At 40.1% G+C, this 72,089-nt stretch overlaps 1 long non-coding RNA gene across 1 annotated transcript; it reads right to left on the reverse strand.

Annotated features, from left to right (window-relative positions):
- Positions 1–4,453: 4,453 nt before the first annotated feature.
- LOC309647314 lies at positions 4,454–56,196 on the reverse strand. The gene is made up of 2 exons (XR_014255954.1): positions 53,898–56,196; positions 4,454–13,981 (listed from the first exon to the last, which is right to left on the reverse strand). It is a non-coding gene; the product is annotated as an uncharacterized lncRNA (long non-coding RNA).
- Between the last annotated feature and the right edge of the window lie 15,893 nt (positions 56,197–72,089).

Genomic DNA, 72,089 nt, shown 5'->3' on the forward strand with positions numbered 1-72,089 from the left:
GCCTGCCACAATCCCTGAGAGACTGAAGGGAACGTGAGAGGATTGCGAGAAAAATGGCAGGAAACAGAGCCTATGCTGTTGGGTCTGAGGCAAGATTTCTGGAGAAAGAAACTATGTAGGCATGTAGTAGCTGCTATTTCTTGGTCTTAAAATAGCCAGTGTCATTGAAGCCATTTCCAAGGTAAAATAAAAGGGTGGGCAGGGAATGGGAAAGCAGGCTCTAGCGCAAGAAAACAAGTGGGCCCCATATAAGGGTGCAGGTAAGGCAATGGTCTGAGGTGGCCAGGAATCAGAGCTCCAAATGCTCAGGATTGCAGGGAAGGCAGGAGGAGACAGGCTGTTGCAGACCAAGGCACCACCTAGACACAAGTTGTACCACCAGCACCACTGGAAGGCACTTTGGACCAAGAATTTCCAGAAAGCCCCATCCGAGCTCAAAGGGTACTCCCTAATATTTGAACCTGGAGGTTCTGCACCATCTACTTTATCTCTGACCTTCTGCTCCCCTTCCCCACTGAACAGCCCAGCCACACAATATTCCACCGTGAAAGTCCAGTTGCTAATTTTGTCATGGTTGCTTTGCAATGCTTTTCTGCAGCACAGTTGGCTTCAACGAAGGTGACTCCACCATCATTATGGCCAAAGCGTCGGGACACATGATTTTACCACCATCACCCTGTATGGACACATGCGGCAAAACTGGGATGTAAATGAAGTCTGTCTTCATTGCCACTCCCCTCATTACCATCAACCACTCCCTCGCAGTAAAGTTGATAAAAATAATGACTTGTCTGATACAACACCTCTAAAAATAGGAATAGACCCCATGGCATAGTAGGCAATGTTACTGCTTCATTACTTCCCCTTATATGCCAGTGTCTTTGAAATAGAATGGATGAGCTATATTTGCATATTTGTTGAATTTACTTTGTCATGTAAAATTATTCTGTTTTTCTTTCATTGTTGTCTCCTGTGGCCTTCAGGAACAGATGTTTCTTTTGAACATGTGGCAGCTCCAGTCCTGAATTATCAACTTAGAGGGAAATGGTTTTGTCTAGCAGCTTAGACCGCTGCCCAGATACAGCCTGGGAGGAGTGTGCGTGCACGTGAGACACACACACACATTTATAAACCACAAGCATGGAGCTATAAATATGCATGAGTCACCCAGTAGAACAAGAGAAATGTAGAAGTTGTATTTCTCTGAACATTCTGATTTTCAAAACTATTTGTTTAAATAATGGCTTGAGCTTTGGGTATTATCTTCAACAAGTGCAGGAGAACTAGACGATTCAAGGTCTGTTGGCCCATGTTTGTCTAAGACTAATGCGCCAGGCTCTGTGTTCAGTGATCTTCAGTACATCATGAGCCTTTGTTGTCCTAGCTGCCTACTGGCCTGATGACTTTAGGAGAGTGTATAGTAACTCCCAGATCTTTCCTGAAGTACAGATTTTAATGGCAATCATCCTTTGAGTAGACACTGAAATATTTTCATTCAATACAGCATTTCATACATTCCTATCCTTAAACATTAGCTACTAGGATCTGGCCGACTCCAAGACTCATGCTCTTTTTTCATCCACAGTACTGCTTTTAATGGAGTTATTTTAAAACGTTACTCAAAGATAAGAGACCATTTTTCCTGTAATAGTTAACATTTTACAACATTCTAGGTGCAATTATAAGCAAATAGGTCTTCCTGCATTTTAATTCCAGAAAAGATCTTCCTGCATATTAATTCCACAAGTAAGGAACTGAAACATCAGGAAGAATTGTATACCACTCACAGACGCGAAGATTTTTCAGCACATTCTTCCCCTCAGTTTATTTAACCAACCCTGGGGCCAGGGTTCCTTCCTGGTAATGCCTCTGTTTACACTTAATTTAGAGATTTCACTTGGAAGCTTCTGCCCAGAAAGAGGTTACATTCCCAACACCCCCCCAACCCACCGCCTCTAAGCAAGGCCAAGCAGCTGAGTTGTATTCAGTGAAATGTGAGTGGAAAAGTTACAGCCCACTTTCAAACCTGATCTGTCTAAACCCTTTTATGTGGTTCTCAATGTTCTCTTCTCTCCCAACTTTCAGCTGGATTTTAATGACCAGAGTCACTTTGAAAGTCCCATGTTGCAGATGCAGCTCTCCATTGCCTGGGTCCCTGAATGACTGCGTGGAGCATGACCTCTCCCAACGACTGACTGAACTTTATGTGAGCAAGAAATAAATATCTAGTTGGTCTCTTTCTTTGTCTACAAAAGTTTAAGCCAAAGATCTGGGAACATTTCACATTTTTATATGCATTTTCATCTCACAGAGATCATATTTGAAACAGTTTTCATGAAAAGATTTACATGCACGGTTGCAATGATATGCCCATTACATGAGAGCTATCTTCAAGCTACTTGACAAATCCCTAGGGTACTTATTTCCTGTGTTGCAAGCACAGAAGGTTGTTCTCTACATCTCTAGAATCCAAAGAACTTTTTTTTAAAATAAATTTATTATTTATTTTGGCTGCGTTGGGTCTTCGTTGCTGTGTGCGGGCTTTCTCTAGTTGCAGCAAGTGAGGGCTACTCTTCATTGCGGTGTGCAGACTTCTCATTGTGGTGGCTTGTCTTGTTGCCGAGCATGGGCTCCAGGTGTGCGGGCTTCAGTAGTTGTGGCACTCGGGCTCAGCAGCTGTGGCTCACAGGCTCTAGACCTCAGGCTCAGTAGTTGTGGTGCACGGGCTTAGTTGCTCCACGGCATGTGGAATCTTCCCAGACCAGGGCTCGAACCCGTGTCCCCTGCATCGACAGGCGGATACCCAACCACTGCGCCACCAGGAAAGTTCTCAAAGAACTTTTAACAGAAGCATGGGGTGGGGTGAGAGGGACAGTTCTTCACTCATTTGGAAGGTTTCTGAATTGTTAAATCAAAATTACCAAGAGCTATAAGCTTAGGCCATTCTTACTCTGGATAATAAGATATATTCTAAATATGCTGTAATTGTCTTAAAAACATGTTAACACAGGGAAGCAAACACACACACATACACTCCTACCTCTTTCTCTCCGCCTTCTTGCATTTTTATTTACAGTCACCACAAAAAGATACACAATACCTCATCCTCTTAGAGTTGTTCTTGAACAATTGTTAGAATGTTAGCTATTAGGGGTAAATGGTGTACTGTCTTCAAGAAACAACGTGTGCTTTAAAATTAAATTTTTAAAGTTAAAATAACCCCACTAGAGTAGTAGAGTGAATTAATTAGGAGCATGAGCCTTGGAGTTGAAGACCAGCATTTGAATAAAGTTGCTGTCACCTACTACCTGACCTTGGCAAAAATATTTAATCTCTTGGAGTCTCAGATTTAGTTTGCTGCAATCTAAAATAATGTAATCATTGGATCACTGTGAGGTTTAAATTAAATAGTACCTTCAAAGTGCCCAGTAAAATTCCCAGTACCATAGCAAGCACTTAATAGATACAGTTATTGTTATCCAAATGGTTTGAATATTTTAACCGTAGGTGTAATAATATACACATCACAAAAGAGCATCCCAGTATTTGTTTTTCATGAGCAAAACCAAAAAGCTTAAAGGGAAAAAATTACCTTTCCAAAAAACGAAAGTAGAATCAAAAGGAAGAACAAGAAATGTGCAAACTAGAAATATGCAATCCTGTTACAAGGTCTGTGATTTACTTTGAAATATGTCGGCATAATCAGGTAACATTAAGTTGGCACCAGTTAAGTTTTAATTTTAGAGGCTGTCAGCTGGTATTCTACCTGAAGGGTCACACTTCAGGGGCAGCTCCTACAAGTCATTCAACAGTTGATATCTCAACAAACAATTGACAGTTTCCTAATTAGCATACTAGAAGACAAAATGGATTTTCATTGGTAGAACAATTGATTTATCTTTAAACATGATGAATATAGAAATGGGTTCTCATTAGAAGAAAATAAAGGTATTCTAGTTGTGCGGATATGGTAGTTGTGTGTGGATGTCATAGTTGTGTGTGGATGTGTCATTCGTGAGTGTTGGCTAAAATTATTTAGAGACACTCGGCCCCTTGTAAGAAAAAGGTGCTATAAGAACCCCCTTAAGGGGGCTTCCCTGGTGGTGCAGTGGTTAAGAATCCACCTTCCAATGCAGGGGACACAGGTTCAAGCCCTGTTCTGGAAGGATCCCACATGCCGCAGAGCAACTAAGCCCGTGCACCACAACTACTGAGCCTGCGCTCTAGAGCCTGTGAGCCACAACTACTGAGCCCACGTGCCACAACTACTGAATCCTATGCGCCTAGAACCCATGCTCCACAACAAGAGAAGCCACCGCAATGAGAAGCCCACGCACCGTAGCGAAGAGTAGCCCTACTCGCCGCAACTAGAGAAAGCCCGCGTGCAGCAACAAAGACCCAACGCAGCCAAAAATAAATAAATGAAATAAATAAAATTTTTTAAAAAGGAGTAAAAAAGGAGTATTGTGTAACTCAAATTAAAAAAAAAAAAAAAAAAGAATCCCCTTAGGTGTATACCCCTCACCCTTGCGGATGGAGTCCATGGCCTGATCCCTAATCAATTCTTTATCTAGCTAGCCATTGGTTTAGGAGAATTCTAACTACAGGATGACTATCACTTGGGATGCAGAATCCTGCCTCAGAAATTTTGTTGGTCTGCCTGAGTGAAATTTTCATACAAGGGCAGAAAACTGAAATTTCATTGAGGTTGGAAAATATAATGGAGGAAAAATTGTGTATTCTTTGCTAATAGATATTTACCCAATAAATGTATCCATGTGTAGAAGAATTTGCTTTCATCATCACCTGGTAGCAAGGTGATGGGCAGTAACTAGATACCAAAAAGAACCTCACAGCTATGTATGACAAACTGGCTAAGGTCAGTTCACAGTAAGACTTCTACCACCTCCCTCGTCCTTTTAAGTCCTCTGGTCAATAGCCAAGTAGTGTCATAATAATTATCTAAACCCCTATATGGCTGTCCATTTACTAGATTGAAATATATCAAGCAACACAGCACAGTGGTTAGGAGTTCAAGCCCTGCCACTTACTAGCCACATGATAATCAGCAAATTGTTCATCTTCCTGTGCCTGAGTTCCTTTCAGACAAATAGCCTAGTAAAAGTACTTACTTTGTACATGATAATGATGATTAAATAAGATGATACTTATGAAGCACTTATGTGTCTGCCACATCTTAATAAGCTCTAGCTGTTATTATTTTCCAAATCCCCTTCCAGAGACTTAGTTTGGTATAGTAACGATGTTGGCTGACACTGCTTCTCAGTTAAGGCTACTTTTAATTGCATCACGTCACAAATTTTACTTGTGTCTTGAAAAGCTTCCAAGAGGTTCTATTTGAACTCAGTCATGTGCTTTCATTAAGTTCATCATTTAGATGCATCTATCATTGTTTAGTGTATATGATCTTCAACTTGGAATCTCGAGATGTTAGAATTTCCCTGGTTTCCTCCTTGGTACAGACTCATCCAACTCACTCGCATTTTCTAAAACTGCCTTTTTATTTTGAAGTGCCCTTCTTGCACTATAATCATGGGATGGTCCCACTTCTATGGTCTAGCAGACTACCTGCTCTTGATGAAAGCAGGAAAAAAAAAGTCTCCCTGGAGTACCCCCTTTTCCTCCCCACCCTTACCTTGAACTTGCACTTGAGAGGTGGTAGGTTTCAGGGGAAGAGTCAGGGTAGGAGGCGAGAGAATGCGGAGTGAGAGGGCACACTGAAGAGGGCATCCCTCTCCTCCCTTGGAATGTAATTCCATGAATCAGCGAGTTCTCTCTCCTTTTGAGTAGCCTCTTTGATTTTGTGTTCTTCTTATAATCTCAAAGTTTGGGATTGCTGGGGTTTATTTGTGTGGCTCTAATAGGTGATCTTTTTGAACCTAGTATTTATTCCAGACTTCCAATAAAGTGTTGCCTGTTTCACTGAAACTTAAATGATTTATAAAAGTCACCTGTACTCCTAGAAAAAAATTCGAAAAATACAGGAGGTCAAGAGTGAATCTAAGCAATCACCAAGTTATGGACTGACTTTTTGTTTTTTTACCTCTTTATTGGAGTATAATTGTTTTACAATGGTGTGTTAGTTTCTGCTTTATAACAAAGTGAATCAGCTATACATATACATATATCCCCATATCTCCTCCCTCTTGCGTCTCCCTCCCACCCTCCCTATCCCAATCCTTTAGGCGGTCACAAAGCACCGAGCTGATCTCCCTGTGCTATGCAGCTGCTTCCCACTAGCTATCTATTTTACGTTTGGTAGTGTATATATGTCCATGCCACTCTCTCACTTCGTCCCAGCTTACCCTTCCCCCCTCCACGTGTCCTCAAGTCCATTCTCTACGTCTGCATCTTTATTCCTGTCCTGCCCCTGGGTTCTTCAGAACTTTTTTTTTTTTTTTTTTAGATTCCATATATATGTGTTAGCATATGGTATTTGTTTTCCTCTTTCTGACTTACTTCACTCTGTATGACAGACTCTACGTCCATGCACCTCACTACAAATAACTCAATTTAGTTTCTTTTTATGGCTGAGTAATATTCCATTGTATATATGTGACACATTTTCTTTATCCATTCATCTGTCGATGGACACCTAGGTTGCTTCCATGTCCTGCTATTGTAAATAGTGCTGCAATGAACACTGTAGTACATGACTCTTTTTGAATTATGGTTTTCTCAGGGTATATGGTCAGTAGTGGGATTGCTGGGTCGTATGGTAGTTCTATTTTTAGTTTTTTAAGGAACCTCGATATTGTTCTCCATAGTGGCTGTATCAATTTACATTCCCACCAACAGTGCAAGAGGGTTCCTTTTTCTCCACACCCTCTCCAGCATTTATTGTTTGTAGATTTTTTGATGATGCCCATTCTGACCGGTGTGAGATGATACCTCATTGTAGTTTTGATTTGCATTTCTCTAATGATTAGTGATGTTGAGCATCCTTTCATGTGTTTCTGGCAATCTGTATATCTTCTTTGGAGAAATGTCTATTTAGGTCTTCTGCCCATTTTTGGATTAGGTTGCTTGTTTTTTTGGTATTAAGCTGCATGAGCTGCTTGTAAATTTTGGAGATTAATCCTTTGTCAGTTGCTTCATTTGCAAATATTTTCTCCCATTCTGAGGCTCGTCTTTCCGTCTTGTTTATGGTTTCCTTTGTTGTGCAAAAGCTTTTAAGTTTCATTAGGTCCCATTTGTTTATTTTTGTTTTTATTTCCATTTCTCTAGGAGGTGGGTCAAAAAGGATCTTGCTGTGATTTATGCCATAGAGTGTTCTGCCTATGTTTTCCTCTAAGAGTTTGATAGTGTCTGGCCTCACATGTAGGTCTTTAATCCATCTTGAGTTTATTTTTGTGTATGGTGTGAGGGAGTGTTCTAATTTCATTCTTTTACATGTAGATGTCCAGTTCTCCCAGCACCATTTATTGAAGAGGCTGTCTTTTCTCCACTGTATATGCTTGCCTCCTTTATCTAAGATAAGGTGACCATATGTGCATGGGTTTATCTCTGGGCTTTCTATCCTGTTCCATTGATCTATATTTCTGTTTTTGCGCCAGTACCATACTGTCTTGATTACTGAAGCTTTGTAGTATAGTCTGAAGTCAAGGAGCCTGATTCCTCCAGCTCCGTCTTTCTCTCTCAAGATTGCTTTGGCTATTCGGGGTCTTTTGTGTTTCCATACAAATTGTGAAATTTTTTGTTCTAGTTCTGTGAAAAATGCCATTGGTAGTTTGATAGGGATTGCATTGAATCTGTAGATTGCTTTGGGTAGTAGAGTCATTTTCACAATGCTGATTCTTCCAATCCAAGAACATGGTATATCTCTCCATCTATTTGTATCATCTTTAATTTCTTTCATCAGTGTCTTATAGTTTTCTGCATACAGGTCTTTTGTCTCCTTAGGTAGGTTTATTCCTAGATATTATATTCTTTTTGTTGCATTGGTAACTGGGAGTGTTTCCTTAATTTCTCTTTCAGATGTTTCATCATTAGTATATAGGAATGCAAGAGATTTCTGTGTATTAATTTTGTATCCTGCTACTTTACCAAATTCACTGATTAGCTCTAGTAGTTTTCTGGTGGCATCTTTAGGATTCTCTATGTATAGTATCATGTCATCTGCAAACAGTGACAGCTTTACATCTTCTTTTCTGATTTGGATTCCTTTTATTTCTTTTTCTTCTCTGATTGCTGTAGCTAAAACTTCCAAAACTATGTTGAGTAACAGTGGTGAGAGTGGACATCCTTGTCTTATTCCTGATCTTAGAGGAAATGGTTTCAGTTTTTCACCATTGAGAACGATGTTGGCTGTGGGTTTGTCGTATATGGCCTTTATTATGTTGAGGTAGATTCCCTCTATGCCTACTTTCTGGAGCGTTTTTATCATAAATGGGTGTTGAATTTTGTCAAAAGCTTTTTCTGCATCTATTGAGATGATCATATGGTTTTTCTCCTTCAACTTGTTAATATGGTTTATCACATTGATTTGTGTATACTGAAGAATTCTTGCATTCCCGGGAAAAACCCCACTTGATCATGGTGTATGATCCTTTTAATGTGCTGTTGGATTCTGTTTGCTAGTATTTTGTTGAGGATTTTTGCATCTATGTTCATCAACGATATTGGCCTGTAGTTTTCTTTCTTTGTGACATCTTTGTCTGGTTTTGGTATCAGGGTGATGGTGGCCTTGTAGAATGAGTTTGGGAGTGTTCCTCCCTCTGCTATATTTTGGAAGAGTTTGAGAAAGGTAAGTGTTAGCTCTTCTGTAAATGTTTGATAGAGTTCGCCTGTGAAGCCATCTGGTCCTGGGCTTTTGTTTGTTGGAAGGTTTTTAATCACAGTCTCAATTTCAGCACTTGTGATTGGTCTGTTTATATTTTCTATTTCTTCCTGATTCAGTCTTGGAAGTGTGTGCTTTTCTAAGAATTTGTCCATTTCTTTGTGGTTTATTGGCATATAGTTGCTTGTAATAATCTCTCATGATCCTTTGTATTTCTGCAGTGTCAGTTGTTACTTCTCCTTTTTCATTTCTAATTCTATTAATTTTTGGACTTATTTTTTAAGGGTTTTTTTTTTCATTCATTTACTTGACAGGGAAAGGGAAACTAACATTTATTGTACTTCATGAATACGGTGGACACAGACAAGCCTCACAACGTTTTTTTGAGACAGGTATTAATATTATCCCCTTTATAGATGTGAATATTGAATTCTGAGGGGTCAACTTGCACAGACACAAGCCTTCATGACAGAGGTTTGATTTGCACTTCCAGCCCATAGCCCTACCAGCATGCCACCCTGCTTCCATGATGTCGTTCACTAACCTGCATTCACTAGCATTCCTCTCCCCGATGTTGATTAACCCTGCGATGCGTTTTCAAATTTCTCCTCTCCCATCAGAACTGGTGAAGAGTCTGACCAAGTGAATCTCACTGCAGCTTCTGCCTCGGGTGTTCTTTACTTCTGAATAACAGTCCAGGACATTTCAAAAACTGGTTGCTCAACGTAGCACCAATATGTCCTAACCACAGGTTTTTCTGCCACATCCCATCCCAAGAGGCACAAAAGCAAAGCCTGGAAACCCATGGAAAAACACAGGTGTTCTAAAAATATAGTCATCAGCTGAAAGACCGTGAGCTGCATTTCAGGTGGTGCCCCGAAACGGGCTATTGAAAGGATTTGTTAGGAATGTCAGACTTCTTAAAGTGATAAAAATGCAGAGTTGAAGTTTGTTAGAGAGAATTGGATTTAAAAAGTTATGGGGGGCTTCCCTGGTGGTGCAGTGGTTAAGAATCCGCCTGCCAATGCAGGGGACACGGGTTCGAGCCCTGGTCTGGGAAGATCCCACATGCCACGGAGCAACTAGGCCCGTGAGCCACAACTACTGAGCCTGCGCGTCTGGAGCCTGTGCTCCGCAACAAGAGAGGCCACGATAGTGAGAGGCCCGCGCACCGCGATGAAGCGTGGCCCCCGCTCGCCGCAACTAGAGAAAGCCCTCGCACAGAAACGAAGACCCAACACAGCCAAAAATTAATTAATTAATTAATTATTTTTAAAAAGTTATGGGAATTGTTAGGAAGAAAGACGTTTTTAAGTGACCAGCTTTCTACACGTCCTCTTTGACAGTAATTGGTACTTCAGCTTCTGAAGTAGCTAACCAAGGTCCTCACAGATATTTTTCACACAATGAACCCTCCAAGCTCTGATTTGCCAGAACCGAGGGAAACAGCAGGCTGTCTTAATTTGAGGCAGTTCCAGAATAATACAAAAACATATGAGCTTGCAGCGAATAGCTGCCAAGTTGCTTTAAGTCTTTTGATACCTTTTGTTTTATTCTTCTATAGATAAATATGTTCATCACAGAAACATCAAATAATACATAAAAAATAAAAAGCAGAAAGTAAAATTCACCTGAAACTCACTCCAAAGAGTTAGCTAAACCACTGTTGACACGGACATATCTCAACACAAGTTTTATCTTTTGGGACTTCCTACTTTAGCCTTTGTCTGCTGGAATACTCATTCATTAAGTCATTCAAGAAACATTTATTTTGTAGTTATAATGTACACATACTGTATCAGGTCCTAAAAAGATATAATAGACTAAGGAAGACAGACCATTAAATAGACAGGTACAAGTGAGAACACAAAGCTGGGGTAAGTTGTCCTGTTTATCTTTGTATCTTCATTTTCCCACGGTGGTGGGGACAGGGGAAGATGATAAACAGATATTTGCTCAATGAATACATGACCTTTTGAATCAATGAACAGATGTAATGTGTTAAGTACAAATAGAAGTAGCTCATGGAAGCACTAGGAGAAGCACAGAAATGTGGACAGCAGACGTTTTCAGGGTCTGGACATACAGATTGAGGTGTAAGAATTAATCTGGCAGCTGGAGTAGCATGTGAAGAAGCCAGATAGAAAACAGCACGGTATAGAGAGGAAAAGACAAGTGAATGGAATTTAGAGTTAGTGTATAAATGTGGCAAGAGATGAGTTTGAACAATAATTGCGGCAAAGTCAGGACGGGCCATCTATGTGCATCAGCTAATGAAGCTGGAGTTCATCTTGGGGCAAATGGGAAGCCAACAAGGCTTTAGCTGATTTATTTTAGCTTATTTATTAGAAGAATGATATGATTTCCATCTCAAGAGTCTAAACTATGTCCTATCCTCCTGTACCTTAGTCTTCCAAAGTTTAGTAAATTGCCTTTTTGAAAGAAATTAAGTTGTGTCTGAAGTCTCCAGTAACCATAGGCTAAGTTATTTGGATCAACACCTTTGCTGACAATAAATCAGACTGGATATAATCACATACTCTTAAACACATCCAAGATTAGATAAGACAGGGAAAACAAGGGAAAAGCAACAAATAACATACAAGGGAACTCCCATAACGCTATCAGCGAATTTTTCAGCAGAAGCTCTGCAGGCCAGAAGGGAGTGGCGTGATATATTTAAAGTGATATAAGGGAAAAACCTACAACCAAGATTTACTCTACCCAGCAAGGCTCTTGTTGAGATTTGATGGAGAAATCAAAAGCTTTACAGATAAGCAAAAGCTATAAGAATTCAGCACCACTAAACCAGCTTTATAACAAATGCTAAAGGAACTTCTTTAGGTGGAAAAGAAAAGGTCACAACCAGAAACAAGAAAATTATGAAATGGGAAAGCTCACCAGTAAAGGCAAACATACAGAAAAGGTAGAAAATCATCCACACAAAAATATAATATCAAAACCAGTCACCGTGAGAGGAGGAGAGTACAAAGGCAGGATATTTAAAATGCATTTGAAATTAAGAGATCAGCAACCTAAGTCAAGCACATATATATATAGACGCCTATTCCAAAACCTCATGGTAACCACAAACCAAAAATCTCTAATAGATATACACACAAAAAGGAAAAGGGAAACTAAACACAATACTAAAGATAATCATCAAATCACAAGAGAAGAGAACAAAAGGGGGGGTGGGAAGTCCTCCGATATACCTAGCTAAGCACCTGTGCTTTGACCATGAATGCTTTCTTCTGTTCAGATCCTGAACAAGGTACCACACTAGCTACCCAACCTTCTAACCAATCAGGTCAGAATTCAAAGAACCTGGAGCAGCCCTGAGGTCCATAAGCTCACATAAGAATAGGAATCCCTTTATAATAAACATAGTAGTAACTACCATTTAATTAAGTATCTACTATTTGAGTCCTCTATTAGACCCTGGACATGCATTTTCATTTGTCTAGGAAGACCATCTGAGGATAAGTTACTCAAGGTCACACAAACCCAGCTTGGATCCTAGAACCCATGTTCTTTCTGGGCCTGTCCAGCTGGGTCTCTAGGTTAATGTGGTGGTTTCCTCCTTTGGGGGCTGCAGCCCCATCCTAATGTAGGCGGACTTGACTGAGGCTCTCATACTCTGTATATGTCTTATTAGCCCCTCCCTGCAATGGTTGAACCTGACTTGTGGACTCAGTCACTGGCTGGAGTCCTGACCCTTCACTGATGAGTTTCTGGCAACAAGGCCTTTCACTGGCCACTGTCCAGACCAGTATTGCTGGCCCCAGTCACCACAGAAGCTCGGGGCAGAGTTAGTTCATCCAGCCTGATCTACTTTCAACGCCTTCTCCACAATAAATGCTGATAAGTTGGGATGGTCACCTACTGCAGGCCAGCATTACATTAAGCACCTAAAATTCACTGTTGAACTTGAGTGGTACTCATCTACCCTGGACCCTCAGGCTGCCTGCCTGTCATCCAAGCCCACACCAGATCATGGCCAAAAGCATGAAGAAATCTTCCGTTGGTATGGTGACGCCGTTGAAAAGGCTTTGTGCAAAAGATATACCAAGAAACAGCAAACGTGAGATGTACACAGAGAGAACTTCGGGTTCCTGCAGAGTCATCGTTGTTGGTCATGGTTCACATTGTCAGCGGGAAACTCACCCGACACAGGTTTGTAAAATCACATCAGTGGCGATAAGGAAGTTGGAAAAAGTAGTGATTGGTAAGGTTGAGAGTCACAATTAGTCTCAGATGGGAGCAATTCATCCTATAGGAGCTATATACCATACATCAGTTCTTTACAATGTGCATGAAAATCACCTGGGGCTCTTGTTACACTGTGGATTCTAACTCAGTACATCTGAGACGGGGCCTGAGGTGCTGCATTCTAACACATCCCTAAATTGATGAAAGCCACCGATTCTCAGACTACACTTTGCATAGGAAGCCCACAGACCTCCTTGACACATGTTTTAAAAGGAAAAAAGAGGTTGATTACTTGGATCTAAGTCATGCATGTAGGTGGCATTAGAACCTTCCAGCCAAAGTGCATGATCTTACCAGAAAAGCAATCATTCTTAGAGGAAAAAGACCAAGCCAGCACTGAGTCTCAGAGCGTGAGGGAGATGGAGCCCGGGGTTGAGGGGTCTGGAAACACATATAGAAATCAAGAGAGGGAAAGAAAGGGCAGCAGTCATAGAAATAGCAACAATGTTGTTCAACTGAATAAATAATCCATGTTTGAAAAGCAGAGAAGAAGGTAGCCTGGGGTATTTGAAGTCAGGCCTGGGAATGCCAGACCCAGGACACTAGGCTCACTGTCACAGAAAAAGCAAACTTCAAAGTCTTAACAACAAGAAATGGAAAGAAATCCGCGCAGGCAAACCAACACCGCCGACGTGAGCAGAGGTTTACAAATGTCCAGAAGGCAACCAGGTAGATTCCCAGATGTGGGAAGTGAACTTACCTGCTCATCTTCAGCTTCCGGAAGGAACTGAGCAAGGGAAATCAAAGTGTCCTAGTCCCAAAGGAAAGAGCGTGTCCAGCAAGGTATCCAGGAAGGGATGAAGTGCGGGAGCTGGAAAACTCAGCCGAGGCTCAGCTCTGCTACCCACGTCAAATCCGCCGTAAAGTTACGTCGTAGGGAACCAATGAAAGGCCTGTATTCCTTGTTACCTGCGTGGGGCAGAATCACGTGTGAGTTAAGTGGCTCTAGCTGTGAAAACTGGCAAACAGTATGAGGCGCAAGGCACACTGGTAGAGCCCTGCGTCTCAGTAAGGTCCCAGATCAGCGGAATCAGCATCACCCGGGAACCTGTTAGGATATGTAAATTCTCAGCCCCCGCCCCAAACCTACCAACCAGAAACTGCGGGGCTAGCGCCCTGCAGCCTGTGTTCCTACAAGCCCTCCGGGTGATTCTGATGCACGCTCACTGCAGTCGAGTCTATTGAAAGCACGGTGGAGAATCAAGGCCAGGTGTGGCAAAGGACCATCATTGTAAGTGGGCTTGATAACGGCGCTTTTAAAGAGCTAGTGAAGACTAAAGCCTGTTGACAGGGAGAAGAAAACCCAGGAGAGATCATGTAAAATAATAATTAATAAAACATGCTCAGTGAGCAACAAAGTTGGGCAAGCACATTCCGTGGTAGAGTTTGATCAATGTCAAGGCCTCAGCCAGCCAAACACAGGACAATAATGTTTTGATGCTGATGAGGGACATCATGCATGCCAAGAGGGGTCAACTCACAATATGCGTTTGAAAATTCTTCATGATGTACTTTTAAGACACTCACCAAAAAGAAGTGCTATTTGGTGCCCATGCTTGTGAAGAGATCTTCTCAGAGGGGGAAAACAAACTTGAGAAAAACAAACATGGTGGTCTAATGGGATCTGTTTGACAAAAACGTTGAGAAAGAATTTTGTTTTAAATATGAACACAAGTGTAAGACACAAACCCCCCAAAAAACATGTAGGGGCTTTAATTACAGGCATACTTGTGTGTGTGTGTGTGTGTGTGTGTGTGTGTGTGTGCTTTGCTCTATGGTGCTTCACAGACACTGTGTTTTTTACATTGAATATTTGTGGCAACCCTGCATCAACCAAGTCTATTGGCACCATTTTCCAACAGCATTTGCTAACTTCATGTCTCTGTGTCACATTTTCGTAATTCTCACAATATTTCAAGTTATGATGATATTTGTTGTGGTGATCTGTGGTCTTTGATGTTACTATGGCAAAAAGCTTGCAATTTGCTGAAGGCTCAGATGTTGGTGAGCATTTTTCAGTATTAATTTTTAATTAAAAAAATTACAGAAGGAAGCAATCTGAAAAGGCTACATAGTGTATGATTCCAACTATGACATTCTAAAAAAGGCAAAATTATGAAGACAGGGAAAAGATCAGTGGTTGTCAAAGGTTATGGGGAAGGAAGGGATAAGTAAGCAGAGCACATAGGATTTTTAAGGCAGTAAAAATACTCTGTATGATACTTTAATGAAGGATATGTCATTATACATTTGTCCAAACCCACAGAATGCACAACACCAAGAGTGAACCCTAATGCAAACTGTGGACTTTGGATGATTGTGATGTGTCTGTGTAGGTTCATCAATTGTAACAAATGTACCACTCCAGGGGGATGCTGATAATGAGAAAAGGTACGCATGTGTGGAAGCAGGGGGGATATGGAAAATCTTCATATCTTCCTCTCAATTTAATATAAAACTACTGTAAGATAGTCTTTAAAAAAATGAATGCAATGCCACCCTAGAGAAGGCTGTATTCCAGCCCATAGAAGCAATACATCCCTTGGTCTATATTAAATTTTAATCTTGTAAATTTATATAATACTCATAACACAAGTTTGAAAATCATCATAATTAACTTGGATTTAAAACTATCAGTTCCAAATGGTGGGATCCACCAGACTGCTAAGAGGAAAAAGAAGTACATATTTGAACTACATTTTTACCTGACAAGGGATAGGCGAGTCTCTCAAAGAGACAAACGAACAACAACAACAAAAGTACATGCTGATGGTAGATGAATTTCAGAAAAAGGCTGTGTTAACCAAGAGCTATAGCACTTTCAAAGGCATTGCCCGTTAGAGATAAATCCAGAGCGTGTCAGGTTATATTTTCCTATCAATGATTGACAGTGCAGAGCTATTAAAATGACTGTATATCTTTATTAGATGTGTAAATGTAATATTAAATATTATTCTAGGTGCATTTTTTTAAGTGAGAAGAAAATGAGGTCTGTAGATTCATCTGAAACAATCTGTAATATGTGGAATTATGAGACACATAAACTCAATATGAATATTTATTTCATAAACATCTGCTTGAATACAAAATATGTGGCTTAAGCAAATTCAACATGAAAAATAGTTCAATTAAAACTAAAAGCATTTAAGAAGAACATTGTATTGAAAGCAATAGATTTTACTTGCAGGCAGTTGATAAGGTTATAAAACAGCAAATGGTAAGTGGCGAAGAACAACAAAAGAAACAGTTTGCTGAAATTAGAAAATACTAATGAGAACTGTATAAAGAATCATACATTCTTGCCTTCACAGTACTTCAACCAACACTGAGAGCAAAAGATATTTAATTGACTAAAAAATTTAATGAAACAGACTGTTGGGGAGTTATTTCAAAGGGCAAATTCTCAGAGCAATTTTGACTTTTACCTCCATTCCAAAATTGTCTTTTAATTTATAAAACTTAAATTTTTCCATTCAGGAATTTATATTTCTCCAGACCTTTATAAATCTAAAAATTTCAATCTTATGTCTTCTTTCTAAAATAATACATATATTCTTAGGAAAATTTAAAAATAAAAAAGCGTAAAAAAGAAAACATCATCTATAACATTCTCATATCATGATATTATATGTTACATCATGGCAGTTTTCTTTTACAGCCATGGAAAATATTATTTTAATAGCCTTCTAATGATTTTAATGTCCTTATTTTATCATCCACCAGGAGACATCAGTTGAATGAAAATGAGTCTAATTGGTTTACCTGCAAGAAAATTCTGGGTAAGACTTCAGAGTTTAGTTTTCTTTTTCTGGGAATCCACAGAATGTCAGTTTGTTGGAGCAGGAAGTTGCTTTGTCTAATCTATTGTCCAAACATTCCATTAGCAAGATAAAATTGGAACATCAAGGCAGAAATGTTTAAAAGCCTAGAAAGGCATTACTGAAGTTTAGGGTACACTTTAAAAGTGTCAGTAGACATTTTAACCAAAACTGAGCTCTTTACCCAAAGAAGCAACTGTATATTGATATATGTCTTGCAGTAGCTTAAAGAGGTAACTGAAGTGAACCCACCAATACCAACCATGTTGCATATCACTGGGAGGCAGGAAATGGTTCCTGGTTGGTCTTGCCCTCTTGGAACTATAGCAACATACTGGTTGTTCAAGCTCTTATTCAGATAAAGTTGAATCCTCCCATTTCATTCTTCCTTTCACTCTACCTCACCTTTCACATTATACATGACATTTAAACCTTGCATTTCACCTGTGCGGCAAAACAGCCTTCAGGATGTTTTCTGTCACACTCGCACCAAACCAGTATTTCTCTGTTTTTACTTTCACATATAAACCAGGTGGTTTTTTTTTAATGGGCTTCATTTCTACCATAGTGGTACAGAGTGCCTTGTGTGTGTGTGTGTGTGTGTGTGAATCCAGAGTGCTCATGGACAAATTTAGCAAATATTCCACCTACTCTGTTCTACTCATAGTTCTGGGTGTTGAAAACCCAGCGGTGAACCAGAGAGATGAGGTCCTTGGAGTTTGCCTTCTAGTTGCAGGAGACAGAAACATATAAATAGATGGATAGATAGATAGATAGATATAGATGAATGATAAAGACAATTTCCATTAGCAATAGGTACAGAAACAATGAGCAGTGATATGATGGAGTGGAGAGCGGGGGGATGCATGCTACTTTTGTTAAGATGGTTTCCTTACACAGTGAAGTGAGTTTTATTGTCACTCTCAGGTGAGGGGCACTCAGCTCTGTGGGTCCCTGAGCAGATGTCCAACCTGTCTGAGTCTGGAGACAAGGGCTGCCCAGTCTTCAGGTCCAGGTCAACTCACTCGAGCCTTGGTTTGTTTTGCTTTTAATTATTTTTCAGTATGTTTCCAAACTCATTTACATACAAATGTATCTCCACCTACTATCTTTGATATTTTTGCTATTTAGTGTCATCACTAAACATATGCTTTAGTGTTTTTACTATGAGCCAAACATACTCTAATGAAGCAGTTAGGTTGTGTTATTTATCCATTCTGGGCTGTGGGACTGATGTGATTTAAGGCGGATCTGCAGATGAAGCGTCCATAGGAACACAGTGGGGGATGTGATTTCTATTTTCCTTCTGGTAACATCTTTCTTTCCTCTTGACTTTTCTCTATACATCTGGAATTAGCTCCAAGATGTGAGAAGTTCAAATGATCTTCCATGTTGGTAACCTCAGAGCAAATGCCTGCTGCTGCTGGAAAAGAAAGAAATCCTGACTTTTCCCCCAGGGTACCGTAGGGAATTTGGCCCTCAGCCTATCAAACAGAATTCCTTACATAGAATCTACTTTTATATCCCATTCATGATGTCCATGAGCTTTTTGATGTTGCTTTTACTCCAGAAGATTCAGTGTTGATACCTTCCCTCCTTTGCTTTCAAAATAATACAGTATTTAAAAACCCATCTCTATGTAAAGCCTTCCTTTCCTTCATCCCTGCTTTAAACCTTTCAGGTAATACCAGTTTTCCACTTGCCTAATTCACCCTTAGTGAACATTAGCTTGCTAATCTGCTATTGAGGGACAGAATCATGAATTAAGGAATGTGTTTTTTTCAGAAACTGGATGCAAAAGTAAGGTGAGAAACAATGACACTTAGTAGACAAAGCAGATCTAGCTTAAACAGTAATTTTTGGATATTTTAAAAGCTTCAGTTAAACTAGTGGAAAAGGTTTCTGGAATACTGAGGGTTTTCAGATCAAATTTTAATCTGATGTCAATATTTATATTCTCTTAGAAGGTACAACTGAATCAATAGGAAAAAAAAATTACTAAAAATGTGTACAAGATTATAGTACTGTGAAAAATCTCACCCAGAAGGTTTATATCTGATAGTTTCTTTGTAAGCTTTTATAGTGTGGTCTGGGCTCACAAAAATCAAATCATAAATGAAATATACAGATAGTACATTTCAGTTACACATCTGCGTCCACATTATATATATATTAAAATATTCATACCATTTTCAGACATTTTGAGGGCTGGCTCAGAGTGTTTTGCACAAAGAGAAATGTGGAAACAGGAGGTTACATTTGCTGGAATACAAGTATCCAAATTTTGGTGTACGAATTATAATATACTCTGCCCACACCCACAATTTTACATTTTAAGATAGCTTCCACTGTAAGAAGGAGATAAAACATACCTTTACCTCAAAAGATTAAAGGCCAAACTTACTGACAAATTTCTTCCTGATTCAACTGCAAACATCACGTAAGAGCCCCCAGATATTGTACCATACGCTTCATCACCTTTTACTTTTTATTTAAAAATAAAAGCATGCCATAAACCTTTCAAAATCACTTCCTACTGTGCTTTCACTAGAAAATGGCTGTGGAGTTATTACCTGCAACCTGGGAGGTAGTGGCTTTAGGCCAAAATTATTAAAAAGCTTAAAAAGTTTCTTCCAACTCCAAACTGCTGGCATGTTGCCATTATCATGTTTTTTTTCTCTTTATCTGTGTCTAATTTCCAACCAACACTTCGAGACACTAAAGGCTGCTTTTGACGGGAGAAAAAGTGGTCTTTCTTTAAAAAGCAGGGAAGAATTTTGCTTGCAATCCAAGGAATTTAAGAAGGAATCTCACCTCAAATCAAGGAAATTATAGCTAAAATGTTAAAAAATAAAAATAAAACCCACATTACCACCTTCCCTCAGATTTTAGAAGACATTGAGTCTGAAATACTTAGTGATTAAGTATATGAGTTCATTTATACTAATAGTTTTAATTTTCCAAAATCCACTTATTTCTCTGGTAAATCCCAAACCAAAGGATATATTCATTATATCTATTGTGCTGATGCTATACATTTTTACTGATGAATTTTTATCTCTAGCGTGACCCAAGAGGGGAGACAGAATACACATGTCCACAAAGAAATTGTCACAAGGGACTCAGTCATGCTGCAATCAGCCAACATATAAGCAGACACGTGCACACATGCTAACCGTGAAATTTTCTGTTTCCAGTGTCGTAGATTTAATTACTGACTTTCTGACGCAATGCAGTCACACACCTCATTACAGAATATTAACTTCATCCTCACGTATAAACCAAGGAGTTAATTTTATTCTGGAAAAGGCATGTCTTTTCCATAATATGAAAGTGAAATGCTTCATTAGAGTATGTTTGTAGTTTTAAGGTATTCAGAATTAGAACTTTAACTTGCAAAGAGCATAGATGTTGAGACACAGAGAACCAAGTTGCTTCATTCATGTGTGGCGTTTTTAGTTAACCCTTAGGGACGGTCATGACATTAACCCCCTTTCCCCTCTCCCTACTTCTTCATCTTAGACATAGGAACTTTGGGTAAGGCCACTGGTTTAGATACTCTGAGAGGTCAGATGTCACAGATTCCAGTTTTGTTTTTCTTACGTCAAAATATTTAACAACTGGCTGTGCCAGGCATTAACTCTTCCTTTTTAAATTGAGTTACAGTTGATGTATAATATTATATAAGTTTCAGGTGTACAATACAGTGAATCACAGTTTTTAAAGGTTATACTCCATTTATAGTTATTAAAAAATATTGACTGTATTCCCCATGCTGTACAATATATCCTTGTAGCTTACTTATTTTATACATAGAAGTTTGTACCTCTTAATTTCCTACCCCTATCTTGCCCCTCCCCCCTCCCTCCCCCACTTGTAACCACTAGTTCGTTCTCTGTATCTGTAAGTCTGTTTCATTTTTGTTGTATTCACTAGTTTATTTTTTAGATTCCACACATGTGATATCATACAGTATTTGTCTTTTTCTGTCTGACTTATTTCACTTAGCATAATAGCCTCCAAGTCCATCCATCTTGCTGCAAATGGCAAAATTTCATTCTTTTTGATTGCTGAGTAGTATTTTTTTTTCTTTTTTTTTTCTTAACATCTTTATTGGAGTATAATTGCTTTACAATGGTCTGTTAGTTTCTGCTTTATAACAAAGTGAATCAGTTACACATATACATATGTTCCCATATCTCTTCCCTCTTGCATCTCCCTCCCTCCCACCCTCCCTATCCCACCCCTCTAGGTGGTCACAAAGCACAGAGCTGATCTCCCTGTGCTATGTGGCTGCTTCCCACTAGCTATCTATTTTACATTTCGTAGTGTATATATGTCCATGCCACTATCTCACTTTGTCACAGCTTAACCTTCCCCCTCCCCATATCCTCAAGTCCATTCTCTAGTACGTCTGTGTCTTTACTCCCGTCTTGCCCCTAGGTTCTTCATGACCATTTTTTTTTTTTCCTTTCTTTTAGATTCCATATATATGTGTCAGCATACAGGATTTATTTTTCTCTTTCTAACTTACTTCACTCTGTATGACAGACTCTAAGTCCATTCACCTCACTACAAATAACTCAGTTTCATTTCTTTTTATGACTGAGTAATATTCCATTTTATATATGTGCCACATCTTCTTTATCCATTCATCTGTTGATGAACACTTAGGTTGCTTCCATGTCCTGGCTGTTGTAAATAGAGCTGCAATGAACATTGTGGTACATGACTCTTTGAATTATGGTTTTCTCAGGGTACATGCCCAGTAGTGGGATTGCTGGGTCATATGGCAGTTATATTTTTAGTTTTTTAAGGAACCTCCATACTGTTCTCCACAGTGGCTGTATCAATTTACATTCCCACCATCAGTGCAGGAGGGTTCCCTTTTCTCCACACCCTCTCCAGCATTTATTGTTTGTAGATTTTTTTTTAAACATCCTTATTGAAGTATAATTGCTTTACAATGGTGTGTTAGTTTCTGCTTTATAACAAAGTGAATCAGTTACACATATACATATGTTCCCATATCTCTTCCCTCTTGCATCTCCCTCCCTCCCACCCTCCCCATCCCACCCCTCTAGGTGGTCACAAAGCACCGAGCTGATCTCCCTGTGCTATGCGGCTGCTTCCCACTAGCTATCCATTTTACATTTGGTAGTGTATATATGTCCACGACACTCTCTCACCCTGTCACATCTCACCCCTCCCCCTCCCCATATCCTCAAGTCCATTCTCTAGTAGGTCTGTGTCTTTATTCCTGTCTTGCCACTAGGTTCTTCATGGCCTTTTTTTTTTTTTCCTTAGATTCCATATATATGTGTTAGCATACTGTATTTGTTTTTCTCTTTCTTACTTCACTCTGTATGACAGACTCTAACTCCATCCACCTCATTACAAATACCTCCATTTCATTTCTTTTTATGGCTGAGTAATATTCCATTGTATATATGTGCCACATCTTCTTTATCCATTCATCTGATGATGGACACTTAGGTTGCTTCCATGTCCTGGCTATTGTAAATAGAGCTGCAATGAACATTTTGGTACATGACTCTTTTTGAACTATGGTTTTCTCAGGGTATATGCCCAGTAGTGGGATTGCTGGGTCGTATGGTAGTTCTATTTGTAGTTTTTTAAGGAACCTCCATACTGTTCTCCATAGTGGCTGTATCAATTTACATTCCCACCAACAGTGCAAGAGGGTTCCCTTTTCTCCACACCTTCTCCAGCATTTATTGTTTCTAGATTTTTTGATGATGGCCATTCTGAGCAGTGTGAGATGATATCTCATTGTAGTTTTGATTTGCATTTCTCTAATGATTAATGATGTTGAACATTCTTTCATGTGTCTGTTGGCAATCTGTATATCTTCTTTGGAGAAATGTCTATTTAGGTCTCTGCCCATTTTTGGATTGGGTTGTTCGTTTTTTTGTTATTGAGCTGCGTGAGCTGCTTGTAAATCTTGGAGATTAATCCTTTGTCAGTTGCTTCATTTGCAAGTATTTTCTCCCATTCTGAGGGTTGTCTTTTCATCTTGTTTATGGTTTCCTTTGCTGTGCAAAAGGTTTTAAGTTTCGTTAGGTCCCATTTGTTTATTTTTGTTTTTATTTCCATTTCTCTAGGAGCTGGGTCAAAAAGGATCTTGCTGTGATTTATGTCATAGAGTGTTTTGCCTATGTTTTCCTCTAAGAGTTTGATAGTGTCTGGCCTTACATTTAGGTCTTTAATCCATTTTGAGTTTATTTTTGTGTATGGTGTTAGGGAGTGTTCTAATTTCATACTTTTATATGTACCTGTCCAGTTTTCCCAGCACCACTTATTGAAGAGGCTGTGTTTTCTCCACTGTATATTCCTGCCTCCTTTATCAAAGATAAGGTGACCATATATGCGTGGGTTTATCTCTGGGCTTTCTATCCTGTTCCATTGATCTATATTTCTGTTTTTGTGCCAGTACCATATTGTCTTGATTACTGTAGCTTTGTAGTATAGTCTGAAGTCAGGGAGTCTGATTCCTCCAGCTCCGTTTTTCTCTCTCAAGATTGCTTTGGCTATTCAGGGTCTTTTGTGTTTCCATACAAATTGTGAAATTCTTTGTTCTAGTTCTGTGAAAAATGCCAGTGGTAGTTTGATAGGGATTGCATTGAATCTGTAGATTGCTTTGGGTAGTATAGTCATTTTCACAATGTTGATTCTTCCAATCCAAGAACATGGTATATCTCTCCATCTATTTGTATCATCCTTAATTTCTTTCATCAGTGTCTTATAATTTTCTGAATACAGGCCTTTTGTCTCCTTAGGTAGATTTATTCCTAGATATTTTATTCTTTTCATTGCAGTGGTAAATGGGAATGTTTTCTTAATTTCATTTTCAGATTTTTCATCATTAGTGTATAGGAATGCTAGAGATTTCTGTGCATTAATTTTGTATCCTGCTACTTTACCAAATTCATTGATTAGCTCTAGTAGTTTTCTGGTGGCCTCTTTAGGATTCTCTATGTATAGTATCATGTCGTCTGCAAACAGTGACAGCTTTACTTCTTCTTTTCCGATTTGGATTCCTTTTATTTCTTTTTCTCCTCTGATTGCTGTGGCTAAAACTTCCAAAACTATGTTGAATAATAGTGGTGAGAGTGGGCAACCTTGTCTTGTTCCTGATCTTAGTGGAAATGGTTTCAGTTTTTCACTATTGAGGATGATGTTGGCTGTGGGTTTGTCATATATGGCCTTTATTATGTTGAGGAAAGTTCCCTCTATTCCTACTTTCTGGAGGGTTTTTATCATAAATGGGTGTTGAATTCTGTCGAAAGCTTTGCTGAGTAGTATTTAATTTGTGTGTGTGCGTATCGCATCTTCTTATCCATTGAAAAGATTCCATTTTTGAATCAATTACAGTCACCCTCTTTGGCATGCCCAACTTCTTACCTGTGGTCTGTACCCAGCTACATATGGACAGAGAACTGGCATACTGACAGAGAATTTACTGCCCAATTGTCCTTCGCTTAAGAGAATTACAGTCACTCTCTGTTGATGGTGACAGAGACCCTGATGATCCCTCTCCTATCTATCTACTCTGCCTCTTGGGAGGGTTTTCAAAGTTTACCCTCAAGCCCAGTAACTGTAGTAAGCCCAGTCTAGCTGATTTCAGCAGCTCTTTCTCTGCTGCTGGCATAGTATTTGGCTGGTAATTAAATTTCCCAGCCTTATTTAGTGTGACAGCCTTTTGCTTGGTAGCTGGTCCCATTAGGAGAACTGCTCTTTGACTTTTCTTCTTTGCTTCCCCTCTACCAGTGATTCTTTTCAGGAGATCAAGCTGTCCTTTATTTACCTTGAGCACCAATAGAGATTGAAAATAAAGTTTACACTAATTTTCCACTATTCTTGGAGTATTTCTCATCTCCGATGCCCTTTTCTCTTCTTTCTTAGTCTTCTCACTTTTCTTAGAATTTCTCCCTGTTTTCTGAATTTCTTCCTCTCCTTTTTGGTATATTTTGATTCCTCGAATAACCAGGCCATAAACGTGGTCAGACTTATTATGATCTCTTTACCCTGGTCCTCTGTATTCCCATTCTTTTTTAAAATTCTAACCTTGCATAGGACTTCTTTGCAGTGCAAATCATTGAATCAGGACTCACCTATGCTCTTTCTGGCCTCAGGGCCCAGATAATAGAAATGAAACACCTTCTAGCCAGCCATCAGTTACCTCTCCAGTTCATAAAACAATCATCTCCCTCCCCAAGAATTGTCTACATTTCCTGTGAGACCAGCCAGTGAGCTCTTCCTTCACCTAAAGCTCTTCCAGGTGAAACACCTTCAGTTAGAAGTAAACTTACAACCAGAGGCAGTGATCTCATTTGGAGGAGGCCTCTGTGTACCTCCCTCCTCCCATCACAAGATGTAGCCTCCCAAGTTTCACCAAGGAGACAAAAGTCTGTACACCTCCATTTTTTGGTCCTGATCTGCTTCACAGTCATATGAGATCCTGGAAGGGCTAAGCACCCCTCCATGGGCCCCTATTTGGCAAACGAGCCTGGGGTAGTCAGTTTGATTTGGGTTTTGGGAACTTAATGATTCACAAACATTTTTCTTTTTTGGTTGTCTACATTCTTTCCAGAAACTATCAGCTGTGGTTAAATTTGGTTCCTGTTTTTGTTTCTTTTAGAATTACTAAAGGGTAACCAGTCTTTTCAGGGTGACAATACCCCTTAATTAGCTGTGTCTATGGGTTTATAATCCTAACCAAGAAATTTCAGCATCTCTTTTAGGAAGTGGTGGGTTGACGAGAACCACCATTGATCTATTTCTCTTACCTGTCTTCAGAAAGAGGAGGAAGGTCTCCACCACATTGACTAGCAGAGACACCTAGGGACAGTTCATTGTTAGATGTTGATTGATGAAGGTGCACTAGTTTTGAGTGAACAGGTACTCTCAAGGTTTACAGAGTTGCCAGCTTTTCATCTTCTCCTTCCCCAAATTCTTCTTAAATTACTGCTTGAGTCACCACCCCAGTTGTTGCTATGATTCATTCCACTTGACGTGAACAGATGAGGCAGGTTATGACTTCCACTTTCTTTGCCTCTAATATTTATAACCAGCTCACAACATATGCACCTGATTATGTTCTTCTATCTTCACTTTGGTATTTTTCCAACAATATTCTAGTTTTGTTGGTCTCTTGCTCTTTTTACAGAGGAGTATTTGCCTCACGTGTGCCCGCGCATGTACACGTGCTCAGGGAAAATGGAATAGATACTGATTGGAAGAAAACGTCGCTTTTTTCCACAAAGGAAGGAAGTCTGACAGTTAAGCATAGCTATAAAACTCCAATCACAGTAGGATGTAGAATGCTTCACTCACTTCTCTTTCACTGCAGCTCAGGAGGAAGGCTATGATTAAAGCAGTAATGGGCGTATGACTAGAAGGAAAACAGAGCAATGATGGCATTTGAATACATGATTCACTTTCTGGTACAAACGCAAGGAACTCCAGGTCATAGAGGACAGGACACATTGTTCCAATGCCTAGACATGCTGAGTCTAGTGCTCTGTGTTTAGAAAAACCAGAGCAAGAATCCTCCTCATAATGCCTCCAAAGTGGTCTTGCAAATATAATTAACTGAAAGAGTCAAATCACTGCTCCATCCCTGAGAGAGGAAAAAGGATGCAGTCATCTGAAAACCGCGGCAGACCCTGAAGCAGTCGTTTCAAAGTGTTAGCAGGGTCTTTGTGTTAATAGGAGACAAAACTGCTCCTTTTTTCAGCTTAAGGTGCAGACAACTTTGGAAGAAGGAAGAGACAAGCTCACAAAATTGATTTTGTCAAGGTTATCTGCCCTTTCAAGGTACTGAAAGAGTTCACAAAGGAATCTTACCAATGATGTTTATATGGCAACAGAATGTTTTCAGTTCCCTATGTTTCCAACATCCACCACCCTAATCCACCTTTATACTTCGACTCAACCTATTTCCTGGTTTCTGTCCTGCTGTCTTGTACGCAGACAGTCTGTCTTTTGGCAGAGCTGTTTGAATGTGTACACCAGCTGTAAAGGCTCACCACCTTTTACTTTGGATGTTATGTCGGCTGTTGGACTATTGGCTCTCAGCACAAACCCACCTCCCTTACTCTGCTTTGGGACGTTGAGTCTGGGTGTGGTTCTTCCGTGGAGGAGACTAAAAGGAAGAAAGGAGCAGGAATTTGCTCCTTTCTGCTTTACTTTCTCTTGCTGTCAACATGACCCCAGAACTGGTTCTTCACTCTGGACACAGCAGGTGGTTTCAGAACCAGCAATCTCCTCCAGCTGAGAGTTCCGGGTCACTCTAAGAACAGCCTGAATATACCTCTCCAAGAAGACAGCTCCAGCAGGAAGCATCCCTCCTCCCAGGTGCAGGTCCCAGTTCCACAGGACTCATCCTGCAAACTTTTAAGTTCTAGCAATCCCTTCCCTTGTTTCCCAGCAGGGATGGTAGCTGCTTCCCGCATTTACTTCCTCTGTGAGACCTCAGGGTCTCCCCTTTGTCTCTGAAGTTCTTTAAACCTCGGTTAACAATTGTCTATATTAAATTCTCTCTGTTAAAATAACTAGGTGGTTTCAATGTCCTGACTGCACCCGGCCTGCAAACAGTCAAACTTCTCCCTTCGTGACCCACTTCAAAGCCTACCTGCACCTTTGACCCCGTGTGACTCAGGCCAATGGATGGTGCAGTCCCACTTGGAGGCAGGAGAATGGACTTAATGACCTCTCCATGGCCCTTCCTGCATCATATAGCTCTGAGGTAGGGTCATTCATATGCCCAGGGCACTTCGTGAAAATTTTATATCTAACTGCAATTTATCTATACTCTCCCACGACTGTCCACATGTTTCTTTCAAGCCTCCAGCTTCTGGGAAGTGAAACACTGTGCTTAGAAACTGTACCACCCCGGAAGGGAGTTATATTTAAATGGCCAAGCAATTCCTTGGGAATGAAGTGGTTGAAGGCTCAATGACGACAAATGGATTGCGAATGTTTGTGAGATTTATATAGCGTACACGTGGGAAATTCAGGTTCTTTCCAAGGAGCTGGTGGGTTTTATAAAGTGCATGTAAATTTTCAACTTGGACCTTGATCTGTTTAATATATGGCTGAGGGATTTTTCTAAATTGCTCTCCTTGGACCACAATTTTTAGCTGAGTTTACTATAATTTGTGTTCACAATAAAAAGCACAGGTTCTTCGGTGCTTTTCTTTTATTTGCATTAGTTACCAGAGACACATGAATATATTGAAAAATTCTCATCATTCATCAAATGCTCACTGAATTCCTGAAAAATGTTTACAGACCTTGTCTTCCTAATGAGAGGAGAGAGGCAGGGCTGTGTGAGGACAACGGTGTGTGTGCAATGCCTGCAGGAGGACCAGGTTAAAGGGAGCTGGTGCGGCTGCCATATCGACTTTCCAACTCAGCTAAATGCAAAGAATTTTATGGAAATAGTTTTTTTTGTAAATTCTAGAAGAGCCTGGATGACTGAATCTTTCAGTGTGACAAATGATTTAGAACCCTTTAGAAAATCTCTTGTCTGTCAAATTAACAGCAGGAATTCTCATATTGGGGTGTGTGTGTGTGTGTGTGTGTGTGTGTGTGTGTGTGTGTGTGTGTGTGTGTGTGTGTGTGTGTGTGTGTGTGTGTGTGTGTGTGTGTGTGTGTGTGTGTGTCATTACTACGTTTATCCAATCACAAGTTACTTACATTTTGGTAAAAGGTGTGAGTTTCTTTTGTATTAATATATATCTGTGTGTGTGTGTATATATATATATAATGTATATATACACATACACATACACATATACAGACATATATACAGTTGACCCTTGAACAACATGGGGGTTAGGGGTGCGGACCTTCTGAGCGGTCGAATAATCTCGGATATGACTTTACAGTTGGCCCGCTGCCAACCTCCACAGGTTCAACCAAAGCTGAATCGTGTAGGACTGCAGTACATATTTATGGGGAAAAATCCCAGTATAAATGGACCTGCACAGTTCAAACCTGTGTTGTTTAGGGTCCAACGTACTTTTCTCAAGAGCAGTTTTAGGTTCACAGCAAAATTGAGTGCAAAGTACAGAGAGTTCCCACAGACCCTCTTTTCCCCACTGCCACCCACAGCTTATCTTTTTTACTGTAGGAAAACTGAACCAAACAGATTTATTCAACTTTTTTAGGATGAGGAAAACAATATAGAATAAGTCGTAAGAAATGCTCTCATGTACTACCATCTCAAATAGGTTTCAATGTTTTACAAAATGCTCACACAGTATATAAGGCCATCTTGAACACACTTTTCTTTTTAAACTTCTCTTGCAATAAATAAAACGTTAACAATTTCTTCTGTACCAACCTAAAGCAAAATGACTGTATTACTAGTTTTTATGATGTTGTTCACACATATCTTTAATCATGCACTTTTAATGAGATCAGTGCCCATACAACATCCCTCACCAGTGTGGTACATTTGTTACAATCAGTGAAGATATATCATAATCACCCAAAGTCCGCAGTTTACATTAGGGCCCATTCTTGGTGTTGTACATTCTATTTGTTTTGCCAAATATATAATGATATGTAACCACCATTAGAGTAGCATAAAGAATAGCTTCACTGTCCTAAAAATCCTCTGTGCTCCAGCTGTTCATCCCTCCATCCCCCAACCCCTGATCTTTTTCCTGTCTTTACCATTTTGCCTCTTCCAGAATGTCATAGAGTTGGAATCATACAGTAGGTAGCATTTTCAGATAGGCTTCTTTCACTTATTAATATGCATTTAATTTTCCTCCATGACTTTTCATGGTTTGCTAGCTTATTTCTTTTTAGCCCTGAACAATATTCTGTTGTTTGGATGTATTCCAGTTTATTTCATCCATTCACTTACTGAAGGACATCTTGTTGCTTCCAACTTTTGGCAATTATGAATAAAGCTGCTGTAAACATTCATGTGCAGGTTTTGTGTGGATAAAAATTTTCAACTCATTTGGGTAAATAGCAAGGAGTACCATTGCTGGATCATATGGCAAGAGTATGCTTAGTTTTGCCAAGAAACTTCCAAACTGTCTTCCAATGGCTGTACCACTTTGCATTCCCACGAGCAATGAATGAGGGTTCCTGTTGCTCCACATCCCCATCAGCGTTTTGTGTTGTCAGTGTTTCAGATTTTGGCCAATCTAATAATCATATTCATTTTTAACAATATGATAATAATTAGCACTAACTAAATGTCAGGCCTGTTTTAAGTGCTTTCCAATTAGTATCTCATTTAATTCTCACAACAACACTATGAGAAAGGATCTATTATTATTCCCATTTTACAGGTGATACAACTAAGGAAGAAAGAATTGATACACTAGGCCCATGGTCACAGCTAATAAGTGGTAGTGCTGGAATTCTAACTTAGGAAGACCCTCTCTCTCAACCATTGCTCTCCACTTCCTCTCAAATATCAACTGTAACTTTAGAAGTAAAAAAAACACATTCTTATATATCCTTCCCTTCATTGTTTCCCTCCTTTTCTTCAGAATATTTTCATTTCTTTTGGCAATAGATTCTTTGTACATTGTTAAATGGTCCAAACTTGTCTTATCAAGAATCACACTTTCATATCTCTATTAATTTACAGATATCCAACACTTAACAGTGTAGTACATTGGGCTCTCGTTTCTTTATTTACATGAAATTTCTCCTTCTAATTGTCCTTAAGAGAGAGGGAAAAGGCTCAGATTCCAATTATTAATTATGACAGCAAAACTTTCAATAGAACTTACTCAAAATATACAGTCAGTAAATTGGATTTGCTAAAAAAGAGCAACACATTATAAAACACTGTGTGTTATTGTATCTTCCAGAATCTACTGTGGGAAGGAGGCAAAGAAATAGCATTTACCAGGCACTTGCTGGATGGCTCAGTACAGAAGTGTGGTCCTCAGTCACCAGCATTAGAATCATCTGGGAGCTTGTTAGAAATGTAGAATCTCAGGCCACACCCCAGACATGCTGAGTCAGAACCTGCATTTTAACACCAAACCCCAGGAGATGCACACACACGCAACACAGTCAAGTTTGAGATGTACTGTAGCAGAGAAGCATAGCATGTGGCCATGCCCTGAGTTATGCTTCAGCCATCACATCCCCCATCATGAGAACCATCCTGATACGACCTAGTCAGACAGAAACTGGTGATATTTACCTGCCTAAGCTCATCCTTATTCTGTCAGGTGAAAAGAGGCATGGCTATCATTAGGTGCAGAATAGGAAACGGACTTTTGCCAGTAGAACATTCACTGATTGGACCACAAGTTAGAGGAGTTTCAACTTCAGCGTAAAGGCAATGAGGATGCATTAAAGGATTTTAAGGAAAGAAACCATAGGGTAAGATTGCATTTTAGAAAGACCACTCTGGCTATAGGGTGGAAAACAAAGAAGATGGGGACAAGCCTGGAGCCAGATGACCATTTAGTGCAACGGGGGTGGGGCAGGGGCCCGGGAGACCAAGCAGTAGCAGTGGAAGGAGAAAGACATAGATAGACTCAAAAGACATTTCAAAGGTAGACCTGTCAGGACTTGGTGATTAATTAGGATGTAAGTTGTAAGGAAGAAGGAGAGAAGAAATGAAGCCACGGTTCCGTGACAAAAATATTTTTAAGAAAGAAAGAGAAATTACCTGCACTAAACATTTAAATAGTGTTGCACTAGCCCAGGAGTAAACCAGCAGATCACTAGAACTAAGCAGAAAGACCAGAAGTCAAGTCAATTCCTTCCTACAAATTTTTATTATGATAATGATGACATTTAACCCATTAAGGAAGGGATTAATTATTCAGTGACTCACACTGAGGTCAATGGTTAACTACTAAGGGAGAAAAATGGGTAACTTCCTGTCTCATGACAAAATGAGACTGAGATTGAAGAGTTGCATGTTTTAAAAAAATCGTTAAAGACCTAGACTAAACTAAAACTTGGCGAACAGTAAATTGATCTCATGATACAGAAAGCTATTCTAAAGCATGAAAGAAAATAGTACAAATCATATAGAAAAAGGTTGATAGACTTGACTGTATAAAAATTAAAAACATCTGTATTGCAAAAATAATTTTAAAGACAACCAGCTGGGGAATAAAGATGTCTTATTGATTGAAAGAAAGATAGAAAATCAGTAGAAAAAGTAGTAAAAAAAGATAGGAAATTTACCGCCCAAAATTATGATTGATTTAAAAAAATTTTGTTCAAACATGCTAATAATCATGGAAGTAAAAATTAAGATGATGAGATATTATTTTCCTTGTTAAATTGAATGACAATTCCCACTCATTCCTGGTGCAATAAAATTAGTAATTTCCACACAATGCAAATTAATGTAAATGTGCTGGAAGACAAGTTGGCAACCCATTCATATTCACTGACCCTAAATTTTCATTTTAAGAATTTACCCTACAAAAATTAGAACTATGCATAATGATCTATGGTGTACAAGGATATTCATTCCAGCAATCTAGAACTGGAAAACCTAAAACAAAGTGACTAGTAATACGGAATTAGTTTAAAAAATAATGGTTATACACTTTAAAAATGATATTTAGCAGCCATTTTAAAATCATGTTTTTCAAGGGATATTTAATAATGTAAGAAAAAGTACATTGAAAATAGAAATTAAAAAAGAGATAAATAGCACGTTCATTTTAAAATACTTGTTAAATGTTATGTGAGGTACTGTTCTGCAGCATAACCACTCTGCAGTTTGTACTACATATCTAAAGAATACACATATAGGGCTTCCCTGGTGGCGCAGTGGTTGAGAGTCTGCCTGCCAATGCAGGGGACGTGGGTTCGAGCCCTGGTCTGGGGGGATCCCACATGCCGCGGAGCAACTGGGCCCGTGCACCACAACTACTGAGCCTGCGCATCTGGAGCCTGTGCTCCGCAACAAGAGAGGCTGCGATAGTGAGAGGCCTACGCACCACAATGAAGAGTGGCCCCCGCTTGCCGCAACTAGAGAAAGCCCTCGCACAGAAACGAAGACCCAACACAGCCATAAATAAATAAATACATAAAATTTAAAAAATAAATAAAGAATACACATATAGAAAGAATTCCAGTTTTGCAAAAAGTATATATATCCATGGCCATAAAAATATGTATGCAGAGAAAAACATGACAAACTGTTAACAATAGTTACATTTGAACGATGGCATGTTTATTTAAACTTTCTTATTCACCCCTTCCTGTGTTTTTCAATTTTATACAATGATCATGTATTACTTATTTTTTTAAATAATAAATTCCAATTTTCTTTCAATTTTACTCTAAACAAGGGGAAGGAAAATTGACTTTGGGTTACCTTACTTTAGAGGAGACAGCTGGCACTTTCAAAGAGAAGTTGACTCAATAAGAAGGAGCAATAAAGGAAATAATTACCAAATAAAAAAAGAAAGGAAAAATGGCAATCTGCAGAGTAAAAGAAGTCCCTGCCCCTCACAGGCTGCCACAGTCTCACAGGCAGGTGTACTGGCTCCTTTCCACCTGGCCGAGAACCTCTGGACTCATGTTCTAGGAAGGCTCTGATGTGCATCTTGGCCCCTTCCTGGACCAAGTCTAAGGCTCCAAGTCAACACTTCGACTGACTGTCCTTGAAAAAGAAATGCCTTTTCCCAGATGGCACACACGGTAGGATATTCAATAGTTTAAATTTGGCTTTCTAATAAATGGATTTATAATGATCAATCCTGGGCCCAGGTCAGATTTCTTCCTACCACTTCAGAAGGAAACCTTAAGTAAATTGACTGACACTGTGGGAAAAGCATAGAATGCTGACAGGAGAGAGAATCTCGACAAATTCAAGCATTGTGATGACGTCACAGGATTAGAATTTTAAATTTCTGTCTAACAGTTTGACGCTTATTTTCCCTCTGCCATAAACAATACCTGGTGTCGCCACAGGCTACTTACAATGTCTTGGGTAACTGATTTCTTCTGATAAGGTGCCATTAACCCCATTCTATGCATTGGGACATCAAGGATTAGAGCGCACTAGTGAGCTGTCAAAGGTCACATAAGAAACAGACAGGATGGTACTCTGAACCTCGCCTCGATTGTGTGTCTCCCCATCTGTACTGCTCAGAAGTCCTGAAAATATGCTCTTCCCGCTAATACATCATCTGATGAGTATTTACTGTGTCTTCAGTGCAGTGCTACAAGTGTTTATTTCTAATCCTCACAGCAGCCCTGCTATGAGACTGATTTTACTTACAGATGAGAAAGTTGAGGTGCAGTGAGAATAAGTAATTGTCCTCATCTCACTCAGCTAACAGATGCCAAGAGGAGACAACATATCATACTTGGCAAATCTCAACATTTCCAGACTTTCCCCAGGAAGCTCATTACTGCAGATCATACATAAGAAGAACACACACACATTATTCCATAAGCCACGGAGCCAATGCCCAGTGAGCCTTTAGGCCCGTTTAAACTAATTTAACAAGCTTCAGTGTAAACCTCCCCTTCTCTGCAATTTGCTTACACAGAATCCTATTCTAATCCTGCTCTGGGGCATAGGATGTTGTAGCTATTCTACACTGGAGTAAGGCACACACCGCGAATCACACACTGCATATGTATGATGAGATATGCGCCATAGTTAAGCCTGAGGCCATCAAATGTGCTTCTTATAGTTCACTGACATCCCTGTACAGGATTTATTTCGTTTTACACAATTATCTTCTTTTATACTATCTAAAGCAAACCAAGCCCACACTCAAAGGTAGCACTCACTCCCCACAGAAATACAACGCAAGCCGCAGTGTAACTTAAAATTTTCTAGTGGCCCCATTAAAAATCCTAAAAAGAAACAGGTGAAATTAATTTTAATAATATATTTTATTTAACTAAATCTATCTAAAATATCATTAAAACAATGATCAATATTAAACCGTTAATGGATTATTTTACCTTATTTTCACACTGTCTTCAAAATCCAGTGTGTATTTCAGGCTCACAGGATGTCAGTTCAGACGAGCCACATTCCAAGGGCTCAGTAGGTACATATTCCTAGTGTCTACTGCATTGAACAATGCAGCTTTAAAGGGATTTGGTCAGCTTAATTCATTTTGCGCAGCTGCTACAAGAACAGGTGGATACGGCGGAAGTTGCATCCAGTTTGGACTGAGGTCGTAGTCCAGAATTTGCCCAATTGGATTTTATTCAAAGAATACTACATCTTGGAGAAGCAGCTATTACAAATGTCTTTTCCCTTTGTTCTGTTTATTGTGGTAAGAGCACTTAACTCGAAACATCCCCCCATGCCCCTGCAGCTTCCTCCTAACTGGTTTCTCCCATCTACCCTTGCCCCTCTCCCATCTATTCTCTACGTGGCACCAGAATACCTTTCAGTTCTTTGAATGTACCATGCTCCTTCCCATCAAGAGTCTTCGCTCATTCTAGGATTCTCTCCCTACCCCCACCCTTGCCTCTTTAACTGGTTGAGTCCTATTAACCCTTCAGCTCTCAGGTCAATCCTCCCTTCCTCAGAGAATTCTTCCCTGATGACCTCCCCAGCTCTAAGTTTCCTAAAATATTCCCAGTGACACCACATGCTTCTCATTTAAAAAGCTCATCATCCCTAGCATTTGACCAACACTGTATCTGTTTTCCCCAGTAGAATGTAAGCTCCATAAGGACAGACAGTGGAGCTGCTTTGGCCCAGCAGAGGATCTAGCACATGACAGGAGTTCCATAAATGTGTGCTGAATGGATGCCAATCAAGACAGATTAGATCTGTGTACATCCACCATGATGTTCTAAGTAAGCAAACGCAGGAATACCTATGAATAATTGTTGGTAAATGGACCATTCCAAACTTCATGTGTCAAAGAAGGAACCAGTGGGAACAAATTTCAGTTGCAAGTCTCATCCTTGCTCTTAAACAAGGCTTTCCGTGTGTGCTACTGGTTGCATGGCATTTCTCCTTTTACAAATTTTATAGTCAAAAACAGAGAAGAGGATGGTTCATTCAGAGCCTAAAACAGAGAAACCGATGTGCCAGGGGAGGGTGTAGGATTTCAACCCTGAATCCCCTCCAGGGAGGTTCATCATTATATTAAATTAAACTGTGGAGAAATGTATTTATTTTCTATGCTAAAGTCAGAAACTATTACTTTCTGTATTTTATTCTTTCTCTGGTTGGGGTCCTTAGCAAAAAATATTACCTTTCTCCACGATGCATCCATTAAAAATGACTGTAATCAGCAGAGACGAAGTATTTGAGACCAGTCGCTTTGGTCTATTATTCCTCTGCTCTGAAACAGTTCTAATGAATGATTTGTTGTTTTCTCTGGAATGCAAACACTTTATTCCAAAGAGAGTGACAAACCCCTGAGATGAATTGTACGATAATCAAGAACCTGAATGTAGTTTTCTCTAGGAATTGAAATCATTTCCTGAGAAATTCAACCTGCCTGTTTCACCAGGAGAAATTCTATTGCCAAATTTTTATTTACAGACCCTCTTATGCTCACACGATCTCTTGTTCCATAAAAGCAGGCCGTTACAAGGGTTGGCGTGCTTCAGCCTACTAAGAGTAGGGAAACAACTTACCCATTTTCCACTATAGCATCATGTGGCAAAAAGTTGTCCTGAGCACAACAGAGGCTGAGAACCTAACCTCCTTGCCCTCCTCTTTAATTCTGCTCCTGTGAACTCTGCTAGAAAAGCAAAGCAAAAGTGACATCCTGCTGTCAGTCTAAGGGCACATCACCTTTTATGAAACCCAGCTTCACTGGGATCTAAGAGGTTCAGTTTTACAGTAGGTTTCACACAATGACTGTCTGTTCCCAGGAAAGCTGACCTGAGTTCAGACAGCTGGATAGTAGGGGAAACTACCAATCTGGTTAAAACACTTTTTGTACATCTTTTATACCCTGAATTTTTAGGGTTTTTTGTCCCAGCAGCCCAAGTTCTTTGCCATTATTTCCAATGCAGTGTTTGGATGGAGAAGTCTTTAGTTGAGATCAAGATACTCTCTCTATGAATTCCTTTTTTATTCTGATCATTTTCCTTCATGCATCTTAAGGTCTGAAACTGGAACTTAAAAACTTTAATGATGTTCATGTGCAAATTATTCTCTTGTCCAGAATTTTGCCCTCAAACCTGTTTCCAACCATGTCCACGGCAGTCCAGGTAACAGTACTGGGCCTCACATTTGTGTCTTGGGAACACTGGTGGGACATTTCTTGTTATTAGATCTGCATGTGTGTCTTATATTGGTGCTGTAATAGATTACCACAAACTTAGTCGCTTAAAACATGTTTATTGTCTCATAGTTCTAGAGATCGGAAGTCTGAAATGTGTTTTACTGGGCTGACTAGGTGTCAGCAGGGTTGGTTTCTTCTGGAGAATTCATTACCTTGCCTTTTTCAGCTTCTAGTGACAACTTCTCTAGGGACCTCTGGGCTTGTGGCCCCATACTCCATCTTCAAATCACATCATCTGGATCTCTGATCACATCATCATATCACCTTCCCCTCTGCTAGCGGTCAAATCTCTATCTGCTTCCCTCAAATGAGGATACTTATAATTCCACTTAGGGCCCAGCCAGATTATCCAGAAAAGCCCTCCATCTTAAGGTCCTTAACTTAATCACATTTGCAAAGTCTCTTTTGCCTTATAACATATTCACAAATTCTGGGGATTAGGGGCATAGACATCTTGAGACCAGTATTCAGCCTACCATGATACCCATACTCTTCTTGTTTTTTTTTTTTTTAATTTATTTTTGGCTGCATTGGGTCTTTGTTGCTGCGTGTGGGCTTTCTCTAGTTGCGGCCAGCGGGGGCTACTCTTCGTTGCAGTGCACGGGCTTCTCATTGCGGTGGCTTCTCTTGTTGCGGAGCACGGGCTCTAGGCGCGCAGGCTCAGTAGTTGTGGCTCGCGGGCTCCAGAGCGCAGGCTCAGTAGTTGTGGCGCACGGGCTTAGTTGCTGCGCGGCATGTGGGATCTTCCCAGACTGGGGCTCGAACCCGTGTCCCCTGCATTGGCAGGCGGATTCTTAACCACTGCGCCACCGGGGAAGTCCCAGATACCCTTACTCTTGATATCTTTAATATCGCCTTTTTGTCAATTCACATAAAAGCGGCAACACTGCTGGTGCTCAAACCCCCAGCCAATATAAACCAGGCTCACTTTGCACTTTCTCAGTTCCCTAGTGGTAAGAGTCTCCACCCTAGGTTCAAAGTACAGGTTTTTTCTAATGACGAGCCAGAGACCCATCCTCCCCAGCCTCTCACCCCACCACACACACAGGCAGCCCTCACCTGTGCTCAGCACCCAGCATCACACTGAACGAGAGCTCCTGAATTTAAAAATCAAATACTTTCTTAACGACAGGAACAAAAAATCTCAGAATACAAATAGCCGTAAGTTCACATAGGACAACAATTCAGTAATGGTAAGACATATTGTTTAGGCTCTGCTGGCTAGAAAAGAGGGGGAAAAGGAGCTCTTAAGCTGCTGTCTTCCAATGAGTAATTTTTTAAAAAGGGCCAAATGACTGATGAAAAGAACAAGAAGAGGAATTCAGTACACATTCACCAGGTCATTTCACAAACGTGAAGCTACCTCCCTGTCTATTTTTAATCCTTAAATGCCACTGAGTTCACTGTCTACCTCTGGGATTCTCCATACCAACACCCACCCAAAAGACTTTTTAAATCACCCAAAGATTTTTTTTTAAATCTTTCCAAATATGCAAAGTAGCTGATTCCAGTCCTTAACAATCTTCTCAGGAAAGAGCTTCTAAACATGAATGTAGGTAATTTGCCAACGCTTCCAAATGCAATGCAGCAGCTCCCTCTCACATCTTGGAGGAGCCATTTTCATCCCGTTGTGTAATTTAACACATGGTGGTGCAAAATAGTTAACAGAAACTGGTTTCCACATTCTGGAGGAAGCAACTTCGAAAGTGAATGCAACTTGTTTTTAACTTATACGTGAAATTACTTCCATAGGAAGGGCTTAAGGGTATTTAAAATGACCAGGACTTTTCTGGACCACTTCTGATTATGCCTTATTTCAAGGTCAGAGTATGGCTAAAATAAAAATGAAAAAGAATTCACTTATGAGGATTTACATTTTAGGAAACCCATTGAGAGACTCCCTACCCCTTCTCCACTATAACTTTTATCATTAGTGGAAACATTATTTTAATCCAATCTCTTGCCCATTTCCTGAGGCACTGTTCTGGGCATCTTCCTGCAGTTTTCATGCATTGATGACCATCATTATTCTTTCTTTATGGGATTTCAGCCAAAATTGAGCACTTGTGACAATATTCACATCTGAGCTAATGTGACTTAATTTTCCAAGTTGGCTTCATAAGGCAAAACAGTAAGTGCTTTATTAAAATCTAGATAATAAAATTAGCTCATTTATCTACTAATTGTGTACTTCCATTACATGATTAAATACATTTGTTATGTGAAACTCCTATAAATTATACCACGGTAAAGCCAAATAACCATAAATATTTTGGGTTTCCTCTTTTTTCCATGCTAGGCAGAATTTTAAGGTTAGCACTTGGCATGTAGCCTAAAATCTAAACTGTTATTTAACCTCTATTGAAGTCACCTTTATATTGAAGGGCGCCAAATGGAAAGCTGGAAGATTAGAAACATTATTTTAAAAGGTATCCTTGGGAAGAAAAGGTCTTTAAACTCCGTTGGGCTAAATAAAAGTGCCTCCAAAGTTATGAGATAATTTTACTATTTTTTTTTTGGTAGGGGGTTGGTAGTGAGGGCGATGCAAGGTAGAAGGATTGTATCAATTCCACGAGCTTTCACTTCTAGAACTTTGATCTCACACAAGCTGAGCAGCCTGATTTGCAAGCCTAAGAAGTAGTAACAGGATGAAATACACCAGAAGAAGCCAGACCCCACAGAAATATGTCTTACCATCTGACCCCACAGAAATATGTCTTACGATCTGACCCACAGAAATATGTCTTAATAAGATGAGTTCTAGCAGGTTTACTTCATCACTTACCTGGAAGTTCTCACATGAGCTCAGTCCCAGAGCCAAATCAAAAAGGATTTAAGGAATATTTTTCAGCCATAAAAAAAAATGAAGTTTTGCCATTTGCAACAACACGTATGGGTATCTTGCTAAGGGAATAAGTCAGACAGAGAAAGACAATTACCATAGGATTTCACTTATATGTGAAACCTAAAAACACACAAAACAAAACAGAAATAGACTCATAGAAACAAGAGAACAAACTGACAGTGGCCAGAAGGGAGGGTGTTAGGGGGTGGGTGAAATAGGTAAAGGGGATTAGGAGGTACAAACTTCCAGCTGTAAAATAAATAAGTCATGGAGATGTAATTTACAGCAGAGAGAATATTGTCAGTAATATAGTAATAACTTTGTATGGTGACAGATGGTAACTAGATTTATTGTGGTAACTGCTTTGAAATGTATATAAATATCAAATCACTATGATATCCACGTGAAAATAATATGGTATTGTATGTCAATTATACTTCAATTTTTTTTAAAAAGGATTTAAGGCTGAATTTCTTTAGGGGAATATCTGAATGAATATTTCCCTCCAAACCTACACTTTGTTTTCCCCAGAATCCTTTCATTCTCTCTAATCACCCAGAATCTTTGGAGACTGACCCAGCCCCAAACAGATTAACTAAAATGGAGAAGGTATCTTAGGTCAGGGCTATATTGATCAGTCAAGGAGTAAGTAGTAACTTTTCAAAGAATTTTCCAATCTCAAATTCTGAGTGCACACAAATCAGGCAAACAAGAAGTTTTTACCCATCTCTTATTGGAAACCATTTTGTACACCTGAGTGGTGTGAGACGTCCATTCTGGAAAAGATCAAAGCCCGGTCTCCCAGTTCACCTCCCACTCCGCTCCAGAGACCAGGATGTTATGAAAATAACCCTTCTGATTCCCAGAGAAGGCATTTTCTATCTCTTAGACGAAGTGCCAACTGAAAAGACTTTGCATCTGCTTGAAAACAGTGACAAATTGTTGCCAGGGAGCACATGAGGGGATGATTGATTTTTTTCTCTCTCTTAACCAGAACAATTAATTGGTAACAGAATAGAAACTCTCAGCAGTCGGCGAAAAATGGCCTAATCCCTGAATAGAGTATGAGGGGAAAGAAAAAGAAAGTATTTTTTCCAGTTAAATTGCAGGAGTTGATGCCTGAGGAATTCCTGTGCTTCTCTAGTTTCTGTGTATTGCTGATGGCAAGACATAAAAATCTGAGAAGTTCTCCTGGTTAGAAAGAAGCAAAATTAAAAATAAAAGGCTTGCGTAGCACAGGGATATCAGCTCGGTGCTTTGTGCCCACCTGGAGGGGTGGGATGGGGGGGGAGAGGGAGACACAAGAGGGAGGGGATATGGGGATATATGTATATGTATAGCTGATTCACTTTGTTATACAGCAGAAACTAACACACCATTGTAAAGCAATTATACTCCAATAAAGATGTTTAAAAAAAAATGTGCATTGTTCTTAAAATAAAATAAAAGGCTTAATTCTTGCTGTTAAAAATAAGGGGGGGTGCTTCCCTGGTGGCGCAGTGGTTGAGAGTCCGCCTGCCAATGCGGGGGACACAGGTTCGAGCCCTGGTCTGGGAAGATCCCACATGCCGCGGAGCAGCTAGGCCCATGAGCCACAACTACTGAGCCTGCGCGTCTGGAGCCTGTGCTCCGCAACAAGAGAGGCCGCGATAGTGAGAGGCCCGCGCACCGCAATGAAGATTGCCACAACTAGAGAAAGCCCTCACACAGCAACGAAGACTCAACGCAGCCAAAAATAAATAAATAAATAAATTTTTAAAAATAAATAAAAATAAAAATAAGGGAAGAGTTCTTCCCTTTCATTAGAACCCCTTTCCTTTTTTTTTTTTCTTTTTATCAACTTGTTATTGTGAATTATCTCTGCCTCTTTGAGACGCATGTAAATCTTTTTTTTTTTTAAGTCTCTTTTGCCATTTTACAGCCCAAGAAGGCCTTTCTCAGGGACCTGGGAGTCAGTGAATCCCTTTGAAGCTCCCAGTCTCTGCGCGAAGGTAGAAGCCTGACTTCGACAGGAGGGGCCTTGCTCCAAGTTGTGAAACTACTTCCTGTCATAAAGATAGGAGTTGATTTTTCTTTCGTATAAAGTCAATTGGCTAACTCAGATAGTTAGCCCAATTACCAGGTAAATGGAGGGTGAACTATGAGTGATGAATGTGCTGTCAAGTGCTCTGACTCGAGGACTAGTTATTGTTTATCTTGAGAACATGTAGGGAATGTTCTTGGCTGTATAATCTCCTTGGCCATATAAGGCGGTGGGATTTCTTTCTGTGTTTGTAATTTCTTAGCAACCGCCTGTCATGAGCATCACATACTGCTTTAATACTTATTTAAGAACAAAACAGGTCTCTTTTTCTACTGACTTTGTGGAGAGCTTTTCTGGGTTGGGAGAAGATTTTTGTTATCATTTATTTTTCCCTAACATTAAGGCTTTTATCCTCAAATCCTAATCCAAACTTGCCAGGCTTGGAAGCCTGGAATATAAACTAAAAATCTCAGGAAAAAAAATACATTCCTTTAAGAATTTTCCCATGGCTCCTGTTTCTTGTTAACCCTGAGATATTCTCTCCTATTAGTCATACAAAGCTGATAAGTACTGCAAAAGTAAAACCTGTGCGATCGTGCTTCTTTTAGTTGGGGGTGCGAGGGGCCACAGAGTTCCATCATTTTGAGGGTTGGGCAAGACACTGGTTTTTTTTTTTAATTCCTCTGGCTATTTAATACAATTCAAAGACATTTCGCACATTCTTTATGAGTATACGCTAATAAAAACCTTAGGGTTTCATATAATTCAACTATTCTGGCTTTCTTTCCAACCATAAACCAAATTTCCCCAGGACTCACCAATCTGCAAAACAAATGAGACCATATTTTAAAAATGAAGTTTCAGTGGCTTATAACCCTCATTTGCTAACACAGTACATTAGTCCCCTGAAAGATTCGCCTAACACCCCTGCCCCAGGAAAGGAAAAAAGGCAGTTGCTAAAACAGCAGAACAAAATGGAACAAGATGTCAAATGTGAGGCAAAGGCATCATTGTCAGAACTGGGGCTGCAGGTCAGAGTTGGGTGAGAAGCAAGGCGAATCCTAACTCACGGCCGCTAATCTCTCATGCCCTGATGAGAATAGGTTCTGGAGGTTGAGGCAGGACCACGTCTGCAGGAGGAGGTGAGGAGCTCCAGCCATAGGAAGGGGACAGATGCAGGTGCTGGGAACTCTGCACACACCCATTCTTTATGACCTACTGTGAACCAGTCACTACTCTAGATGCTGAGAATTTAAAGAGTGCCCTTATAGAGCATCCTGTCTAGTGGAGAAAATAGATGATGAACAAGGAAACAGATAAGAAAATTTCAGATTGTAGTAACTGTTTTGAAGAAAGTACACAGGATTATGAACTAGAGGACGGCAGGGAGGGAGGAGGGGTAAGAATGGATAATCATAAGGGCTCTCTGAGGGATAACATCTGAGTTGAGTCCGGAATAACAAGAAAGAGGTAGCCCAACAGCCCGGGGAAGACTATGGGAAGAGCCTTCCAGACACACAGAACAACAAGTTAAATGGTTTCAGTCAAGAAAGAATGTGGCCTGTTTGGAAACTAGACAGAACATCTGTTTGGCTGACCAGAAGCCTGGAGGGGGAGGTGGAAAATGGACTGTATAGGGCCTCATCCGCTATGTCAGAAGTTTGAATTTTATTTAACTGGGATAGGAAGGCAAGAAGGATTTTAAGTAGGGGAGTCATAGAATCTGATTTCTATTTTAAAAAGATCCCCAGGTGGAGAATGTGTTGTAGGGGGGTGTGTTAGTCTGCTAGGGCTGCCATAACAAAATACCACAGAGTGGGCGGCTTAAACAACAGAACTGTATTTTTTTTTTTTTTTTTTTTTGCAATTCTGGAGGCTGGAAGTCCAAGATCAACATGCCATCAGGCTTGGTTTCTGGTAAGGCCTCCCTTCCTGGTTTGCAGATGGCCACCTTCTCATTATATCTTCACATGGCCTTTCCTCTGTGTCTCATCCTCTTCTTATAAGGACACCAGTCCTCTTGGATTAGGGGCCCACCCTTAAGATCTCATTTAACCTTAATTACTTCCCTATAGAGTCACATTGGCTGTCAGGGCTTGAACACAAGAATTTTGGAGGGGACACAACTCAGTCCATAACAGTGACAACTGGAAGCTTTTGCATATGATCAAATGAGAGTTCACGGTGTTTTGGACTAGGGCAAAAACTGTGAAAAAAAGGTAGAAATTGACAGATTCTGAATGTATTTTGGCAGAGTAGCTGACAGAACATGCTAATGTAAGGAGTGAGGGAAAGAAGAATTGAAAACAATACATAGTTTTGTTGACTAAAAAAAAGGTTTGATCTTTACTCTTACTTTTTATCTGAGGATCTCCCCACAATCATTATTCTTCTCACAACACATCTGTTGTACTCCATTATATTCAGTGTTCTAGTTCTAATAGAGTGGTTCTCCTTCACTCCCTCAAAATGTATTTTTAGCATTCTTGATCAGAGAACCTCTGACCAAATGTATTATTTATTCTCAGTCTCATGAGAAGAACCCGCTTCCTTTTCTTGAGTCTAGTAGTCACATCTTCAGGGCTCTGATGGGACCAAGCTCAAACCATTCTTCACATTATCCAAGAATGAACTTCACAAAGATGCAAATATGATCATATTATTCCCCTGCTTCACATTGTTTAATAACTCCCCATAGGCTTCAGGCTGAAGTTCAAATCCATAGCTTAGCCCCCAAAACCCTCTGAGACCCACTCATCTCTCACCTCCCTTCCTCCCAGACTCTCACGATTCGAGCAATGGCAAAATACTTGAGATGCCAGGAACGCAGGAGTTTTTTGCTATAAACATGTTATGCACTCAATCTGGAATGTCCTTTCCCACATTATATCTAGCCAACTCAGCTCAATACATATCTTCTCTGGAAACATTCTATGAGCCTCTGGTTAGAATTAATGACCCTTTCTCTATGTCCTCATAGCACCTTGGGCATGGCATTGTTGTATCCTTTATAACTCTGTGTATTATTAGATTTACTTCTCTCTTATCCATCTGTCTAAATTTCATTCTTAAAAAAGAAGTGTGTCTTATTTAATTATTTTGTATTTTTTGCACCTACCATAAGGTAGATACTCCATAAATATTGATGAATAGACTACCTTACCTATCGATCAATAGATAACATGATCACTATAAAAGCAAGCCACAGTTCATACCATCTATGAAGCCACCCACCAATTTCCTAAGCTCTTCATTTTCCAAAGACCCAATTTTTTTTTTCCAAAGACCCAATTTTTAACTAAAAGAAGAGCTGAAAATATGTAAGAACCATGTCCTCAAATACAATGATTGTCACACCCAGAACATAAAGCTTCTTTCCAGAGTTCTGTTGGCATCAGTTATTCACTCATGAGCTAGGAGTGGGCAGCAGTTACAGCAACCGGATGAGTTTAAGGGTACTGATTACAGCTCAGATACTCAGCCCAGAAGGACAGCCAACCACATGAGTCACCACGTCTGAGCCGCGCACAGCAGCAACTCCTATCCCAGGGCCAGAATTGAGAGTTCTCAAACTAGCAATGGCCTGTGGCTTTCTCTAATTGTTTAAACTGGCATAATACACTATTTATTTGTGCTGTCACAATTTCTTCTTTCTTTCTCTTCTGGACACTATTTTTACCTTTGTAACTTTCTCTCCCTGTACAAATAGAATATCCTTCCTCTTTCCATCTCAGTCCTGATTCTCACTTTGTTTCTTTGCAGTTCCTTTCTTAGATAATGTCTTGCATCTTATCTAGGAATATTCTATCCTCTCTAAAAAAGCTAAATTCCTCAAGTCTTCTGTCTTCTTAAGTGGAAAAAATAGGGGACGTTTATAACACATGTAATTGGTGACTATTTCCGATAGAAGGACAAATACAGTGCATTAGAATAATTACCTCAGTGGTCATATGTCCTGGAAAGCAAAATGAAGTCACTTGGGAAAAGCTCCCTGAAAGTCACCATGGAACTCTACTGGCTTTTTGGTTCCTGGGCTCCTGTGCAATTGATTTCTCTTGTCTCTTCTGTGGTCACCACAGTCCCAGTCAGCCTTGGTGTTAGAGAATGATCTACCCTGACCTTCTGGGACCCTTTGCCATCACACACTGTGCCAGGCTATATGTGTCCCTCTTGATTGATCTTCAAGGACTTTTGACTCGGGCTTTAAGTCATTAGCTTGAATTAAAGGAAAATGTATTTTATGATTGCTAAGCTTTCAGGGACTATTATACTTTTCACACACCATGCAATAAATTCATGTGATTTTTTTTACTGTCCTTTCCCAGTTTGTCTGGCAAACAGAACACAAAATTTGCCCTTAATGTTGACAAGGACAGATATCAATTGCAAAGATAATTTTTGTCACCCTTCCTTTTGGAAGAGAAATAGCCTTTTATTTTGATAATAATGGTATCAAATATCAGTTCGAATGGTATCGACGTCAGCTTTCAGTTAATATATGACATCAAGAGGCACTTTGCTTGAATTTTATGAATTTTATAATTTTAATACATTGGTATTTTCAATATTCTAGCAAATATATGTGCTCAAATGAAGATTCATCAGTGCTTCACATCCAGACAGCTCTTCAGTCTTTAGTTTTGGAATTGAAACGTTTCCTGAATACGTGATCTTTCTCTCATCTGTAATTCAGAATTTCCTTCCCAGGAGAGGTTCTGAATTCATGATCAGTGTCCCAAAGACACGCACATACTGAGAAGCAGGCAACCTCGAAGGGGAATGGCAGCCCCTGGAGGTTAGTGGTGTATAATCTGTAGCTGAACCACATCCACACAGCAGCCCACCAGCCCGGGGCTGGCTCTCCAGGGGGCAGGGAACGCGCCACCTCCCTCAGTTATTCTGCTCTACTCTGTCTCAGCATTGCCAAGTAGGCTACCGGGAGATCTGACTGAAGACAAATGCCTAAAAACTGTATGTGCAATTCAGCACACAAATCCAAAATAACACCAGACCAATGTTCACTCATTTAATCCGGCCAAGAGCCATAACATAAATGATTTTATTTGAGAGATTCTTCTCTGGATTATAAACTCCTTGAGGCCAAGGACGTTGTCTCTTTCTCATTGTCTGTCCACAGCCTCACACACAGAGAGGAGGAATTCAGGAAATATTTGTTCTCTCAAACAACCTGGCCACCTGATGCAAGTCCTGGGAGATGTGCTACCTCACTAATGTCCTCCACTCCTCAGAGCTCCGACCCTGCCCCTCCAAGCAGGTCAGAGCCCTTCTTCTCTTTCCCACACCTGCTTAGGTATCTGCAAAGATTTCCTTTTACTGTGGATTATCTCCTTGCTGTCTCATCCAAGTTGCTCAGTTGACCTGGGACTTTCAACTTTCTGGTACAAGATGAAGATAGAGGACTTCACGTCTCCTCTGTCCTCTGGACTTGTTCCCTGCAAGTCCAGCCAAGGGGTGGGGATTTAACAATCCCTGAGCACACTCCCATCTCTGCAGGAACGTTCTGTGCTCTCCTGCTTCCAGAAACTTTGTGATCCTCCAGCCATTGGCCAACCTTCAGCAAAGCGTAAAGGAAAAATAATGGCATCATCTACAAAGTCCTCAGGACATGTGTAGGAAGGCTCGCACAGCAAGCAACTCTTATCAAGAGCCTACTATGTGCCAGGCTGCTATTAGAATTCCTTGTCCTGGATAGGAGCAAAAAAATAATAATAATAACCTGAATTCTTTAAGGTTTTCAGCTGTCATGCATTTGACACAAAAAAGGTTATTTAAGGGAAAATTAAGTTGCCCCAAAGTGAGCCTTGTTTTCTAGAGTGGTTTCATTCAGACAGAGGCTTTGGTGACAGAGGGGGCCCTGCTGGGCTCCAGTGTCAGGCTGATGCAGTATCTCTGGGCGACAGAAGCCCTGGAGCGATATACTTGCTGCAAAGCACCAAGAGTTTTGCAAAACACGGATGGAATGTTGATAGCACAGGGGAACTTGGGAGCCACGGCAGGACCTACAAAGCACTGCCCTTCCTCGCCCCTTGTTCTAATTTCAGCATCCAAACCTTTCTTCCTTGCACTCCATACTGTGTCCTCTCTACCCTGAAGGGCACTGGGGAAGAGCCACGCAGAAGGACCCCACCTGCACATAAACAAATGAGTTCAAGGAGAGGGCAAGAAACCTCTCCTTAACAGACCCTCTTATAATAGAAGACTACACAGTAGCCCCTCCCCCTGCCCTCTCCCATCCTCCCTCATGGTCAGAAAAATAATCCACCTTCATCCCTAACAGGACCAGCCACAGCAGATTCATTAGTGAGGGAGGACAGAAGGGTGACTGTTTTGTTCAGTTCTCACTTGGAAAATGGGGCTTTTCTGATATTAATCTGCTCATTCGGGACTTCCGAAAACCCTGGACGGCAAATCTTTTAAGTGCTATTTAGACGACGGTGTTATCGCTTGACTCAGTCGGAGCAGCAGACAGAGCTGAGAGCTGCGGTTCCAGCCGCAGAGCCTGTTTCTGGAAGCCCCTCACCAAGCAACTGTGAAAAGTACCAGATGTGCCCTGACGACCTCACTGGTCCCCGTAGGAGAGGAAAAAAAGGATCCTGGAGTGAAGCCAGACACAATTTTATATCCACACTGTTGTCGTCCAATGTTCCCAGCAAATGAGAGAAGCAAGTCCCTGCCAGGACCCTGCAACTTCAGTGCTGGAGGCACAGAATGTGGAGATGACGCTCTTGACTGTGTTTAAAAAGATAGCACAGCAGAAAAAGATTTAAAAAGCTGCAAGAACTCAGAAGACTCAGTTTAGCAACCTCTGGGTAGGGCGAGTGGGACATGAGCTCAAGCTACAGAATAAATACCCAAACCAAACAGGCCAAGAGTCAGAAATTAGAAAGTGAGGAACATTCCAGAAATCTCTAAGACAGCTAGGACTGGAGATGTATCTCAAAATATTTAAAAGAGGGGTTTCCCTGCTGGCGCGGTGGTTAAGAATCTGCCTGCCAATGCATGGGACACGGGTTCGAGCCCTGGTCCGGGAAGATCCCACATGCCACGGAGCAACAAAGCCCATGCAACACAACTACTGAGCCTGTGCTCTAGAGCCCGCAAGCCATAACTACTGAGGCTGCGTGCCACAACTACTGAAGCCCACGTGCCTAGAGCCCATGTTCCACAACAAGAGAAGCCACCGCATTGAGAAGGCTGCACATGGCAACGAAGAGTAGCCCCTGCTCGCCGCAACTAGAGAAAGCCCGCGCACAGCAACAAAGACCCAACGAAGACCCAATGCAGCCAAACTAAAAAAGTAATAAAAATAAAAATAAATTAAAAAGTAAAATATTTACAAGAAAGAGTATATTTTTTTCCTAAAAAACCTTGCTATGTTACCTTCAAATAAAAGCTCTTAATTACAACTAACTTTCTAAATATACCAAACTTATTACTTTTATGACCAAATGAATTGTTAATCACAAGTCAGCTAGCTAAGCCAGGGGTTGGCAGACTCCTGAAAAGGACTAGGCAGTAAATATTTTAGGCTTTGTGGGCAATACAGTCTGGTTCCATTACTCAATTCTATTATTACAGCACAGAAGCAGCTGCAGACATATGTAAGCAAATGGCATGGCTCCATTCCAGTAAAACTTTATTTACAAAAACAGATAACAGACTGGATTTGGCCTGAGGACCGTTGTTTGTGGACCCCTGATTTCGACAAACAAAATAATTCAGACCTGGAAAAGTAAGAGCAAACAAATACAGTACTTTGTATATTTAAATTTTCCTTATATGCAGATCTGTCAAAATATCCTCACACCTTATTTATAAAACAAATTTTTTATAGCTTCCAGTCTTGCAGAGATTTTAAGTTTCTTTATTCAGGTCCACCGTGGCTACTTTCTTTGAGTTCCATTTTCCAAGCATGACAAAATCTTGGTGAGCAATGCACCGGCATCATTGAGAAGTTAAGTGAAGGCTGTGCTCTGTAAGCTAGGATGGATGATAGGAGGTTTTGTTACAGAAACAAAGGGTAGGATCAGGAGTATCCTTGCTTTCCATTACTTCAAATATCTCACTGAAGAATTTTTATTTCCCATTCCCCAAACTCCAGGCTCTGTGAATTTAAGTGCTGGTTGCTCTAGGGGGAATGCTTCCACCAGGGAAGACGGTAAGGGTCCCATTAAACTGTCAGCTATATCTGCCACCCAGGCACTTTGGGGTCCCCAAGCCAAGAGACCATCATGGGTGATAGATTATCATCATGGGTGATAGATCATTAGAAGGAGACAGAACTGCTGTTACACAATAAGGGCAGATATTTGATCACTCATATGATCCGCTGCAGTGTATCCTAATACTCACTCGTCCAGCATTGAGAGTAAATAGACAGCAAAGTATAGCGGCCGTGGCCTGAGACAGGCGTGGTGGCCAGGGGCTCAGACTGCTCAGGGATAAAGGACTGTGTCACCGCCAGGTAAGCCACCTGGACCAAAGAAAGAGGTCCTAGCCAAGGGTGAGGGAAATGCGTAGGAGAGGAGGAGATGGAGACTATCTCCTTCTGTAGAAGCAGGGACCAGGTTCATCTGACTATTCCCCTCCTTCTAAGCTTTCCCAGGAAAAGAGACCTACCGGAATTCTTAGGAGCTCTTCTCAGATGGAGTGGCCTTACTGTACAAAGCAAGTGCAGAGAAGAAGCACAAGGTGTAGGTTCTGGTGGATGCTGTGATATGCCAGATGCCCATGAGCACAGCTGCCAAAAGTGCTGACAGCTGGTGGCTCAGAGTTGAGACCCACTTCAGGAATCGCTATCAACTCAAGGTAGTGGCCTTACCCAAGATCATATGTCCCCTCTGGGTACAGTCCACATCCAATGGCTGCTTAATGCAGGGGTACATAGGCCTGCCACACCGGCTCAGTTAATTACAACTCTGAATGGCCACCCCAACTCCAGAGCTCTCTCCATGCGATCACCTGAGGCCTTTATTACAAACTTCACTGCAGCTCAACTTATCCCCCCTGCCTGGTCCTGTTCCTGCCCATCCCCAGTGGATATTGTTCCTAGGAGAGCTGACCAATAAACTTCTCGCACAAATATTTCCCCTCTGAGTCCTTTTACCGGAGAATCCAGCAGAACTCAGCAAGTATATGTGAGGAGCATCTGGCACTCTGCTTTTACATGAAAGAAAGAGATCATAATAATTCCTACCTCATAGCATTGTTGTAAGGAGTCAACAAGTTAAACTAGCGAAAGAGCCATGCAAACTGTAAGGTGCACCATAAATTTAACATAGCATTATGATAATTATTAGTATTATTATTACTTTTCTGTCTCAGGAGGTATTCACCAAAGAGATGTTAGTGGTCTTGCCATGCTTGTCTGCAACAAACAAACGTTTTAAATCATATTAGTGAGTACACCATGGCCTCACGTTCTGAACTTGGTCTCCGGAGCCAGACAGAGCTTTATCTCTTTTACTGTATTTGATTGAACTGAAGACACTAGTGATGGTAAACTGTGACATAATACTTTTTATCTGTGAAACAGTTTATCTTAGAATTAATGAAAGAGCCAACTTAAATTGCATTAGCCATAGATTTTTATCATAGATCACTTCTGTGTATATATGTTAAAAGGAAAATATATGCGAAAGAAATTGGTTGAGGTATTTCTGAAACTTGTTCGCATGTAGGATCTGACACTTTGGAGTCACTATAGACTCGAGTCATAGATGTCCGTGTTTTTTTCACACCGTGTTGTCCAGTGTCCTCCACTATCAAGAGCACAGAGAGGGCAGCGTTTCATAAGAAAATTCACCGAGGACTAAAGCCACAGGTGCTGGCTTTACAGTGCTGCAGAGCTGGCCTACTTTTAACTCCAACTTTGGGAAAGATACTAAGCAAGTCTAATGTACTTCCTCTCTCACCGTCCCCACCGCTATTCAGCTCATGAGGGCTAAAATCCCACTGCTGCCTCTGGGACTTTCTTCCAAATACTTGACACACATTCTGCAAGTTTTCATCCTGACACTCTTGATGTTGATGACCAAGCAGGCAATGACAACTGTCGCAGCTGCTGGCTGGCTACGGCGATTGTAAATTTATCAGTTTTAAGCTGTGACAAAATATCAGAGAAAATAAAATGTAAAAAAAAAAAGTTGCTTCAGAATCAATGAAATGGAGTAATCTCTCTAAAGCTATTTCCTTATATAATAGAATAATTGTACCTGCCTCATACAGCTGTTGTAAAAATAAGATAGTCCGGGGGGAGTGATTGGCAGTGTCTGGCACACAGTCAGCATTTAATAATATTTACTATTACTGTTATGATTATTAGTTAACCTCAGCTGAAAGATGCTTTTCCATCTATGTCATGTACTCCTGAACTCAGGATCAGAAGCTGAAAAAATGTCACCCAATGACTGATTTTATCTTTCCAACCCGAACAGGAGGCATGCTTATGAGTTCTTGAAACCTCCTTTCTCTAAGTTGGTTTTCTATTTTATCCCTAGTACGGGCCACCTCTCCTACCAGGCTTGAAATTCTTACCATAATACTTCCTCTGGGAAAAACAAAGAAAAGAAAGGGACTGAGTCTAAAAGACTAATACAAAAAAAAAAAAAAAAAAAAAAAAGCACATGGAGGTGCCTATCAGAGCTCTCTCATTAGCTAATATGAATTAATGAGACTGTATTTTCATGGCTTCATTAATACTCTCACTAGAGTATTAACTGAGTGAAATTCAAAAGAAGAATATACCTTAGCTTTTCTGAGATCTGAATTTAAATCTCTGTATAAAGTGAAAGTTTTACAGAAAACTTTTATATAAAAATTTTGTACCAAAGACAGATCCTCAAGGAACATTCAAATCACCATATTACATAGTCCAATTACTCCTTTAAAAAATAGAGTTACCAAATATGTATGGATTCCAAGGAAGAGGGAAACAATACCTTTGCAACTGCTGTCTCAACTCTCTGGCTGCCTCTGTGACCACTGATATTTACAGAAGCCAGAAAATGGAGGGTTTTATTCTCTTTGATCATATTAGTCAGAAGCCTCTTTGCTTCCTAGACTCTTCCTATCCTTCCCGTCAAGAACTGCAAACATTCCAGCAATCATTTTCAAACACCTTAATTTTACTAATAATCAGGTATTCCCATCAGAAAAGACAAACTCTGAGAAACATGCTTAAAGTGAGGACATGCCTTTTTTTCCCAGACCTAGAACAAAGCATATACAAATCCAAATTTCACATTTTCCAAACAGGATTTTGTAGGGGACGATACACTAAACACTGGAATGACTATCACATTCGTTTGCCATATACAGGATTTTGCCTGTTGTCAGTCAATTGTAGTGTCTCATTACAGTCACGCATATGAGTTGTGATTACCAAATGATGAGATAAATTCTATAAAACACGCACAAAAATAGGAACATATGTGCAACAGTATAAATGTATATTAAATTAGCTTATATCCAAACCCCATATTTGCTTATTACCAAAAACAGCATGAGAAATGTAGTCAGAGTTGCTTTTCCTCTTCCTAATCTTGTCGCCTATCATACATAGAGGTAGAAAAAATATCGTCTAATTCCTGAGCTATCAGAAAACCATCTCTTCCCATTGCCACATTACAGGGCTTGTGAAATAAGCATTTGCTCTATTTCTGCACACTATTAGAAAGGAAGAAAGCCAGAGGATGGAATATGTCGGAAGTAGTTTGGTTAATACCTGAGATTTCCAAACTGGTAACATTAGATACTCAGTGGAAACCCCAATCATTACCCAGTTGGCACTGGAAATACCAATTCATCAGTGAGACTGGCCCCACCATTCATTAGATGCTGTAAGACTTACCTTGCCGGGTACATTACTCCTGCCACGTAGGGGCCTGGCTGATGGAGCAGGGTGGAGCTCAAAGAACCAGTTCTGCAAATAGGCTGCTCAAGGAATTGGCCTCACCAGTGACCAAATGCATGAAATTGATCTGAAGGCTGGCCTTTAAATATCCAGAAAGGGAAAATGAAACTCGAATTACCCAGCTAGTCTGAAAGAAAAAGAAAAAAAAACCCTGTGAATGATTATATTACTCATAGAAAAGCATATCAGTCAGGAAGGCAACCCAGGAGAGATCCAATCCCAAAACACAGCTGAGAACACAACTCTGGCCTGAGAGGGAAAAGGGTCATCTTAAGGGCAGATGCTGCCACCGAAGCCAGATGGGAATTAGCTTGCTAGATGGAAATGGGGAAAACTCAAGCAGAACTTTGCTGGCATTTGAAATTACTTCCATTAAATAGTGCCCGTTTCTCTCAACTGACCCTGACTTAACACAGGTCTGATGCATTCATTTAGACTCAGGGGAAAAAAACTCAGATTTGAGTAAGGTCGTCAAGAGAGAGAACTATGAGAAAAAGGGACTGCCTTGTTGTGATTCTCTAAAAATTAAACGAAAATGATAATAATAGAAGAATTTAAACGACTTCATCAGATTTTTTAGGCCATAAAGGATACCAGGCTGTTCCCATGAGTTGTTACTTTAAAGCATCTTACTTATGTGATACCAAATGTAATCCCCACTTCATGTGCTTGTTTTTAAGCCAAGCCTTACTTTTTCTAAACTTTTAAAGAAACTCCCTTCACCACCCTAGTTATCCTCAAAGGGAAGCTTAATCCACACTCCAGATTGCACTTTCCCACCCTTCTCTGTCTCAGTGAAGAGCAAATGATAGGGTGGTCTTTCTTTCAGTTTCTCCATGAGAAAGAACACCCCATCATTGCATTGTTCAATTCATTGCCTTGTTTCCCAGCGTTAGCACAGCAGGCCGTGGTCTGCAGGAATTGACAGTTTATATCCCAGGACAAGAGGAAGGGTTAAAATTCCTGGTGCCTCTGTCATCTTGATGCTCCTTGCTTTGCACATTCTATATCTGAACAAGTGTTAGAAATGGATTAGAAAGAAATACAGCAGGAAAACTCCACTGTGGTCATTTTGGGGAGACAGAAGTCCCCCAAGCAGGTTAAGGGAGAAGCTTAACAAGTTTAAGGTTCCAGACAAAGTGCTGATTCTGTGCCCATTAGAACTGCAGAAGCTGCAGATAAACAAAAGGATGAAGAGGGCCCTGTCCTGCCCAGAAGAGCTTAGAGGGGCGTCTGAGAGTCATTGGGAGAAAACATTTAGAGAAACAAAAGAGCCAAAGAACACCTCTCAGAAAATGTAAGTACTCTTGCCAAAGAAAAGGGCTAATAAGTCCTAAGGGCCCCAGGACCTGGCAGAAAACATAAGTGGAGGAGGGGGGTTGGCCATGGTACAATTGGGGAAGTGGGGTTGGTGAAACATGGAGAGAGATCCCCTGCTCTGTCTACAGGGGTGTTGGTCTCCATTCAGCGCTGCCAACAGTGTTAGGAAATGTTCTGCTTTTTCCAGAGAAGCAAGATATAAGTGTGTGTGTGTGTGTGTGTGTGTGTGTGTGTGTGTGTGTGGACAGTGAACCCGGACAATAACTGTACAGGCCAGACAAAATAGTCTGTGCCCTGATCCAGCCCATCAGTCTCTAGCTTGTAATCTTAAGAGTTTCGTTCTTTGCGACTACCTAAAAGTAAAAAATATGCATACAAAAGATAGGTAAAAGAGGGAAAGAAAAAAATACCCACAGGGGGCTTCCCTGGTGGCACAGTGGTTGGGAGTCCGCCTGCCAATGCAGGGGACACGGGTTCGAGCCCTGGTCTGGGAAGATCCCACATGCCCCGAAGCAACTAGGCCCGTGAGCCACAACTACTGAGCCTGCGCGTCTGGAGCCTGTGCTCCCAACAAGAGAGGCCGCGACAGTGAGAGGCCCGCGCACCGCGATGAAGAGTGGCCCCCGCTGGCCGCAACTAGAGAAGGCCCTCGCACAGAAATGAAGACCCAACACAGCCAAAAAATAAATAAAATTAATTAAAAAAAAAAACCCACAAACAATTGGTATTATAGTTAGGTATGTCACCTGTTTCCCCAGGCCACAGAGACTTGGGCAAATTTATTAATGAGATGCTTCCTAGCTGGCATATCAGATAAGGCCTGGAATTTCAGTGACTTAATACAGTGAAATGACATAAAATAAAAACCACACAATTATTTCTTGCTCACCTGACAGTTCACTCTGGTGTTCGGGGTGGGGGGGCACTTGGGGGGATGCAGCGTGCTCTCCAGCAGACCTCCTCATCTTGTGGGTCTGCTGTCTTCAGCAGGTGGTTCCCTAGGTTACTCTGGGGAGAGGGGCCATGAAGTTGTCTCCACTCAACCAGCCAGAAAGGGAAGGGGGATTGATTGTGAAGGGAGGTTTCTATAGGCCACCCAGAGCAGTGGTACACATCACTTCCATCCATATTCCACTGGCCAGAACTCAATGCTATGGCCGCATCTAAATGCTATGGAGACTGAAAACTGTTGGCTATGTCTCAAAAAAAAAAAGGAAACTGGCTTGGAAAAAATATACCTGCCACTCCTAGGGATTAAAATGGAGTTACTCTGAGGATAGGAAACTGAATTTTCTCTCTCTCATTCCTATTTGCTGCTGTGAGTCTTCTCTCACAGTCTTACCCATTTACTTCTGGGAGATCCCAAAACACGTCTTGCCTCTCCTTGGTCATGTGTACTTTGAACTACCACTTGTTTGACTCAGATTCCTTTATTGTACTTTCAAGGCTCCCAACAGAACCTCAAAAGGGCACCTTACCACTGGGAGTTCCAAGGGCTTTCTTCCCATGCCCCTAGGCATGCTAAAGCCTGCTGCTTTCTGCCCCACAAATTATGGTGTTTGGATTTTTTATTTTTAACCTGTAGCCTCTCTCCCATTCCCTAGGACTCGAATGTGGTCCAGAGATAAATCTGTTGGTTTACAAACTGGCCCTCGTAAAAATACAGCAGGGAGAGACCGGGAAAAAAAAACGCAGAGCACTTCAGATTGATAGGTGGCAGGTTTAATAAGCAAGGGAACTTACATACAAGGCTGATCTTGGGCAGCTGCAAGACAAATAGATCTCTGCACCCACCTGCCAGAATCTTAAAAGTTTATATAGCGGCTTTAACTGGGTTCAGTCATGTCAGATGGTCTCAACAACACATTACACTTGAGGCAGCTTCTAGTGCAGAGAAGGCAAGCAGAATGCACATTCCAAGGACAGAGGGGGCGTTGAGGAGCCTCCAATTGCCCTGGTCCAACGCGTAGGTCAACTGGCAGTCACATCCTCTCGATGACCTTCTCCAACAAAATCTAAATTTCAGGTTCTTTATTCAAAATGTCCTCATCTTTCTAATTTATCAGTTATTGGACCAAGCTTACCACAACTGATTCTCTTTCCCTAAAGTTCAGAGTCTTCCCAAGAAGCAGCTTCATTCCCTATGCAAAACGATTTTCCTACAACACATTGACATCCCACCAATAGATTCAACTTGAATCAATTTGGAATATTTTCTTACATTTAAATGAAAAGTGTCTGAACATTTTTTAGGGAAATTTTAGGGAAATTAAAATATAAGAACTGTTTCTAAAGGTCCTTGGACATATTTTTTAAATCAGGAAAATGATTTTTTAAACTACTTAGTGTTCAGTCTTCTTTCGTACCTCTAGGATCTCCAAAGAGCATGTACTTTACTGTTATATTTACTATTTAAAAATTATTGGATGATCTAAAGAAGCAGCCAGAACCACACTCCACCCAGAGCACATATATCACAAACAGTAAAGTTCTAATTCAAGATGAGGAAGTTATACCCAACAGGATATGGTCACTGAAATTTGATTAGTGATAGGAGAGTCCTATTTGATGCTCTCGCTAGTTCTTTAGAAAGTAAATGTAAAAATGTACACATATAAATATAAATAGGAAGGCATCTTAGTGACCACATATCCTAATTACACTAGTCACCTCAGTTCGTCAACTGACAAATCTGAGGTTTTGAGAGATGACATTATTTATCCCAGATCACACAGTTAACAAGTGAAAGAAATTGTTAGGACTCCAGTCTTCTGTTGACATATCCAGTCCTTCCCCTGACACAAAAACTATATGGCATCTCCAAGTCTGCATAGCAAGAGAGTTCTAAGGAAAGTCTGAGCATTTATCACCTGACCTTCTTTGCTCCATCTCCCGATAATCAATTCTTTATACCTTCAACTCATTTATTTTACTTCAGTAAGATTAATTCTCTTCACTTTCTCCTTCTTGTGGCTATTCCACTAGGTACTTCTCAAAATTTAAACATGAAAAGCCAGCCTTGACTTCCACATATGTTTTGTGCACCACAGCTGTCTTCTAATTAACTGTGTCATCAACTCTGTGACTCAAGAAGCAGAAAGTTAATGCTTTTCCATCACTTTCTTTTAGTTTTGCAAATATTTATTAGCCACTTAATGGAGGCCGTCTGTTGCACAAGTGCAAAATTGCATAGGTTTAGCAACTCAAAATATGCCCTTGTTTCAACGTATCCTTGTGCACATAACGTCTTTATCATTCTCAGGATCTAAATGTTGAGAAAGCCAGGAAGGAGGTAGGGATTTAATTAAAAAGCCAGGAAGGAGGTAGGGATTTAATTAAAAAGTGTGTTCCGGACATGAAATGGACATTAGCATTCAAGGTAAAATTTGAGGCTTAATCTCAATAATTAACCACAATTATCTAAATTTTGACTTCTGACGATTAAATCTATCGTGCTCTGGCATTTCTGCGTTCCCAGCCTCTCTCGGTGAGGTATTACAGCTTTCTCAGAATATGAAGGCTCCTTTGTCCCAAACCAGGGCATCCTGACTCTGTCAAGGTTTCCAGTCCTGGACCATGTGGAACAGGTAGGTGACACCTCATGGTCCCCCCAGCAAGGTGTCAGCTCAGCTGTTCTGGGCTCACTTGTGCACACTGCATTGACCTGAGGCTGATTTTTCTCTATAGCTGGAAGCCTTAGTGTCAGAAGCTTTAGGCAATTCATCCCATGCCATTAGCTGTGCACGTCCATTCTATCCACACAGAACGATAGCAATTATTTTCCAGGGAAGGTATAGCAGAGGCTGTGGAGGGCTGCCCAGAACCCGGCCGCTCAGGACTGAGGCACTCTTGGAATCCCCAAATGCTAGGAGTGTTGGCTCATAACTGCATCCTTCTACAGGAACTGCCCTCACCAAAGAGTCTGCCTCACCCCGAATTACAGCCCCTCCCTGCAGCCTGATTACTGAATGATTCTGCAAAGTGTGGGGTACAAAGGCCCTTGTCTCAATCTGGGACAATTCAGGAGGGCTATCCCCGCTCCAAAGTTCCCCATGGTATCAGACAAGGCCTTTAAGGCAACTTCATTACGGTCCAGTGCTTGCCTCTATCCATTCCGACTTCCATTAGCCACTCACAGGGGTTGTTTCTGAGAGCACTTCCCATTAAACCTCCAGCAAGCAAACCTCAGAGTCTGTTTCCAGGGAAATTGACCTAAGACCAAAAGGAGTTATGATTTAGGATTCAGCATGAAAGTGGCAATACCTTGATGACATCTTGATTCTCTGCTATTCGGTTCAATATAAGTAAACATGAATAAATGGATAAATAAATAAATGTGCGTGCATGTGTGCATGTGTGTGTGTGAGTGTGTGTACAATGTACGGATTACTTCCTACAATCAGGCGCTATTCTAAATGCTTCTCTTACATTAACTCACTTAACATTCAAAACAACGCTATGAATGTGGCGCTATTATTTCCCCCGTTTCCAGATCTGGAAACTGAGTTAATTGCCCATATCATAAAGCAGTAATTGACAAAGCCAAGATTTAAACCTGACCCAAAAGACTCACACAATCATGTTAGAACACTGAGGGCCAAACTAAGAGCTGTGAGAGTATATTGCTCTGTTTGGGGCAGCATCAGAGCTTCTGGGTGATTAAAAGTTCTGTACATCTTTTTATTTCGGCTTCGTCTTCTATATTCCCAAAGGGGTCCCAATGTGGACAGCCTGTTTTCATTAGTGTAAAATTATTTACTTTATTTCCGAAGCCAGTTCCGTTCATCCTATTTCCCTTGCTAACAGTTGGTTTATGGCCTGTTATGTTGTGCCATTGCTGCTGAGACATGAGAAAAAGTCTCTGGGGGCTTCTAGGAAAGCATCTGTTGGTTAGAAAAGGACACAAATGAAGAGAAGGCCTCTTTTCTGTCTGGATGTAGTTGTGTGACGTGGCAAGCGGAGTAGCAGCAGCCATCTGTGATCAGAAAGGATGACAGCCTCTTCAGGACAAAGCCAGCAGCCCAAAGAGGGTGGAGAGGCAAGGTGGGAAGGATGTGGGTCGCTGGCATTTTGTTTAGATTCAAACTTAAGCAACTATAGACTCATCGCACCTACAGGCTTCATATGTGAAATAATAAAGTTATATATTGTTTTAGCTATTGAGCTTAGGTTGGGGGCAGCACAGGAAGGTTAGAAGAAAAATAAGGAGATTTGAGAATTAGTCAAATAAATATTAAAAAGATATAGTAATAAATAGACAACAAGAAGTAAGTTGGAAACTAAAACTAATAGAAAAGTAATGCCAAGAAAGTAGGGTAAATGATGAGAGAAAAAGGTCAAATATAACAGAATTAAAAACAAAGGGTAAAATGAATTTTGCAAATCTTTATACAGCCTGAATCTGGCCAGTCACTAAATTAAATGAACAGGAATAGAAAGTAATTTCTTTCTAAGATCCTTCAATCATTTGAATATTTTTATAATATTGATCCCTCAAGAAGGATTCAGCTTAAATTCATTGAATGTGTTTTGTGTACCGATAGTTTTACGTTTATTATTTCAATTGGCGTTGTTTGTCCCATTTTTTAAAAGAGACAACTGTGGCTGAGAGAAGCTATAGTTATGTAGTTATGACACTTTAATTTTTTAATAACAGAAAGCCAACTTGAATCAACTTAAGAGTACAAAAAAGGGTTTATTTATAATAGATCTCCTTATCTCAAAGTAAGAAACTGTCATGCAAAGGAGCTGTGAATACAAACCACTAGCGTCACAAAGTGAAATATAAAATAGGGATGATCAAGGAAAGTGGAGAAGTAGTAGAAAGGGAACAATCACCCTGGATCTCAACATCCCACAGGTTGAGTAGGGTACAGACGATCTGCATGCACCAAGACCAAAGTCCCAGTAGTGAAGAGGCCTGGCCCCATAAAGATCCACATATTTATAGGGCCAGAAGGCAGGGAATAGCCACTTGACTCTGCGACACTGGAAGATCCAGGTCATAGAAATGGCCTTGTTACAAAGGGAGAGCCTCAGAGCGCAGTGGCTGGTGTGGGCACGTTTTTCTCTGGCTAACCCAGACCAGCTTCTGGCTATGCTACCAAAAAGGAAATAAATGTGTCTCCAGAGCCATCCAGATTTCTGTCTTGGCAGGAATGTAGGTGGGAACTGGGATTGAGCTAGAACCACATCTCTATATCCATCATTTCTGTTAATGCCTCTGGACCTAGTTCACAACATATGTGTGCCTTTTACATCTCTATCCACACAGTGACAAACATGGCTCCTGTGGTTCCTGAGTGGATATGTTATGGTCCAGCCACGTAGAGAAAAACTATCTGAGAGAAGAAAACAAACTCATGAGCCCAGGAGAGCATCTATTGATCTAATGAACTGTGGTCAGAGTTAGGTCATATTAAATGTGTATACAGCGCCCATTACAACCCTGTGGATGGATACTAGGCAAATAATCCAATATGCTTCCACTATAGAGAGACTGAGTAATTGGCCAGTGGTAGAAAATGTTAGAACCCAGGTTTGAACTTCAGTCTGCTAACTCAAAACTCTGTAATCTTCATCAGTGCATTACAAAGATGAATGAATGGAACTTGGAAACACTAGATAGAGGGCACTAATTAATTTGTTCCCACTGAATTATTTATATGCCCTTTCAGGTCTTTCTGAATCCTCAGAAATATTTGTCTTTATTTTTTTTAGTCAAGATGTTTTTTATAACTGCTGTAAAAACTACTTTGAAGGAATAGCAAAGAAGCAAATTTCCTGTTAAATAATTTCTATTTAAAATATAAATTTGGAAACACCCTAAAAAACCACAATAGTAGAGTAGTTAAATAAATCATAATGCCTCCATATAATAGAGTGCTATGCATCCATTAAAAATTATAACTGTGAAACACAGAATAACATAGAATGGTCACAATATATGAAGAAACAGGATACAGTACTATATAGTATAATCCCAGTTTTCTAAAATAAATAGTCATGTTATGTATATTCATGAAAAAAAAAACTGGATAGTTTGGGTGGCAAGATTGCAGATGAATATTGTCATTTAATTTTTTTATTGTTCAAATATAATAATATAAAACATGTTCACTTCTGTATTCAGAAAAAAAGTCTTTCTGTTATATAGTGATTGTGCTACAGACAGGTTATTATGAAAAGTTATATGTAGATTTAACTTATTTTACACAATTTCGGGTTCCTTTTAAGTTTTGGGTTTTTTAAATAAGCAAAAGGTAGTCATTAAAGATGGCAGAATCATACAAGCAGAACTTCTAAACAAGATGAATGAGAGATTGGGTAACGAACGAAGAATCAGATTTGTGAGATACGGACATTTTGTTTTCTCTTTTTCATTCTTTTGTTTTTATACCTTGTCTAGTAGAAGTATAGATATATTTATCTCCCAGTAAAAGCATGATTAATAGCAAATAAAGTAAAAGGGCAAATAAGAGACTTTGGGGACTTCCCTGGTGGCGCAGTGGTTAAGAATCCGCCTGCCAATACAGGGGACACGGGTTCGAGCCCTGGTCCAGGAAGATCCCACATCCTGTGGCGCAACTAAACCTGTGCACCACAACTACTGAGCCCACACACCACAACTACTGAAGCCTGTGCACCTAGAGCCCATGCTCCGCAACAAGAGAAACCACTGCAATGAGAAGCCCACACACCACAACAAAGAGTAGCCCCCTCTCGCCACAACTAGAGAAAGCCTGCGCACAGCAATGAAGACCCAACGCAGCCAAAAATAAATTAATTTTTTAAAAAAAGAAAGGAAAAAAGAAAAAAATTTTCTCTATAGTTAAAATAATTAGGTTTATCAAAATGACAGATGCTTTGCTGAAAAATCTACACACCTAGAAGTCAAAGATCAGGGCATTATATGAGGAAACATTGATGTTTCTTTTTTGTTAGCACTCACATTACTTTGTTACCTGCGTCTTACACTCTTTCCGAGACTGTTACTTCCTTAAAGGCACAAATTGTTCTTTCACTTTTGCGGCCCTAATTTCTGCTGGAAACATTGTAGAGGTGAGCTGGGGCTCCTCACTGCCTCTCAACAGCCCATCTTCTAGGCATTATCACCACATCTTGACCAGTTTTCTTCACCGTACTCCTCTCCGTCCCCTCCCCAAGCACACACGCAACTACTCTCCCTAGCTCAGAATCCCTCCTCCTTGGACCCCATCCTCTGGAATCAGTCTTTCTTAGGTCCTCTCAGCCACCTATGACCTCTGTGGTATAGCATTTTCAGGATTTGGAATTACAACTGTACAAATTACTTTTATAGCTATAGGTTTAGAGATTTTCAAAAACAAAAACAAAAAAAGAATTACATGTCGCTATTCATGACCATTAAAAGAAGTTTATACATTTTTATATCTATATATTTATACATATATCTATCTGGTTTCACAGCTGGTCTTCAGCTTCCTTTGCTACTTTCATCTGTTTATTTAAAATAACACACTCCATTTTATTTGTCTGCTATAAAATTAACACATGTTGAGAAAACATTGAAAATATCAAAACCCAAGAATAACAAAACTCATTCATAGATCTGCCATAGTAATAGGGTTATTGTCAGCGTTTCAAACTATTTCTTCCAGACTTTTTCTATGCACGAGTTTTATATTATAATTTCTATTCTAAAATTATAAAATGCAATTTTGCCTCCTATTTTTCCTTACATTTAATGATTTACCATAATTGTGTTTCATGTCATTGCAATTTCTGTGTAATATTCCAACAAAAATAACTAAGTGAAATATAAGACTAGAACTCCCTGGACACACATAAAGGACCTGCAACATGACTGACAAATAAATCTTTATTTGTTTTTAGCATTGACATTTGGGAGTTATTACCACAATATCATCCAGGCTATCCTAGCTGACACCACCTCCTTATGTAACGTAAACTCCTCCCCAGACTTCGCCAAACTGGAGCTAGCAAGATTTTATGTGTCTCTTCCTTGAATTACTGTTCACTTCATTTGCCTGTGGTTTTTCTCGTTATAATGCCATTACCACATGATGAGGGCCCTAGAAGTGGTACACGTGCAAGTACAACTTTTACTCCTATCTTAACGCTGTTCAGTTTATCACTCACTGGATCTTGGCTCACCCTGCTTTTGTTCTGGCATGAATGGGATCTCTCAGCAGTTTGTCTCTCAGTATTCTATCTACCTGTCTATTTGTCAACTATCCTTGTATCTGCCTATCTACCTTCAATATATCCTTATCTATTCTATTCTAGCCAGCCTACACAGCTTCTCCAGGGAGACTGACAATAACTTGTCAGTTAATAAGCTGACAATAACTTGACCTTGGAGCTCCTACCAGGATTGGGGAGCAAGTCATGCCCTTACTTAGGTTGGGGCTGAGTATATCAGGGGGCACTGAGAAAGACCTGAAGCGGTCTGGGAGCCAGTTCACAACTGTGGAGTTGGGAATCAGGCCAGCCCTGAAGCAGCCTTGCAGCATCCAAGGAACCAAACTGGTTCCCACAGGATCAGGAGGAAAACTGATGTGGATGGACCAATAGGTCCTCTCATAAATGGCAGCTGCCATATGAGGAAGCTGGGAACTCCTTGGCTGCATGTCATTTTATTAGCTCTACGCTCAGACTAGGACCTAGGGGTCAGCTGGACAGGTTGAAACTGGCAACTATGAAGGACCGCACCCCATTCAAGCTACCTTCACTGCAACTCTCCACTTGAAGGGTAAAAAGAGAGATCAGATTTTATAAAGCCAAAAATCCTGCCTACCACGGGAATTCCCTGGTGGTCCCGTGGTTAGGACCTCTGCACTTTCACTTTGGAGGGCGCAGGTTCAGTCCCTGGTCAGGGAACTAAGATCCCCTCAAGCTGCATGGTGTGCCCCCGCCCCCGCAAAAATAAAATAAAATAAAATCCTGCCTACCATAAACCAGTCATTGGAATTTCTACATTTTAAAAATAATGGATGATTTGAAGCTTAACAGAATTTCAATAAAAGACATGCTTCTGTTTTGAAAATATGTATCCACCAGAGGAGATATGTAGGCCAGTATTCTTATACATTTACCATGAATTTTATGAATATCCAAGCATGGTGAATGTCACCATGAATATTCTTTAGCATACTCTTCTTTGAAACAAGAAAGAACAAATGTTGCCAGTTCTACAGCTATAACTGAAGTCGGAAGAAAAAATCTAATTCAATGTTCTCATTTTACAAAGAAAGAAATATTGATTCACAAAGCTACTAAAGCCTAAATAGTTCCCCTCTGAATTATTGGGCCTTCATATTCATCCAGAATAGTGATAAATTGAGAATTTACTTTTAAATCTCCTTATGCTTAGGGTCATTTATTTCAAATTTCAGACCAGAGCTAAGTTATAATATTGGTATTATTTTTCTGACCATCTTAATTATTATCCTTAAAATGGTTGGTTATTAACTTTCCTTGAGGCATGAAGCTTCACTATTTAAAAACTCAAAATGAAAGAATCACTAAGTAACTCAAACCCTGATGCCTTGCTCAAAGATTACATTCTTATTTCATAATGCAATTTTATTTTGAGTCAGGGTTTTTTTTTGTATTCATAATACTGAATAAGTTTTATTTGGAAAAAAAAATCATTACTTTGAAATGGTGGCATCATGAAATAAAAATTAAATGTATAAGTACATCCGCTCAGCTTCTCCCTCTTTCTAAGTGAGCATTTCCTTGGGTCCCCAACTTCTAGCATAATGTCAGAACTTAAGAGTTCACTAAAAATAAAAAAAATATTTACAGTGATGGTTTCAATTTCCCAACATTGACATTTAAGTGCCGCATGTGTCCACTTTCCAACATCAGTGACCCCAGCTGTTTCTTGCCACCTTGGTCCAGTCCACCATCATCTTTCACTTGAATAAATGCTGTAGCCTCCCTACTGATCTTCTGACTTCCTTATCTGCTCCTTATTATCTCTTCTCGACAAAGTAGAGTGATGCTATGAAATATGTGTTCAGTCCTGCCACTCCTCAGCCCAAACCTCCCAATGGCTTCTCATCGCCCTCAGAGGAAAAAAAGCTAAGGCCTTACAATGGACCAAGCCCTGTGTTATCTGACCCCTCACTACCTCTTTACCTCATTTCCTACTATTCTCTCCTGTCTCACTTGGCTTTAGCCATAGTGACCTTCTTACTGTTTCTCACCAGGCATCTTCCTACATGGAGTGTTGTCTTTGTTTTTGTTTTTTCCACCTCTGCTGTTCTCTCTGCCTGAAATATTCCTGCCCCAAATACCCACATGCCATGCTTTCTCACCTCCTTCAAAAAAATTACCCAAGGCTTGAAAAAGAAGTACCTAAAATGCTTACAGGTAACAATATCCAGGGCTCACATAGGGCTGGGAATAGTACCTGTATCCAATAGCCAGACTGGAAAACCTCATAATTCACTTAAGAATTGGATAGAGGATAAAGAAGGGTTTTACCTCAATAGTGAGGAATGTTTAGCCCTAGACTGAGGACAGCCCCCATCCTGCTTAACAAATCCTAAAAGCAAGGCCTGAAAGAGTCAGACAGTTTCCAAGTAGCTGAACTGCATCCTTGACCAAAGTTCAAGAATATTTATAGGAATACAAAAACATCAAGGTAAATTTCACAACATCCGACAGCCAATCAAAGATTATGAGGTATCCACACAAGGAAGTCAATGCAATCCATAATGAGGAGAAAAATCAGTTAATCAAAAATGACCCAAATATTTTTAAGAGACACAAGACAAATTTCTAGAAATAAAAATTACAATGTAGGAGATGAAAAATACATTGGAAGGGATTCACAGCAGATTACACATTGCAGAAGAAAATATTAGTGAACTTGAAGACTTGGCAATAGAAACTATGCAAAATGAAAGAGAGATAAAAGATAATAATTCCAACAGCCTAATATATTAGTAGTTAAAGTCTCTTGGCAGGGAGGAGGGACAAACAATATTTGAAAAATTAGTAGACAAAAATTTTCCTAATTTATTAATAATTGTAAAGTCACATATCTAAGGAATTCAATAAATCCCAATCTTAAGAAACATTAAGAAAACTGTACCATGGCACAGCAGAACCAATTTCCTCAAAAATAGTAATAAAGAAAAATCTTAAAAGCAGCCAGAGAAAAAAGACATGCTACTACAGGAAAAAAATATAAGGAACCCAGATTTCTTTTCAGAAAAAATGCAAGCAAGACAAGAGTAGAGCAACATCTTTAATATACTGGGGGAAAAAAACTATCAATCTACAATGCTATCCCCAGCATTAAAGAAATATACCATATCAACAGCACAATGAACAGAAACCACACAATTATCTCAACAGATGCAAAAGAAAAAGAATTGACAGGGGACTTCCCTGGTTGTCCAGTGGTTAAGAATCCATCTTGCAATGCAAGGGATGCCGGTTCAATCCCTGGTCGGGGAACTAAGATCCCATATGCCACCAGGCAACTAAGCCCACAAGCCACAACTACTGAGCCCACGCACCACAACTAGAGAGAAGCCCGTGCACTGCAACGAAGAGCTCACACGCTGCAATGAAAGATCCTGTGTGCCGCAACTAAGACCCAACGCAGCCAAAAAATAAATAAATATGTTTTAAAAAACTGACAAAATGCAATACCCTTTCATACAACTCTCACAAACTAGATATTGGAGTTTGAGAAGGAAACTTCCTCAACTTGATAAAAGGGATCTGCTAGTAACCTATAACCAATATCAAACTTAACAGTGAAAGACTGAGTGATTTACCTCTAAGATAAGGAACAAGACAAGGGTATCCACTCTTTAACGTTTGCCTTATACATTTAGGTGCTCCTGTGTTGGGTGCATGTATATTTACAATTGTTATATCTTCGTGTCCTTTGTCTCTGGTAAGTCTTTATTTTAAAGTCTATTTTGGGAATTCCCCAGCCGTCCAGTGGTTAGGACTCTGTGGTCTCACTGCCAAGGACCCGGGTTTGATCCCTGGTGGGGGAACTAAGATCCCACAAGCCATGCGGCGCAGCCATAAATAAATAAATAAATAAATGTCTATTTTGTCTGATATGGGCATTGTTACTCCAGCTTTCTTTTGATTTCCATTTGCATGGAATACATTTTTCCATCCCCCCATTTTCAGTCTGCATGTGTTTCTAGATTTAAAGTGGGTCTCTTGTAGACAACATGTATACAGGTCTTATTTTTGTATCCAATCAGCCAGTCTATGTCTTTTGGTTGGAGCATTTAATCCATTTACATTTAAGGTAATTATCGATATGTACGTTCTTATTGCCATTTTGTTAATTGTTTTGGACTTGTTTTTGTAGGTCTTTTTTTTTTAAGCTAATTATTCCTCAATTTTAAAAAAAGACTATTTCGTATGTCACTATGGTTTGTGCTCCAAGTTGAAATATAGTTTGAATGAGTTAAGTATGTTCTCTCAAAATAGGCTCCTTAGATACAGAAATAAATGTCTAATTACACCTTCTGTTTAGTGATAACACAGGTAGCATGATTGAAATATATTATCCTTGGAAACAATGTTCAAATATATGCTTATTCTTAGAAACCTTTGGAAGTTGAAGTAATTATTATTGCTCCTATGGTCTTTACTTGGGGTATAACAAGAAAAGTACTTAACAAGATCAGTGCTGTGACTTACTCTCAATTAGCTGAAGCTGTCATAGCTTATGTCATGAATTAATAAGATTCCACATAGTTTAATTAGACTACTGATCTAGAAACACATTGAAAGTGAAAACTGCGGTGCAAAACTTGCCAAATACACTCCTCTGAAGGACCAACTGGTCCCTCCAGGAGAAAGGTGCTGCTTTCACTCAGTGGAACCATCCTCTACTGTTCTGGAAGGATGTCAAGAAGTCATAGATCACATTGCCAAAATGAATAAATAAATAATATATAATCCGCCTGTATGAACAAACTTATAGGAAAACATTCCTTTTATAATTTAAATAAAAGCCTGTCCCAGTGGAGTTGACAGCATCCAGCACTCTGGTCACGTGTGTCTAGAGGCTTCATGTGTTTATCTATCCCAGAAGAGAGGGGATGGGTTGGAAAGACGGGCCTGGAACAGTGGAGAAAACCCTGGCCTTGAAGTCAGAGCACTTGTATAAGGTATAAAAACTTAGGAAGTTCACATATTCCACTGAAGCCGTGATTTTCTCATCTGCACAATGGGAAGAATGATATCTGTCCTGCATAGAACACAGGAATGTTTTGAACTGAAACAATTGAAATGGGGTGTGTAGACATGCCGAGAAATTTAAGACAATAGAAAGATCTTTATTTATTTATCTATTTATTTATTTATTTATTGCACCTTATTATTATTATTTGTTAAATAGCTATCTTCCTCTAAAATGTAATTTCTTTAAGGAATAGACTATATTTCTGATTTGTTCAGGCTGTACACCAAGGCCTGGGACAGCGTGTGGAATAATAGTGATGACATCTTACACCTGCATAGTACTCACTGTGCTCTAGGCTAACATACATTAACGTAATTCCTCCCAACCACACGATGAGGTAAATACTATATTAATACCATTTTACACAAGAGAAAACTGAGGCACAAAAAGTTTAAGAATAGGTTAATGAGTAACTATTTGGAGCACCTACTAGGTGGTAAGCACAGTGGCAGACACAGGGCATGTCAAGGGTGGCATGTTACCTAGCTTGGAGAAGATTCGAGTCTGGTGGTCTCATTGTACAGCAGAAACTAACACAACATTGTAAAGCAATTATACTTCAATAAAAACTAAATAAGTAAATAATAAATAAAATAAAATAAAAAACAAGTGCTTTGGGAGCTTCCACAGAGAAGGGGTCTTGGTTTTTTCAGTCATAGCTCCCAACAAAGGAAGAATGAAGTTTTGGCTCAAGAAAGACTTGTTGAAGTAGAAAGACCCATATTTGTTGAATGGAGCATATGAAATCTGAGGGCAAATTGAGGAAAAAATGGATAGAGAAGAGTGAAAATGGATGTTGGAAAGGGAAAATGGTGAGGAAGTGAAAGAGGATATCCCCGAGATTTTTTAGGCAGGGGAAGGTATACATGAAGAGAGTGGATTGAACTCCTTCCCTCCATGGAAATGAGGTCTACCAACCCCAGGAGCCAGTGAGCAAACAAGACTGGGGAGAAGTATTACTTTGATACTCAAGAAATATGATGAGATAAATGATGCTTCAGGGTTCAGGGAAGGTGTTCATATTTCTTCAGTACTGCTCCAAAGGGGGGGGGGTCGTTATGAGTAACAAGTGAGAATCTGCCACACACATGTACCCATACACACACGTGCACATGCACACCACACAGCAGCACTGTTAGAATGATTTCAGTGACAGGAAAAGTGATGGGGGAACTGGTGTAGCATATATCCAATGATGTCTACACTCAAGACAGTCTTCGTATGTAGTCTTTTTACTGAGCATCAAATAGTTTGTGATCTCCCCTTGGCCAAAATTCCAGAAGCCTATATGATGAGGTGCTGAGGTATGGCTTGCTGCAGAGGTGCTAGTGGAAGGAACAAGAGCATTAAATGGCTGGATTGCTCCAGGTGAGGGTTATTTTCTCCTGGGGCTGAGGGGCCCAGATACAACTGATATGGTAAATGTTAGGGACTGAATTGAATGCATCAAGAGAAGAAGGAAGACACTTTATAGACTTCATCTGGTAGCCATGGGGAGTCAATGGTGGGGGGAAATGACAGGAGCCATCTTTTGGTATTGCTTGTTTTTTAGAAAGAACACAGCATAGAGGGCCCATTCCCATATCTATATTGTCCTGCTCTAAAAGATTTTTTACAGGCTTTCTTTTAATACTTTTACCACTTTCCCTAATTCCGCAGAGAATTGGTACTTATTCCAAATCCACGCGCTCAAAGTTATTCCCAGAGATGTGTTACATGAGCTCCAATGATAAAGCCCAAAGACCGTAATGATCTCAGGCATTTGAAGTTGCTGAGAGATACTTAATAGGAATATCAAGAAATAAATAAGAAACTCCAGCTCCTCTAGCTCACAGGTGAAAAAACAAACACCTGCATAATCAGCAGGAAAGAAGAAATCACAAACTGGGCTTACCTGGGACAGGGCGCGAGATTACCCTGCATGTAAACCCAAGAATTCACACACTGGAGATGCTCATTTGAGCTTGATGATGTGATAATAAGCTAGAGCTGCCTTAACAATTTTTTGGTTTGTTAGTTTGTTTTCTGTAGGACAATTTTCCTTCTGGAAGGAGAGAGCCTGTCCAAAAAAACAAAAATAAAAAATAAAAAAAACCAACACTCTTTAGAAGTCACCAATGTCTTTCTCGCCACTGCTAAATCCAATAAACTTTTTCTTATCCTCCCCTTAACTGACCTCATTGAACACAGCTGACCATACTCCCTGCAGTTACCCTTTCATAAGGCCTTCCCATTCTGCTTCCCTGACATTTTGATAAGTTTTTATCATTACTATTACCTCTTATAAAGGTTTGTCTTCCCATACCTTCATCAACTTATCCTCAGCCCTTTGTATCCTTGAGCTAAACTCTCCATGCCTGAAACTAGAGTGTGACAGTTCCCAGAACACCGTGAACACAAGATCCCATGCTTTGCTTATACGTCCTGTTTTGCCAGAAACACTCTTTCTTCACCACTCTTTTCTGTCTGTAGAAACCTCTTCCTTCAATGCCCAGGTCAAGTGTCACCTCCTTGCTGAACTGTTCCAAGATCAACTGTCTCAGTTAGCACTTCTTGTATAACAAAAC

Source organism: Balaenoptera physalus, assembly GCF_965194825.1.
Source record: "Balaenoptera physalus genome assembly, chromosome: 18".
In the NCBI taxonomy this organism is placed as follows: Eukaryota; Metazoa; Chordata; class Mammalia; order Artiodactyla; family Balaenopteridae; genus Balaenoptera; species Balaenoptera physalus.